The sequence below is a fragment of the Pungitius pungitius genome, chromosome 3, assembly GCF_949316345.1.
Source record: "Pungitius pungitius chromosome 3, fPunPun2.1, whole genome shotgun sequence".
NCBI classification, from domain to species: Eukaryota; Metazoa; Chordata; class Actinopteri; order Perciformes; family Gasterosteidae; genus Pungitius; species Pungitius pungitius.
This window is the reverse complement of record NC_084902.1, coordinates 18,388,321-18,443,465: the sequence shown is the minus strand read 5'-3', so window position 1 is coordinate 18,443,465 and position 55,145 is coordinate 18,388,321. Positions and strand designations below refer to the sequence as shown.

Genomic DNA, 55,145 nt, shown 5'->3' with positions numbered 1-55,145 from the left:
CCCTGCTCTAAAGCATGCAGATTGATGTTTTCTAATTTTTTCAATACTTACACCAACAGAGATACTAACTCACACAGGGGGAGCCCTCTACTGGATTAAATGGTTTGCCTGAAGTTTTCTCAGATCTAAGTAACTGGTCAATACCCGTATTGAGTTTAAGTGCAAGACTCAAAATCAAAAAGATTTTGCCTAGACTACTATATCTGTTCATGGCATTACCCGTCAAAATCTCAACCAGCCAATTCCAGGACCGGAACAGACAAATCCCCATTTATTTGGAATGAAAAGGGACCAAGGGTTAAATACAGCACGCTAACCAGGAGGGAAGCTACGGTGGCCGAGAAGGTTCAGACAAATACAAAACACAAACGCAAACGCCACAACACAACACGAACGCCAAAACACAAAATACAAAAGCCACATCACAACCGCAAATGCCGCAACGCAACACGAACGGCGCAACACAACACGAAAGCGAAAACGGAAGTAGCTGCCCACGGGAGCGAGCGTATTTTGGAGGAACGCCCACGGGAGCGAGCGTATTTTGGAGGAACGGAGCTGGAGGATGCCAGATCGTTTAAGAAGTAAGTGAAACATAATTCCTTACTTTAACTGTAGCCGCAAGGAATCATGTTTCACTTACTTCTTAAACGATCTGGCATCCTCCAGCTCCGTTGTTACGTGCCGACTGGTTTTTGAACCTACTGGTTTGGCTACGCGTGCGTGTTTGTTTTGCCCCGACAGCGGCAGATGTTGTCTGCCTCGGTCACCTGATTCGTCACACATTCGCAAACATATTGCTGAAAATGTTCAAAATGCATCCCATATCCAATGCAGCGATTATGATTGTATAAGTGAGCACTACATCACTGCCACGTATAAAGAAATAAATAAAAGAACATACGTTTATTAAAAGATCGCCACAACCTGGATTCGAACCCGCAGTCGAGCAAAATAGCAAAACTTTATTAGACGGCGGCGCTACGCCGTCGGCCAACCGAGCTGTCAAATGCCGCTACTGATTTCACTACTTATCATGAAATTGCAAAACGTCAGTGGCAAGAACATCTTTTGGTTCAGGGTGAGCCAAGACAACTGGTTTTTGGTGGCGTAGCGTGAAATACATAGTTCTGTCAGGTTTTCTAGCACATTGCCCAAGTAGGATTACTCTCTTAATAACATCTAAACGCGTAGCCAAACCAGTAGGTTCAAAAACCAGTCGGCACGTAACAACGGAGCTGGAGGATGCCAGATCGTTTAAGAAGTAAGTGAAACATGATTCCTTACTTTAACTGTAGCCGCAAGGAATCATGTTTCACTTACTTCTTAAACGATCTGGCATCCTCCAGCTCCGTTCCTCCAAAATACGCTCGCTCCCGTGGGCGTTCCTCCAAAATACGCTCGCTCCCGTGGGCAGCTACTTCCGTTTTCGCTTTCGTGTTGTGTTGCGCCGTTCGTGTTGCGTTGCGGCATTTGCGGTTGTGATGTGGCTTTTGTATTTTGTGTTTTGGCGTTCGTGTTGTGTTGTGGCGTTTGCGTTTGTGTTGTTGCTTTTGTATTTGTCTGAACCTTCTCGGCCACCGTAGGAAGCAGGATGTCTCTGCTTAACCTTAGAAGTTATTTCCCATCCCAAATAAAAAATCCAAATTAAAATGGTAGTTCTTGGGTGTGCCACAAGATCCCAGAACAGGCAATGATTGCAGATCATAAGTTAATGCTATTTCACAGAGATCACCTGAACACCATTGTTTTTTCACCCTGTATACCTGGTGTGATTTTATAAAGCATCTCAACCTATGGAACCAACTGAAGAAACTGAGATACTTAGGCTTACATGTGATATGATACTGTTTGGTTTGGTTAAAACTCCCACGATATGTTATGGTTCTTCTTCTTCGTCAGAAATCACGCTTGAGTAACTGCGAATGAGCTTCCTTATCATTCTCTCGTCACTATGAAATGGGAGTCTCTCACATAACCACTTATATAGGTAATGGTTTATGTCTTTGGTGTGTTTTTTCCGGCCTGGTCTCTGCCACAAGCATGACCCTTTTGGGGTTTTTTTGTTTCCTTTTTTAAAATGTTCTTCGTCTGTCCTTTGTTTTTTGTCCTATGAAGAATTGTTTTCCTTTAATAAAAACCCCCCTAATTAAAATACTTAAGTATAGAAACAATAACAAAGCGGAGAAACAGGAAAAGCAGGCTTCTCGTCTGCACTGCTCCTTTGTGTTTGAGATTCAACTTCTCTGACTGCAGCAAAGCTCAGGTGGAGGCCAGCTGTGCCGACATAGCTGGGAACAGCTGGGGCGTGATGAGACATGCAGGACCTGTACACACTGCAGGTTTATTTGGGTCACTTTAAGACTCCCCCGGGGCCTCAGCAGCACTAACACACAGAAGTTTTAAAAGTTGTATTAGCTATTAAACTCAACGCCATTCTTTTCTGCGTTTAGTTATTCCTGTCTCAACAGAATCTCATGGGAACTTGAATAAACAGCACACCACTTTAATGACAATGAGTCGTGATTCTCATTTTTAAGGTATTGATAGTCAGTTAATATGGAACAATAGTAGTATGTTTAAGTTTAAGTTGTTAAATGGAAAATATGAAATGATACAAATTATATAAAATGAATACAACCAGCAACAAGTGAAATATGAATTTGTTGTGATAGACCACAAAAATAACATTCGGTGGGGTAAGGCTGATTTTTTCCATCAGTATTTGGACCCGCCTGGAAAAACCCCCACAAATAGGAAGCACAAGTTTGGCTATGGGTGTCTGGACTCTCAGACAATCAGACATCTAATCAGCCTTGTTGGCTTTCAAGCTATTTGGTCATTGCACCAGTTTCCCTGATTGATATGTTGCCTCTTTCCTTTTACAGATTCCATTTAATTGAACGAGACCACATTCAGACGCAGCATATATTAGCTGTCCTCTGGGACAACAGGATGCAACCTCTCACCAACAGGAAGAGGATATGAGCTAACAGTAAATGGATTTCTTCCTTAAAGCAGCTTTTTGTAGGTCCACAACCAGTAACCGCATTTGGCCTCAGTGACCTCATCTCTCATCAACTACTTGCTTAACAAGACAAGAGACACACAGCTATACATTTAAGTAAGCAGATAGGAGGAATAGGAGGAAAATACAGAAAACAAGGGAGAGAAAGCCGAAATAGTTCTTCATCTGTACTTATCCGTGGAGCATTTTAGTACCAGCTGACTCAATTTCTCTTGTTTTTTTTTAGCATTCCTCAGTGTGTTTACAGATTCCTGATTGGCCAATATCATTTCCTAGCAAATGCTTTGATTGGGCGCACAAACAGGGCAAAAGGAAATGTGTATGTATGTGTGTGCGCACATGTGTGTGTGTCCCTCCATTCTCACTCTTCATCCCTCTATTTATAATCCAGCTCTTCTTACTTTGCTGATGTAAGCAGATCACAAGGAACACAACTCGGAGCTGTTTAATCATTGTTCACATTAAGTTGCAATCTGTCAACACAGCGGCATCATCATACTTTTTCACACTGCGGTTTCGGTCATGAATCAACCAAAACAAATATATGATTGCATTTTTTTCTTTTCTTCTTCTCATTGTGCATTGAAACCCTTTTAAAAACCGCTAAACCAGCTAGGTGTGACGTCAACCCTGAAATCAGCAGTCTGCTGTTATGGTGAGATCCTCTTGAATCAAACATCTAATCGATTGGTTTGTGCCCTCTGACCTTCCTGTGGAAGTAGAAGGAGACCGGTGGAGTTAATGTACTTGTATCTTGCAGAGTTTTTTATAAGCACTTTGAGGGACGGGTGAAAGGAGAAGTCAATTTACTTCACTTTTCCTGCAGAGGAAGCTGCTGGGCTGAATGGCGTGACTATGTCCAATCATCACCTCCTCTTGTGTCACTATAAAACACTCACACTGACATCTAAGCTGTACCATCATGTGTGTGCAGTCTTCAAATTTGATGCAGCCTCCAAGTGCATTGCTATTACACATGTTCATTGTGCTAATAATTAGACCACATGAAAATGAAACCAGGAAACTACCAGTTTACCACACAAAATGGGGCGGTTGGTTTACAATTTGTATTCTTACAATGAAGGAAACATGCATCCTGGTGCAGTAACTCCCCTTTAAAACTCCCCCCATATTATGCCTAATGGTCAGAAAGCTAAAGTTAAATGACACTCAAATCAAATTAAATGCAGTCCAAGTATAGAGTTATGTCACAGAAGAATGGAGTTTCCTTGCTGAAGGGACTAGTCATCTGAAAAAATAAAGAAGAAAGAGGAAACTCTAATCGGCAGAGGATCAGATTATCTCTGACTGATTACTGCCGTAAGTGCGTGTGTGTGCGTGTGTGTGCCGGTGCTTGGGTGCGCGTTTGGGAAGTCATAACAGGAAAAACACATGGCAGAGACATCAGCGGTCTGTAAATCAACGAGTTGGACATCTACATGAAAACAGAAGTCATATCACAGTGTGTCAGAGCAGCAGTAATAACATCCTCCTTCTTCACCTCAGTTTCAGTTACACAGTCCAAAATCCTCAGTGACACTGCAGTGAAAATACAGAACAAGAACGAAACAGAAGTAAGTGGAGTCTCTGAGGCTGCCAATAATAACAATAAGAGGCTGATAACAGCAATTCAAAGATTGCTTTGAGGATGTAAAACTGGAGATGTTTAAAAAATACCATTTTTATAAACAAACAAAAGAAAAATGTTCTGCATGCAGCAGAACCCGAGATATCATCTTTTTTATCTTTCAAAACTTGGTCCCTGTGTTCCATACTATGCTGCATGACGGCCGGCACTTGGCCTTGAACCTGAGAGAGTTGAAACACTATGCTTCAGTGTCTGGTAAACACACTTCTTTCTAATTTGAAGTCATCACTGCCAGCCAAGGCTCACTCAAGTGACATCACATCAGACTCACACATATCCTCTTGGGATATAAAAGGCAGAGGGGAGAAAACCTGGCAAGCAGGCGCCTTTTACTGCCCATTAGATGAAAAATGAGCGGGAGAGACACGCCTCAGCCCTGTTTGATTGGGCACCAATTCTGTTTAATTTTGTAGTTTTCTGGGTCCAGTTGTACCTCGGTTAACTTCACTTCCTGCCCTTTTGTGCTCTCCCCTGTGATTGTCTGCCATGTCCCTGATTGTTTCCTCCTTTACCCAATCACCTGCACTTTGTCTCTTGTCGGTTCATTGAGTGTCTTGTTGATGTCAGGGAGTTTCTTGGTTCGGGTTTGTTCCTGGCCACGTTTTTGCCTTTTCTAGAAAACTCATCTTCTTCCCAGACTTCTACATTAAGCTGATGCTTTTATCCAAAGCGACTTACAATAAGTTACAATACCTTACAATACGTGCATTTACTTACAGACAGAAGTTACTTATTCAATTCAATTCATTTTATTTTGTGTAGCCCAAAATCGCAAATTACAAATTTGCCTCAGAGGGCTTTACAGTCTGTACACATGCAACATCCTCTGTCCCAAAACCCTCACATCGGCAAAGGAAAAACTCCCCAAAATATGAAAAAACCCTTCATTGGGGAAAAAAAGGGAAGAAACTTGTAAAAGATGTACAATACATTCAATTTCTCTAACAGAAATGATACAAGTAATTGCAAGTAGCAGAACAGGTGTACGGCAGGACCACTGCAGGGACAACCACCATCAGGTCGAACCACCATCCACAGAGGCTTCTGTGGGGAGGGAGAGCAGAAAGATGTTGGTTTATGATGACAGTAATATGAATCATATTTAAAGTAATGATGATGGCAGTAGCAGGTGTCAGCAGAGCCATGAGCCAGGAGTCAGAACCGGGGTCCGCACGAAACTATGATCCACGGAGACCTGCTAGGCGAGAAAGCACAAAAAACTCCGGGAAAGAAGCTTAATTAGTGATGTACATTAATAAAACATGGATGATTGTGGAAGGAGAGAGTGAGAGAGGGGCTCGGTGTGTCCTTAGAAGTCCCCCGGCAGTCTAAGCCTAGAGGAGCTTAACTAAGGGCTGGTCCAGGCTAACCTGAGCCAGCCCTAACTATAAGCAATATCAAAGAGGAACGTTTTAAGCTTTATCTTAAATGAACTGACCGAGTCTGCGCCCCGGACTGAAAGTGGAAGCTGGTTCCATAAAAGAGGAGCTTGATAACTGAAGGCTCTGGCCCCCATCCTACCTTTTAAAACTCTAGGAACCACTAGTAGCCCAGCATCTACGGAGCGCAGATGCCTTGTAGGGCAATACGGTGTAACAAGCTCTTCAAGATAAGACAGTGCCTCACCAGCAAGTGCCTTGTAGGTGAGGCGAAGTACCTCAAATTCTATTCTTGATTTAACAGGAAGCCAGTGCAGAGATGTTAATACAGGAGTTATATGATCCCATTTCTTAGTTCTTGTTAATACACGTGCTGCAGCATTCTGAATCAGCTGGAGAGGTTTAAGCGATTTACAAGAGCAGCCTGATAACAAAGAATTACAGTATCCAGTCTAGAAGTAACAAATGCAACAAATGCAAATGCAACTAGTTTTTCTGCATCACTTTGAGACAGGAAGTTCCTGATTTTCGATATATTACGTAGATGAAAAAAGGCAGTCCTTGAAGTCTTCTTTATATGAGAGTTGGAGGACATATCCTGGTCGAAGAGAACTCCAAGATTTCTGACGGTGCTGTTGGATACCAGAGCAATTCCATCCATAGAGACTGTATCACGTGACAGCTGACTTCGAAGGCGCTCTGGGCCTATCATGATAACTTCTGTTTTTTCCGAGTTTAACATCAGGAAGTTGCAGGTCATCCAAGTTTTGATGTCTCCAAGACAATCCTGAAGTCTAACAAGTTGGTTGGTGCCTTCTGGCTTGATCGATAGATACAGTTGAGTATTGTCTGCATAACAATGGAAGTTTATGCGGTGTTTTCTGATAACGTCCAAAGGAAGCATGCACAGGGTAAATAGAATCGGTCCAAGCATAGAACCTTGTGGGATTCCGTGACCAACATTGGTGGTCCTCGATGATTCACCGTTCACAAACACAAACTGGGATCGCTCCGATAAATAAGATTTAAACCAGCTGAGTGCAGTTCCTTTGATGCCAATCAAGTGTTCCAGTCTCTGCAGCAGGATACGGTGATTGATGGCGTCAAATGCAGCACTGAGGTCCAGCAATACAAGAAAAGAGACAAGTCCTTGGTCCGATGCAAGTAGAAGATCATTTGTAAATTTCACCAGTGCCGTTTCTGTGCTGTGATGCATTCGAAATCCTGACTGGAAATCCTCGAACAAAGCATTGTTTTGTAGAAAGTCACATAATTGATTCGTGACAGATTTCTCAAGGATCTTAGCGAGGAAGGGAAGATTAGAGATGGGTCTGTAGTTAGCCAACACCTCTGGAGCTAGAGTAGGTTTCTTAAGAAGATGTTTATTTACAGCTACCTTGAAGGACTGTGGTACATGTCCTGTCAACAAAGACAGATTCATAATATCCAGTAGGGATGTGCTAATTAACGGAAAAATTTTCTTAAGCAGCTTAGTTGGAATTGGATCTAGGAGACAAGTTGGAGAGTTGGATTTCAAAATTGTAGAAGTCAGTTGATCAAGGTTGATGGAAGGGAAACCATTCAAGTAGGTATCAGGGCCAACGGCTGCGTCCGAGGTTCCTACATCCGAGGACTGGTCGGCTCCGGTTGGGGGTAGTAGACCATCAATTTTCTCTTTGATAGTCAGAATCTTATTATTGAAGAAATTCATAAAGTTGTTACTACTGAGGTCCACAGGAATACACGGCTCGACAGCGCTGTGACTCTCTGTCAGTCTGGCTACAGTGCTGAAGAGAAACCTGGAGTTGTTTTTATTTTTCTCGATTAATGATGAGTAATAAGACGCTCTTGCGTTACGGAGAGCCTTCTTATATGTTTAAACGCTGTCTTGCCAAGTTAGCCTAAATCCTTCTGATTTGGTGGAACGCCATAGCCGCTCAAGTTTCCGCACAGTTTACTTTAAGTTCCGGGTTTGTTGCCATTCTTCTTTTGAGGGGAGCAATACCGTCCAGTGCCATTCTCAAAGAGCCTGTGGCAGTATCGACAAGATGGTTGATTTGTGACGGACTGAAGTTTTCACAGGAGTCTTCTGATATCTTGAGACAGGACACTGAACTTAGAGCAGAGGGAATGGCTTCTTTAACTGAGGCTACAGCGGTGTCCGATAAACATCGACTGTAGAAACCCTTGACAGGAGGAGGAGATTCTGGCAGTAGAAATTCAAAGGTTATCATACAATGGTCCGACAGGAGAGGGTTCTGTGGAAAGATTGTTAAGTATTCTATCACAATACCATATACAAGATTATTACAAATTATGAATTTGAGTTTGAGTTTAACCTAATTACCAATCCCTGACTTTAAAGTCGAAACTACTTGTCAGAATCAAAAGAGGAGGCAATTCACAGTCTGCCCTTCAAACTAGGAGGCCGGGTTACTGAAATGTCTTTGGCCTCTTTATTACTGAGATTATTACACTCCAAAGTGCTCAGTTCTTTCATAATGATTTAACTCACAAACAGGATGTGAAGTCAAAGGTTTCTGACATTCAGCAAAATATGTAATAAATCAGAAGATAAAGTAAAAATGAGATAAACAGAGAAAACAAAAGAATGGATGGAGGAAGACATCCAAATATTGCCATGTTTGCTTTGGTGTCCTGCCACAGCTGGTAAAAAGGGATTTATGTGTGTGCGTGTGCATGTGTGTGTGTGCGCGTTATTATCGTGTCACATGTGCTGGCAGAAAAATCACATCACATAACCATTATACTCAGTACAATGGTTATCAGTACTACTGATCATAGGGCACCATGATGACAATATAAGTTGTTTCAATTCTACTTTTTATGGACCACGCAGATCATGAATTTTTGTTTTGTTTTAGACTTTGATTGTCACTTTTGAAATGATGCAAAAGAATCTGATGGACGGCATCTTGTCGTCTGACAAGGCATGTGGGAACAGACACTTGATTGTCATTGAAATTGTCATTACTGGTTAAGAAGGACAGGAACAATTTCAAGGGGGAAAAAAAGAGCTGTAACTAACCAGCAGGCATGGATACCAAAAGGAAAGTACTTAATATAACAAGATAACAAGTGACCGGCCCCATCTGTTGTAGCTAGAATTGGAACAGCTATTCTCAGCAAAAGCCTGTTTCCCAAACGGATGCGGCAGAATGACCTGAAGCCTGAAGCACTGCGCCTCAGCAACAACCCTGAGGTCATCCAGATAAAATCCAACTGTTATTCCACTGTTGCACGGTTGCATCAGACACAGACACACATATGCTGTAGCTGACGGTCCAGTGATTGTAATAGGCTAACCCCTGGACGAAGAAGCACAATAATGTGTGTGTGTTTACTGGCACCTCAACATAAAAGTATATGTCCTTTCAGGAGAAAAAAAATCTCCCAGCTGAACCAGTTTTGGTACTAGCCGAGCATCAGATTTGTGCAGTGCTCAGCAGGAAGGACAGGCCATTGGTTGCTGAACAACACCCTCCTCACGTCAGTGGTGAGGCACTTAAAGTAGGCATTGACAGGCACTGATGAGGTTCTTCAAACGCCTATTGCATCCATGAAGAAAGTTGGCAAATTGCTGATTACTGTGGTGAAAACCATATCAATGTGAGCTATTTTACTTATTCTTGGGTTGTCAGGTATGCAGGGAGGCACATCCTGATTAGGGTTGGGTATCGAGAATCGAGAATCGATTGGAATCGGGACTAGCTTTACGATTTACCCGGTATCGTTCAAAAGTTTAAAATTCGATTCTTAGTTTCGATTCTCAGTCCGCCGGCGCCGACCGGAAATAGAAACCGCTGAACACCAACGAAGAAGCGTCCACCGGAAGTACTAGCATAACAGCGCGATCGAACATGGATAGCGTGCATCGGCGGTCCAAAGTGTGGTTACACTTTTCGAAACAAACCGAAAACTCTGCAAAATGCAACATTTGCAGCAAAATTGTTTCATGCATAAGAGGGTGCACGTCAAATATGATTAAGCACCTCCGAGGTCATGGAGTGGAAGTAAATGTGTGCCTAGGGTTGCCAAACGCCCCATATTACCCGGGACATCCCGAATTACTAAGTCAATGACGCGCGAAAAACTCCCGGTTGTTGTGAATTTGTGACGCATCAGACCAGTGTGCGCACGGGTGCCGGGTGGCCAGAGCGGAGCTGTCCTATCTGTTAAAATGAGCAGTGAGGCTGGCGCTGCAAAGAAAAAAAGATTGTGGTAGCAACCCCCGCGTCGACCGCTAGAACCCTCCCCGACCGCTAGCACCCCCCCGTCAGCGAAAGTGTCCCTGATTTGAGGTTGGGAGAGTTGGCAACCCCCTATGTGTACCCCGTCTTTGATGCGCTGCGCCGACCGTCCTCCGCTGCCTCTTCCTCTGGCTCGGAAGAATCGGGATCGAGAATCGCTGGGAACCGGAATCGAAACAAGGAATCGGAATCGGAATCCTTCAAATTCAAACGATACCCAACCCTAATCCTGATTTGCTAGAAAATTGTCAGTGGTCAACGTATTTGTGATTGGATCGAGTAGAACTCATGTCTGTGTGAGGTAGAACTTGATATGACGTTATGCCTGATGTTAGAAAAAAACACAACAAACATAACAAAAACAGTAGGTTCTGAAAGTTGTAGCAGAGAGTCAACTTTAAGTTGACGCGTGTTTTTGGTCATATCCACATAGTTTACACCCTTCCTCCTTCAAACATATTTGTTTGTCTCGACACTAAGACCTATTCACTTTGAGTCATGTAAAATTAACTCCACTCTGCTACTGTCCCTACTAACTGCCGCAAATACCTGTTAATACGTAAGCAAATGACAACGTCATCTTTAACAGTCAAGTTAGGCACACACATATGATTAGTTGAAAATGCAAATTTAACAAATTTAATACAAATTGCAGCAATGCATAATTTTAAAGGTTTTAAGGTTTAAAGTTTTTTGGGGGGTAATTTATCGATGTGAGTACCCCCTCACTCAGGGTTCGAAATTAGGGGGATATAAGTCATTAGGACCCCCTATAAGAATTTATTTTTAGATTTTTAACATTAAAAATGATTGTGAAAATTATAGGTCTTTAGTGACGTTTTATATTTATATAAACAGCGGAAACAGTACAGTCGTATGGCGCAGACACGTAGGCTATTGTTGAATGCGGCAAAAACAAAACCTCACAAAGAGTGAAATCCCTAATGAAAATCCTGTAAGTGCTTCGATTATGTTTATGTCTCCATAATAATTGCTTATTATATTAAAATATTTGGAGTTGGTGTTCCTATATCAAAAGTTGCATTAACTAACTTAGATGATTAGAAGAGTGCGTTTGTCAACAGTTCTTGCTAGCTGTATGTGTATAAGCCAAACAATCTGCCAGCTAACAGCAGACATGTAGCAGTTAGCTAGACCAGTTATTCAAAGCTAGCATACCAACCTAATTGTCCAGTCAGTGATTACGAAAGATAGCAAGGACTTAATTCAAGTCTGTGAGTTTTGAATGGGAATTTGGATTTTAATATCCTACAGTACACCCTATACAACGTCAGGAGAATACTTCTTACTCAGAAGGCGGCGCAGATACTGATTCAGGCTCTTGAGCCTCGTGCCTAGACCAGTGTTTCTCAACTGGTGGGTCGTGGACCCGTTTGTAGTGGGTCACGGGCCTTTGCATGGGAAAAAAATAAATAATTTATTTTGAAGGGACAGCGTAGTATCGTTTTTTTTCCGGCTCGTCCGTCTATGTTTTCAGTCAGCGCGGCAATTCCAACGCGAAAGCTCCCCCCCCCCGCCATCAACACCGCTAACACCCCCCCCCCCCCCGTCGTCGTCGAAACCGCTAGCGCAACCTCCCCCGACTGTTTTCTAACCTTCCTAAATTTTCCCACATTACTCCACTTCTCCGCTCTCTTCACTGGCTACCAGTGGCTGCCTGCATCCAGTTCAAATCATTGGTGCTCACATACCATGCCATAAATGGATTGGGTCTAGTCTACGTTCAGGACATGGTCAAACCCTACATCCCAAACCGCACACTCCGCTCTGCATCACCCTAACAGCTTGTTCCTCCCTCACTGAGAGCAAAACACTCACTCAGGACCCAAGAAAGCCTTTTCCCGCCACAAACTAAAGACACACCTCTTTAGACTATACCTTGACTAAAAACAATAACAAATTGTAGCACTTAAATGTGCTTATAATGGCTGTTATCTATAGCAAGTTGTAAATCGGCTTATTTAATGAAATTGCACTGTGTTGTTTCTAGTTCAGGGCGGCACGGTGATGTGGTGGTTAGCACTGTCCTGGGTCTTTCTGTGTGGAGTCTGCATGTTCTCCCTGTGTCTGCGTGGGTTCTCTGGCTTCCTCCCACAGTCCAAAGACATGCGCTGGGGATTAGGTTGATTGGGAACCTCTGTGTTAGCCCTGCGATTGGCCAGGGTGTAACCCGTCTCTCGCCCGAGGTTGGCTAGGATAGACTCCAGCCCCCCCTGTGTGCACAATAAGCGGTTTGAAGATGGATGTATGGATGTTTCTAGTTCTTTTGAGTTTGTATCCTTTGGATAGAAGCGTCAGCTAAATGACATGTATTATAATGAGGAACCAAACGCACGTCAGGTCTGGGTCTTTTTTTAAGATGAAAAAGTGAATGAACAAATCAAACAAACGTGATCAAAAAGTGGAAGCCCTGTTGGGCACGTCTGGAAGAATTCAGCCAAACAACTTATCTTGTTCTGGTAGATTTATTTGTCAGATCACAGGTCAAGTAACAGCAAGGCAGGAGCAGTTCCGTCGGCATGCAGGTCGGAAGAACAACTGATTAATATCAGGAAGAACATTATGTTTTATAATTCTTAGTTAGATATAAAAGGAAAGATTTCTATTGGCCCTAAACTGGCGCTGAGAAGGAGCAGGTCCTCTTGCTGACGCAAGTTCCAATCACTTTCAATGTGTGGTCTCCTAACATTAATGTAAACATAACGAACAAAGCATGAGTGTTGTATGGTGCTTGGTGCGTCTCTAACTCATCCTTATCAGATCAGTGTCTGCCTGGTTGGCACTTTCTGCTTTGCCCTCTGACCTTGCACTCCTCAACCAAGACAGTGACTCCCTAACTGAGCACTATGAAAAACGTTTTTGATCATCATAGAGCTGCTGAAAGATGCTTATTGTGATCTGGTCATAAAGGGTTATTAGGAAATGCTGGCCAGACGTGCCTTCCACCGCAAAAGGAACAGGTGTGGAGGAAGCAACACTGAGACATGTTACAGCCGGTGTCATTGAAATTGTTACAAATGGGACAACCTCCATGGTGGAGTCTTTATTGTCTATTCCATGGGAAATGTTACGGATGGGGTGATTGGTATTGGCTTCGGGGGAGCTAGGCAAGAAAAAGTCATGTCTCATGTCCCTGAGGCATGACCCTGCTCCCCAAAGTACGCTAATAAGTTTCCAATGACGACACCCTGAATGACATAAGTATTTACAGTAATATGATGCACAGCACCCCTCTCCCCCATCATTGGTCACGCCATATCGGTTTGTTCAGTTTTACCACCACTACAGATATATAGTTTATTCCCCAAAATGCTGAGTAATCTGTGTAAGGTGCCTCTGAGCTTCTCTTTACATGAGTTTACGCTGTGCCATGTAAGATTTGCACAACAGCTAAATTTTAACGCTTGAAAAGCATGTATGCCAAAGTACTTTTGCTTTAAGTTATTGTGAAAACACTGATTGAGCAACACTGCAGCACAGGATGTGAAGTAGACATTCTACTTGGTGTACAACATGCTGGCCAAACTGCAGCACACACCCTGGCTTCCTTCCCATCAGCCCTTCCCAGAGTGTTGTTGTTTCTGTGGAAGGATGCAGACTCTAACATGCTTTTATTCTGAAGAAAAAAGGATTGTGTTCCAGTTATAAGTCCCTGATTTCAATCAGATGCAGGTTCTCTTTGAAGTTTAACCCCCAGAAGCTTGTAGAAATTGCTACAACGTGCTGCTCAACAACACATACTTTTAAATGAAGGTTTCATATATATGTATTTGTCTATATGGTGGGTTTCATTGTTTTTTATTTGTGCACCAACTATAATAACGTATTGTCTAATGATAATAACATTGAAACTGTATTAGATGTGGATCTTTCATATAATTGCCGACACTTGATGAGGGTGAATCAGATCAGGTACAGCCTTCAGGTACAATCTATGTTTTTAGTAATGAAATTCAAATTGGTGTAGGACAGGATTATGTGCCAAAATTAAGAATGGCAAAAAACTGTCATAGTAGAATGACAACGCAGTCAATCGTCATATAATAAGTAGTACTAGCATGACACAGAATAATGATGTAACGTGAAGCAGGATGTTTGTTGGGAATGTTCTGATACATCTGGAAACGTGCATTTCGCGTAAAATCCCGGAAAGCCACAGATCAGAGATCAGTGCAGAGGGAACCTTATTCCGCGATACACAATCCCACTTAATGACTGATAGACAACTATTTCCTGGTTAGATTTTCCTGTAATCTATGTTACCCACACAGGCACACACTCACAGTTTCCTTTTTCCAGTTTTCCACCACAATGTGGCACTTTCAGAGGACGTTGTACAAGGTGAAATTTAATCGAATTTAATCAAAGTGATTTCTGGTTTACGGTAGGTTGTGTGGGTTGTGACAGGGCTGGGGCAAAAGGGCCCTGGCATTTTTGCTCCGAACGGCCCACCACAATCGGTCGGACACAACCACCAACCAGTACACTATCCTTGCGGTGCTTGTAGATATGCATATGTACTGTTCCGTTCCCAAAAATGTGGAAGTAAATCTGTGTCGTCGGAGGTTGAAATAAAAAGGCGATTGAATTTCTAGCACTGAATATTTATGCATTGAAATGATATACCTGAATGTTTTTCAACATTAAAATACCGCAAAAAAATTCAACCTAAAAAAGAAAATTACTGTTAAAATATTCAGCCGAAAAAGAAATGATGGTTACAATATTCAACCCAAAAAATTCAGCCGTGAGACACCAACATGCGGAACACTAAGGTAGAGCAATCGATTCGAGATTCGAGATCAGGAGCGTGCGTCAAGCTAAAGGAGCGAGCACCCAATACACCTTTCGGATTGTAGCCATGTCCAATAATAACGGGGCTTTAACTCTTTATGCCATCAGTGTGGTTTGTGTCTGTAAGATTCCGTAATAGACAACATTAACAGACTGTATTGGACATGAACTAAGCAGAAGTTAAACGAGAGCGTACAGCCGCTCACAATACGCCTCTTCTAGTTTTGAATTAATTTAATGATGCTGAGATCCTTCGACAAGCTGTTAGGAGTGATTGGCGGAGTTTTGAATCCAGGAACGCGCTAGAAGAGGCACATAAGCCGCTGTATCGTAGTGGGGGGGCAGCGGCTTTAGCGGAGCGTGCAGACGCATAAACCCGACAGGACATGCAGGAATAACCGCAGTAGCCCCGAGTGCGGAAAGTGGTCGGTGGAAGGATCCTTTTTCTGAGTTGGGTATTAAGCGGCATTCAAAGTCCACGTAACGTTAAATGAGTCTTCATGACCATGGGTAAACTTTATTGAGGATCTGGCACAACACAGCGACCTGCAAGTAGCGCAGAGTCTTAAATAAAGGGATGCACGTCTTAATGCAAGGCTTTAGAAATTAACTCAAAGGGATCCTGTATTTGCTCATAAAGTCTGAAACGAGAACCCATTTTTCAGTGACGGTGACAGTGGCGGCGGCCGGGCGTGGGGTGCTCCGGGGGTCTGCCGGGTCGGCGGCCGGGCCTCAGGGTCTCGGGGGTGCGGCTCCGGCTGCGTGTCGTAGGGCGCCGGACTGTGCGGCTCCGGCTGCTTGGCGTCGGGCGGAGACTGGCGCCTGGGGGCCGGGTAGGGCGGAGACTGGCGTCTGGGGGCCGGGTAGGGCGGAGACTGGCGTCTGGGGGCCGGGTAGGGCGGAGACTGGCGTCTGGGGGCCGGGTAGGGCGGAGACTGGCGTCTGGGGGCCGGGTAGGGCGGAGACTGGCGTCTGGGGGCCAGGTAGGGCGGAGACAGGCGTCTGGGGGCCGGGGTCGGGGGCGTGAGCCTAGGAACTGGAGCTGGGGGCGTGGGTCTTGGAGCTGGGGCCGGGGGCGTGGGTCTTGGAGCTGGGGCCGGGGGCGTGGGTCTTGGAGCTGGGGCCGGGGGCGTGGGTCTTGGTGACCCTGTTGCCTTGCTGTAGGCAGCCTGTAGCTTAGCAGCCAAGGTTATCACCCGGTCGACATAAGGGCCGACCCCAGGGAAGGGCCTCCAGGCTAAGGGGGGTTCGGGTGCCAAAAACTTCCCGCTGGTGACCTCCCCTGAGGTCAGCGTGGGGCGGCGGGAGCGGCGGCCGGAACGCCTTCCGGTGTCTCCGGGAAGGCCGGTGGCAGCTGGGGATTCCAGGTAAATGCTGGGCCCTAAGTGGGCCGCCCGCTGTTCGTTGCGGGGCCCACCTCAAGCCAGACGGGTTCCCCAGAATGGGTTCTGGGGACCCCACTCTGCTGAGTCCTTTTTGGGTCGCGTCATTCTGTCAGGCAGGCTGGTGCGGGTCGAGGCAGGGAGGACTCAGACGCAGAGTGTTCCACAAAAAAAAGGTGTTCTTTAATAAATCTACTGGAAAAAAGCGAGGACGGACATGCACCAACGACGGTGACACTCAACAATGACGCGACAAAGGACAACAGGCACACATGGCTTAAATACACTAGGGAGGTGCAGGTGATTGGACACAGGTGGAAACAATCAGGCAATCACAGGACAAGGCAGGAAGTGAAGTTACCCAGGAACACAAGAGACCTGAAAATTACAAAATAAGACAAGAAGCAGACCCAAACCGTGACAGGTTCAGGGTGAACATTATACACTCACCGGCCACTTTATTAGGTACACCTGTCCAACTGCTCGTTAACACTTAATTTCTAAGCAGCCAATCACATGGCGGCAACTCAGTGCATTTAGGCATGTAGACATTGTCAAGACAATCTCCTGCAGTTCAAACCGAGCATCAGTATGGGGAAGAAAGGTGATTTGAGTGACTTTGAACGTGGCATGATTGTTGGTGCCAGAAGGGCTGGTCTGAGTATTTCAGAAACTGCTAATCTACTGGGATTTTCACGCACAACCATCTCTAGGGTTTACAGAGAATGGTCCGAAAAAGAAAAAACATCCAGTGAGCGGCAGCTCTGTGGGCGGAAATGCCTTGTTGATGCCAGAGGTCAGAGGAGAATGGCCAGACTGGTTCGAGCTGATAGAAGGGCAACAGTGACTCAAATAACCACCCGTTACAACCAAGGTGGGCATAAGAGCATCTCTGAACGCACAGTACGTCCAACTTTGAGGCAGATGGGCTACAGCAGCAGAAGACCACACCGGGTGCCACTCCTTTCAGCTAAGAACAGGAAACTGAGGCTACTATTTGCACAAGCTCATCCAAATTGGACAATAGAAGATTGGAAAAACGTTGCCTGGTCTGATGAGTCTCGATTTCTGCTGCGACATTCGGATGGTAGGGTCAGAATTTGGCGTCTACAACATGAAAGCATGGATCCATCCTGCCTTGTATCAAAGGTTCAGGCTGGTGGTGGTGGTGTCATGGTGTGGGGAATATTTTCTTGGCACTCTTTGGGCCCCTTGGTACCAATTGAGCATCGTTGCAACGCCACAGCCTACCTGAGTATTGTTGCTGACCATGTCCATCCCTTTATGACCACAATGTACCCAACTTCTGAAGGCTACTTTCAGCAGGATAAAGCGCCATGTCATAAAGCTGGAATCATCTCAGACTGGTTTCTTGAACATGACAATGAGTTCGCTGTACTCAAATGGCCTCCACAATCACCAGATCTCAATCCAATAGAGCATCTTTGGGATGTGGTGGAACGGGAGATTCGCATCATGGATGTGCAGCCGACAAATCTGCGGCAACTGTGTGATGCCATCATGTCAATATGGACCAAACTCCCTGAGGAATGCTTCCAGCACCTTGTTGAATCTATGCCACGAAGAATTGAGGCAGTTCTGAAGGCAAAAGGGGGTCCAACCCGTTACTAGCATGGGGTACCTAATAAAGTGGCCGGTGAGTGTATGTTCTTTTATGTATTTCTTCATACGTTGCCACACTGATGGCATAAAGAAGATTTAAAGCCCCGTTATTATTGGACATGGCTACAAGCCGAAGCCCAAGTTGTATTGGTTCCTCGCTCCTTTTGCTTGACGCACGCTCCTGATCTTGAATCTAGAATCGATTGCTTTACCTTAGTGTCCCGGATGTTGGTGTCCCGCGGCTGAATTTTTTGGGTTTAATATTTTAACCGTCATTTCTATTATCCTATCCTCTGAATATTTTAACAGTGATTTTTTTTAGGTTGAATTTTTTTGTGGTGTTTTAATGTTGAAAAACATTCAGGTACATCATTTCAATGCATAAATATTCAGTGTTAGAAATTCAATCACCTTTTTATTTCAACCCCCGATGACACAGATTTACTTCCATACAAAAACCCATACAAAGCTGAGAACTACTGTAAGTGCCATGGACCAGTGTAGTCACTCTCTCTTGACTGACTCCCAGTCCCTGGTGATCAAAGATGGCAGTGGAGCAGGGCCTACACAAAGTAAGTAGAGTAGAGAGAGAGACTGCCACAAACTAAGAGAGTCAGCCATTAGAAAATTTCTAGTTAGTTGAATCTACAGCTTTCAAAATGCAAAGCGGGTTTTTAACCCCCAAATAACATACGTTAGTTACCTTCTAACGTGTAACTCGTTGTGGGCGAGTAATAATTAAAATAATCAAATGGCATCATTTACGTTTTTTTTCAAGAGAAGAGTTTTAAATGGTTACATTAGAATATAGAAAGTTGCAATTGAATAAGTGAACTCTCAACTCTGCTAGCTACAAAAACAGTGCAAAATAGCTTACTCTGTGTTATTTGACTTTAGCTAACTGAGTGGCCATTGCAGTAACTTTTTAACCTGCTTGCTTTCGGTTTCAATGACTCTCTCCTGCTCACTCTGTCCCTCCTTGACTTCACTGTCAGACTCAGACTCCTGCTGCACCTTCTCCTCTGCTGCCTGCGAGCCGCAAGCACCGCTATCACTGTGGCTAGTCACCTCTCCTCCTGCACCAAGATGTTCACCTGGTGTTTCTGCAACATGTCATCAGGTACTGTAGTAGTTTTGGAAACTGAAGCTACAGCACTAAACATGTCGGTTATTTTTGAACATGTTGAGGCCTCAACCTCTAGATTTTTTTTTTTTGGCCCGCAGTTTCTCCGCACCCCTCTTGCTCTTACGTTTTTGTTTCTCCATCCTAATCCACAGATTTCTTTCGGGCTCTGAGCCACTGAATGCATCTGACTGACACACGAGAGGGAGGGATGGGGCCTGCTAACAGATGATTGGGCCAGCCCAGTGTCAGTATGGAAAATGAACCAATGGGCCGCTGTCCCTGCCAGATTACCAGTCCAGCCCTGGGTTCTGACAGCAGAATAAAGGCACAGCTCCCTTTCCCTTCACTCTGGCCGGATGTGAAAAGTCAAAAGAATCAACTGTCTTAAGTTTAGAATATGAAAAATAATTTAATGACTAACAGAATGTAGTACAATACAAATTAAAAATGCATGAAAAAATAACATTTTGTTCTGGGAAAAAATTAGGACAGGCAGCCACATATCGGCCACTAGAAGTGTGGGTTCATGAGGAATCCTGTCTTTCCTAACCCAGGGTCCTAATTGCTCTTAACCTCCAGCAGCGTCAGTGTCATTGTTACTCATAGAAGGAGAACCTCTGGGTCACAAAGGTGCATGGATGGAACTTATTACCAACCTGGGAACAATGATAGAAAGCAGTCACGTCATCCATATTCTGATATGGGCATGTCCTGATTCAGTGGGACATCTTGTGAGGCCGATCGGGAGGCCATGCATGGAGTAGAGAGGGTTCACCGGCGATCACAAGGTCTGAACCCCGGCTGCAACATGTGTCGAAGTGTCCCTGAGCAAGACCTTACCCCTAACTTCTGCCCAGGTGCCTTCAAATGGTGTAAATATGAATGGGACAGCACTTTACTGCCACATGTCATGTCCCCAGTAAACATATACATAAATAAATATATGATAATTAATATGTGAGAGTGTTGTTGAATAACATATTGAATATACAACATTGGAATATGTGTGGAATATTTTAAAATCCCTTACCCTGCTGTGTTTGGACATAAAGAGTCCCCAGGGTACTTAACCCTCCTGTTGTCTTCGGGTCAAAATGACCCGACACTGTGTTAAAAAAAACCCAAAATCCCCCTTAACGATATTTTTTTCACTTGAAATTTTATGACTTTGCCTAGATTGGCCCCAACAGTAGAAAAAGTGAAATGTTGCTTTTATTCACATTTCCATGTAAGCTGTACAAAAAAATGTACAAAGGTGGTCTTCGGGTCAAAATGACCCGTGAGGCAAATAGAGTTGAAATCAAGGTCACAGAGTTATTCAAACACCACAGAATGTTACAATGTTTTAGTTGTGTCTCAGATCAATCAGTTCCAGAAGTAAACAACACAATATATCCTATGGGATTTCTTCCCAAATATGGGATCAAGTCATGGGTGGCATGCGATGCCAAATCAAGCTATGCTTGGAAAATGCAAGTTTATACCGGGAAGCTGACCAGTGGATGCCCAGAGAAGAACCAGGGGATGCGAGTTGTGCTTGATGTGACAGAGGGACTGAGGGGTCACAATGTGACATGCGACAATTTCTTCACCTCTTATGAACTTGGACAGCAGCTCCTGAAGAGGAAGATCACCATGGTTGGTACAGTTCGAAAGAACAAGCCTGAGCTCCCACCTGCACTGCTTGCATCAAAGGAGAGAGAGGTCTTCTCATCGAAGTTTGCCTTCACTCCCACCACTGCTCTTGTTTCTCACCTCCCAAAGAAAAACAAGAATGTAGTTCTTCTGAGCACACTGCACACAGACGGTGACATTAGCGATCGTGAAGACAGGAAGCCAGTCATCATCCTAGACTATAACCGGAACAAAGGAGGTGTGGACAACCTAGATAAGGTGATTGGAACATACAGCTGCAGAAGGATGACTGCCCGCTGGCCCCTGGTCATCTTCCACAACATCATTGATGTTTCCTCCTACAATGCCTTTGTGATTTGGAGAGAGATCAACCCGACCTGGATGTCTCGTAAGCAGAACAAGAGGAGGGTGTTCCTGGAGCAGGTAGGAAAGGCACTTGTGACTCCACTGATTGAAAGAAGGAAGCACGTCCCCCGCACAGAAGCGTCAGCCGCAGTGGTAAAAGCTATTCAGAGTGCAGGAACTCCTGATCAACCTGAGGATCCAGCTACCACAGCCACTTCCCCAGCTAGGGCAAGTAAGAGGAAGAGATGTCAGTTCTGCCCTCAAAAGAAAGACTGTAAAACACATACGGTGTGCTGCAGGTGTAAGAAATATATCTGCAAAGGCTGTGCACTTGCATACTGCCCTACATGTGCCAATTAGTTGAATGGGTTATGTTATTTTTCATGTTTGTATTGTTCATTGTGGTACATTTTTTCAGACTTGTTCTTAGAGAAAAAATGAGAAACTGAGTCATTGGATGAATAAAAACTCCTTTTTCTACAGTTTTTTCTTTTCTTAACACATTCTGTGGTGAATGACAAGTTGTTTCTTCAAGCAAGTTGAAAGCTGGTGTTTAAAATTAAATTAAGCTGCTTATATGAGAGGTTTAGTGAAGACGGGTCATTTTGACCCGGAGGACACGGGGTGTATACAGAAAATGAGGACAACAGGAGGGTTAAGAACCACTTCATGATCTGGGAGGGTTGCACAGGGTGTCTGGCTTACCATTCTGGGAGCCAGGCCTGTAGGTAAGAGAAAACAGAAATCGATCAAAAAACAGAGCCCACGTGGCTTCGCGGGAGTTGAGACGCTTGGCCGATCTTACATACTCTGTTCACCCCACAAATGTTAGCTCCGCCCCCTCCAGGCAATGACACCTCTCCTTCAAGGCGATCTCGACAGCCACAAGTTCACAATTTCCCACGTCATAGGCCCTTTCTCAATACCTAAGATGGGGAGAACAGACTTGCGCTCCCGCGAGAATAGACTCGGATCAGCCAACGCCAACCTCCAATAAATACCGCAATTGGAGGGACGGGGCATTTTCTAATGCTGCAGACTTCCTCTGGAACCTTCTCCTCCGCACATCAGACATTCTCCATCACTCGCCAGTTTTAAAACTCATCATTTTAAATCTGCCTTTAACCTGTGATGCTCACAACTTTATTTAATTTGTTCTTTTTGTGACAGAATTTTCCTCCAACAGTCTTGCAACGTCAGCAAATGTACTTGAAGGTAAATCTGTGAGCGAAGTTGTGAAGACTCTCTCAGAGAGTCTCGGATCCATCCCCGCTAACTGTTAGCTACTGACAGTTAGAATGACATATCATTAGCGTGTCCACTTAGTCAATTGTATGTAGAGTATATAGGATAGTGGTATAGTGGTTTAATGGTAAAGTTTTTTGGTTAGGTTAATATTTATTATCATTATTATCATAGTCATCAATCTCTTATCCTAGCAATGGTCATTTTCGCTTTCAGTTGACAGATAAGCTGTGAGCACAAATGGCGGTGAGTAAACAGGAAGGAGGCTGTTTATATATCCAGGTTGGTAACAATCTGCTGCCTAAAATCTGCCTTTTCCCAGAAATTGAGTGAGAGAGAGAAAATGTGGCCATTTGTCCAGTAGTCTGTGTGCGTGATTACATGCATGTGTGTTGATTGGCTATGTCACTGATTTCACTTTTGCTGTATGCCTTTGTACAATAAAACCAAAACCAAAAGTAGAACTTTCCACTGCATACGCCTCCTCTTCAAGTTTGGAATTAATTTAATGATGCTGGGATCCTTCGACAAGCTATTAGGAGTGATTGCCAGAGTTTTGAAACCAGCAATGCGCTTGAAGAGTGGGGGGGCAGCGGCTTTAGCGGAGCGTGCAGACGCATAACCCCCGACAGGACATGCAGGAATAACCGCAGTAGCGAAGAATGCAGAAAGTGGTCGGTGGAAGGATCCTTTTTCAGAGCGGCACAAGCCGATCTCAGTTGGGTATTAAGCGGCATGCAAAGTCCATGTAACAATAAATGAGTATCTTCATGACCATGGGTAAACTTTATTGAGGATCTGGCACAACACTGGTTTGCCTACGCGTGCGTGTTTGTGTTCTAACAGCGGCAGATGTTGTCTTGTGTCGTCACACATTCGCAAACATATTCCTGAAAATGTTCAAAATGCATCCCATATCCAATGCAGCGATTACGATTGTATAAGTGAACTGCAGGTCAGTCACAAACACCAACGGAACACCGCTACTAGGGTTGGGTGGTGTACCGGTACTAGAAAGGTACCGCGGAACCCTTACGTTAAAACGGTACGGTTCTGACTATTTTTAGTACCGGTACTTTATTAAAAAAGCGCACTCAGTGTTCCGCTCCCTGTCCGGCTGCCTGCACGCGTTGGCTGGGTGGGCGGGGCTTCCAGCTCACATGCAACAGGCAGCTGTCACTCACAGAGTCATCTCAGGAGAGCTGTTGTTGACAGTCCTCGGATTGGTGAAAGAAAAGATGCCAGAAGTGAGATCTGGAAATACTTTAGATACGAAGTATTTATTATTTTACGCATATCTTTGGTCTCAAAAAGAGGAAATGTCCGGGTAACAGAGGATGTCTGCTTGGTCTTGTGTTGCATTTGCATGTTAGACTGTTAGGAAAGTTGTTGTCAAGCTAACACAGCTACAGGCTGCCATCTCTCTCAGTTTCCCCGGTGACTCACACGCTTTTGTGTCTCACGCGTAGCATTCACCCCCCCGGCGGCCGTAGCGTTCAAAGAAGCCGACGTGAAAGCACTTATTAGTAGCATCAATGTCCAAGCGTGTTATAACCAGCTGCTAACATCGCTAACGAGACGTCTGGCTAGCGGCTAAACTTAGTGAAACCTGTTGAAATCCGCTTACTTTGTTTATGACAAACCAGCTAGTCAACGTGCAGCGTCACAGATGTGCCATTTACCGTCGGCGAGGCTGGAGATGAAACAGCGCGGATTGTTTTTTTGTGTAATAAATTTCACGTGTGGCGTGAGTGCGTGTGAAAACATGCAAAAGCATGTGTCACACGGGGGACCCGTGAGAGATGGCAGCCCTGTAGCTGTGTTTGTTGGTTTGACAACAACTTTCAGTCAAACATCAAGCAAGTGCAACACAAGACAAAGCAAGACAGCAAATAAGTTATTGAATAGTGCAATGCAATGCAAAATGACCTACAATTTCACTCATGTGGGTCTATTTGATTATGAGGTCAGAATGCACACAACATTGTACAAAATAATACACACTAGATGCAATTTTCATTGTCGTTTCAATATAGGGGTGAAATTGACCTTTAATTATGTGTCCATCTTTAATGTACCCAACCAACATATCTTTAGTTTTTTTTCCACCTCAAACACACATCTGTAAAATTATGTAATTCATTCTTATGGAATAACGATGTAGTCATATAGATACGGACAATAGGTTACATAGCTGTGTATAATCAATGCTATGATTTTACCATGTTGTTTTCATTAATATCCTACTGTGGGCTAATACTAATATGAATGACATTTGTTAAGTGTGCAAAAAGCTGGGCAGGAAGAAGCTGCTAAAAAGGGAACCTTAAAGATGTTTTATTTATTACTATCATAGATAAATATTCCAGTATCTTGTTTGTGGCATTGTATTGAAAAGTATTGAGTATCGAAATATTTTGCCAGGTAGAGTATCGAAGTCAGAATTTTGGTATCGGAACAACCCTAGCCGCTACACCCTCGGTTTAACTATTTGCGGTGCGAGTATGAGAGAGTCCTGCTTATATTTTGAGCATCTCTCATTGAAACAATATGATTTATTTAAAACGTATCCAAACCACACGAACACATAAAATAACAAATTTCCATGACTTTCCCAAAACTTTTGGGATTTTATTTAATTCCATGACTTTTCCAAGCCTGGAAATAACCATTTCATCACTTTTACAAGTTTTATTATATTAATACACAGGCTTTACTGAACTATTCAACATTATTTATAGACAGTTTTCTCAAATGACCCTGAAAATATTGGCAGCAACAGATCACCCCGTCCTTCTCCATTCATTGTATGGACCAATTTTGAAACCTCAGCTAGATTCAAGTGAAGAGGAGAAGCTATAATCAGACAAGACAATAAGAACGTTGCAGAGGAAACTTGTTGGCTGAATAAAGCCTAGCACACCTTACAGGAATGTGATCTGACGCGATGGTTACCCTAGTCTCCACAAGGGAAGACTGCAGGACCCCTCCCACCCCCCACTGGGTGTCACAGAGGTGAAATTGGTTGGTTTGCGGTTCTCGGTGCTGCAAAAAAATAAAGCAGTGAACGCTACAGTTTAATACAACGTTAGTATGTTGGCCTCTTGAACAACAGCATTTAGGAAACGTGAGCTAAACAACTTCTGTTGTTACGCTGCCTACATGTTAAACAGGACCTCACAGTTACCAAGCTACTCAGCCGCATCTCTTCCGGTAGAAGCCATGAGCTGCTAGCAGATTCTAGACGCGCTACAGAAGCGAAGTGCAGGGATCGATTGCTTCTGTCTCGCTCCTGACCAATTCTGCTCAAAAATGATGTTCAGCCTGTGTATTTACGCAATTATTTATACACTTTATTTATTTATTATATATTAAGTCATTTTTTGTCCTCCATATATTTATAGACATTTTTCTTAAATGGTTATTTTAAAAGTACATATACCACCAACACAATGTTATGGGTGCGCAAACTGCAACTGTAGCAAGATTACCACCATGTGCGGACGTTTCAGGGCCGTTCTCCTCACGTGGAGGAGCTCATTGCGCCTCATGATGGCGTTTGAACGCGTTCTGAACATATGAGACACTGGTTTAGTGCTCCAGTGGTAAGTATGAACAGAAACCAGTCCGTCCATTATAGATTAAATGCTCTATTTTCGCTGTCCATTTTTCCTCATTTTTCTCTTGCGTCTCTTTCTCTGACTTTCTCCGTCTCACTCTTATTTTTCTTAAATTTTTCTTTATTTTCTTACCGTTTTTTTATTTGTAATTTGCCGCTACCTCTTTTGTCTGTCCGCAGTATTGAGACGATTTCGTCGTCCTGCCTGGAATGCAAAGACTTGATTGGTCAAGTAGTATCACGTCGGATGGTTTAACTGGGATGGTCAGTGCTTTAAGCCACTACCATAAAGACGACCAAAGCTGCGCAGTCGAAAAGGGCGCTGTCACGTTTAAATCACAACTGTATTTTTTTCATTTTTGGTCGTAGAAATAGATTTATTTAATTATGTAATATTTAGGTAACAACTTATATTTATACATTTATGTTTTTATTCTTTAATTTAAGCATTTATTTATTTATAAATAAATTCTAGCATTTATACATGTGTTTATTTATTTATATGTAATTTTTTGTCATAGTTTCACCATTAGACGTCCAACTAATTACAACTTCCTCAGTTATACAGTATACTACTATAAATTATTTTTGCGGGGGATTTGAATGGTTGTTCAGATACTGTACCTACATTTCATAGAAATTGTGATTGCCATGGGTCACTTGTTTCCCATATTTTATAGACCAAACTGTTAATGATTAATTAGAAGACTCATCATGTAATTCCAATCAACTAATTGTGTCATAAACAAAAAGCAAAGGTTCTTTGTGTCTGTGTATTAATTAAGTACTGTTGACTGATATTAAACACTTCATGAACCGATTAGGGTTAGATAATCAACAGGGCTGAAGTTCCCTGTCTGGTTTATCTTGTTTGAGGTCTTGGTCTGTCCAAGCCGACTTTCTGAATCTAGGACAGCGTTTGTTTTACTGTGTATCATTGGGTGTGTGTTCCAGTGTTTCCCTTAGTGTGCTGAAAGCTTTAATAGCTCATTTGTTAATCACACTTATCTGTCTGTTCAGGGTTTCAGATGCCGTCATGGAAGTTTTCAGCTGCTAACGAAAGTAAACACAGTTGTGGACTGTAACACTGTAGATTCATTAAGGGTAAGGAACCCTATGGGTGATTGTGCATTGTTTATATGGATTTATATAATTCTATGTACTGGCCAAATGGACTACAAATGTTCTATGTCTTCTGGTGCTGGTTAGATCTTCGGAGGCACAGTTTCTGATGAACACACACACACACTTTTGAAGCTTTGTTCTCTGTGTCAAGCGTTCCAGCAATGCGTAGTGTTGGCTCTCCAGCTTCTGACTGGTCTTTAACGGTTATTCCTCACATTGTTTTTGCCTTATCTTTGTCTGCTTAGCTTGCCTGACCACCCAAGAAAGTGTTTTCTTTCTTTCTCGGGGGTTAATAATATGTTAATAAATGTCTAACAGCTTGACCACTTTGCAGAACACTGTCTTTTTCATCCGATTCACAGCTTCCACAGTTAGCTCTGTGTTATTAAACTTGTTATGGTGGATGAATGAGGGCCTGTGTGATCGATAGGCTTTCACTCTAAAAAGCTCAGGAATCAACCTTCCAGCGTATGTTATTGAGTGGGGGAAGGGGATGGGGGATCAGACAGGTGCTACGGTTCTGTTATACTCATCATTCCCTTGGTAATGTCCTTCTAGTCGTCACGCCAACTCATCCTCCTAAAAAAGTTCCCACGATGGGTGAGGTCAAAGGTCGGCAACTAGGTGGATGTAAAGAGGGAAGAGGAGCATGATGGTGGGAAATACAGGGGGAGAGAAATGGACGAATAACATGACACTGATCCGTCTGGGATGTTGTTGATCTGAGGCGTTTTTATGGGTTTCTTTTGCCTATGTTTTTTTACAAGTGAACAGACAAATTTCATATCTAATAATATGATGTTCATCAAACTTTGTGTTCACTGGTTCTTTATTTGCAATTTATTCTTAGTGCAGCTTCTTATCTTATCTTCTTCAAAGGAAAACTACTACTCCTATTACTACTAATAGGTTCATATATTGTATTTATTACAGTATAAAGGTTGATATTCAAAAAATAAATAAAGCACCAAACAACTATTTTTCATATGTAGTGATTTAAACATATATATTTAAAGATGTCCAGCTGAGAGTCATGTTGCTGTCTGAGTGTGAAATGTCGAATTAAAAAATATAAATACTGCATCAAGATCCAAATTAGCTATATTGTTTATTGTAAGTTTCTTATTAAATGTGAAAATGTGAAACATTATGCCAGTTTGACTATTGACTTTTGCATATAGACTAAGGTATTTATTGTGGTTATATTGGCAGGATTAACCGTCCATAAACAAACAAAATAAAGGTCAATAGAGTGGATTAATTTATACAGTTACATCACAACCCTGGATTTCGCAAACACACACACATATACACACGCACTCTAAACACCAATAAACTATTCTCTTGCTGGCCCCTGCTTCCCGTGCAGTGACCTGCAGAGAGATGGGTGGCCTTTAAAGATTTATGCCTCTTAAAACAAGGTTCAGCTGAGACAAACCAGGTTCATATGGGGAGTAAGGGGGTGTGTGTGTGTGTGACCACAGTTGGCGTCTGCTCTCAGAAGCAGTTCCTGTTCCACGTTGAAGCTAAAATCACTTTCCATCCTGTGCACAACAAGTTGAGAGCTTTGTCAGACCTGCAGGTCAGACAAGTCTGACAACTGTCCAAGCAGCAGGAAGTGAGGAAGAGGAGGAGGAAGTGAAGAAGGGGGAAAATAGTAGAGAGACAGAATAAGCAGAGGAGAGAAAGAAAGAGCACAACATCTCGCTCATACAGCTTGGTACTTGGGAGGAAAGTTTTCCTGTCTTAACTATTTGAAATATGTCATTATATGTACAGTACATGATAATACAACTCTTGGAAAACAAATGGCTGTTCTTAATTTAGTAATGGGGTATTTTTATAAATGCAAAAGTAAGGGTTGATTATATCTAAACTAAATTAGAAGACACAAAACAGCTTCATGCACAAACACAAAGGAAACTAACCAAATAACTAAACTCCTTCAGTACATTATCTGCAACCAGTACAACAGTTATGTTTAAACAGCAAATTTTCTGTGATACCTTTGCTTTACCCTCCATTTCTCTCATCTTTCTGAGTTCCGCTTAAAATTCCAGGTCTAATTTAAGACAGCAAACTTGTTTATCATTCAAAGTTAAAAAAGCAAAGAGTTAACAGTTCGATTACACACTACAAAATAAATACAGAAGTTGTGGAAGTCAAGTTTACGGTGTTGTCATTAAAACGTTTATAGGCCACTCTCAGCTACAACTATCAGACGCATCAGTATGGTGCACAATTGTGGAGAAGCTCATATTCCTCCTCCCGGGTGACCTCTAACACTCCGCTCCCAGCCTGCCCGTCTGTCTATTTCTGCTCCTCTCTCACTTCCTCCCTGGATGACCTCTGACCTTCCAGTGTCACACTAGCTGATCTAGAGTTTTCTGTTTGTGTTGTGGGTTACTCTATCAAAACCGGGACCTTATTTTGGAAATTTTACAGTTCCACATCCTGGTTGAAACTTAAGGTTCATGTGCTTTTAAGTGTTCCTATTACTACCTGCGTTTGTGTGTCTGAAATAATCATTGAGACAAAAAGAGCTGCTGAACATGTTAAGAAAAACGTTTTCTTATGTTATGTTATGTTCTCTTTCCTTCTGAAAATGTCTCTCTCACACACACACACACACACACACACACACACACACACATTACCAAACACACACCTACACTGACTATATGTCAGGCAGGATTGAGGGCAGAGAAATTGTGTGTATCCAAAACAAGCTGGGAAAGAGGAGGAGAAGAGGTCAAAGGTTGAGGACGGTGATGGAGTGATGACAGGTGTATGTTCTTCACTCTCTCTCGCTTTTCTTTCATCTGTCTCTCTCTTTCTCTCTCTCTGAGAGTACAGAGCGCGGTTCTGAGAGCGATACTAGCAATGGTTTTTCTTCACTAGGTGGTGTTGTGTATGAGAGTGTGTTGTGGTGTGTAGGGTTCAAGAGGTTTTGTGTGCACGTTTATCTTTGTAGCTTTATAGAGAGAGTTTTTGTTTGTGTTTGGTGCAGTTGGGAAGCGTGTGCTGTTCGGCGCGCTAAGGGCAAGCATGGATCTGCACAAGCTGACCAGGAAACACGTGTTTCACATGCTCAGGACTGGAGGACTGCAGCCCTTGTCCTCCCAACGGAAATGTGTCACACAAGATATAATTCAACAAAACCACTTTCATGATTTTATTGCCTCAGATGACTACAACTTTAACAAAACGAAATAATTTAACAGCAACTTTATTAGTTGCAGGTCCCTGTGAGGCGGGATAATCAGGAGGGTGGCACACTGCAGATACTGCTCTGGGGACAGACCGTCACCTTCACCCCCTGAGGAGACAGCGAACACGGGGTTATATAGCAGCGCGATAAAAAACCCTGCCGGCCTTCTTAGGAGTCCCTGTCTTCAAGCACAAGTTCAATCCTTGAACATCTGTTGTGTTCCCTGATACAGGGACATGCAATGCCACACTTCACGTTGGCTCTTGCACAGGAGCATCCTCGGGAACACATGCTTTTCTTGCAGCGGCAGTAATTGCTGTATTTGAGTTCAGAAGGTTTTGCGTCTTTCTGCATCACGGTTGCTGCCAATTTTGCCTCCCAAAATCAGTGGCTGCTGGGTAGGTTGGCGGAATCATGCACTGATGCAGGGCTCGGCAAAGGTGTAATAGGAAGGCGTCTTCAGTTGGTGGAATGAAACACATGTCTCCATTGATGCTCACAAAGAGATGGGCTCGCAGTGCATCTAGAGTACCACCAAAGTCACTAATGTCATAGAGTGACACCATGTATCGTCGTGCTTATAACCTTTCCTGAACATCCAGGCTTTCCTCAGGGTCACCGTACCTGCACAGAGGCAGAAGGTCTGTCAGGTGTTTAATAGCAGTTGTGTATGGCCGTGTTTTTTTTTTGGTGTGTCACATCCGGTAAGTATGTAGGTGCTGAGGAGAAGAAATCTAAGATCTGAAGTTGCCACATCATACCTCCCTGCCAGAGCTTCGGAGATGGCATGAACAGGTAGGAAGATATCCTTCGTCTTCAACCACAGCTCCTGCAGCCCATCCATGTGTTATGTAGTACATGCACATCACGATCACATCTGTGTCAGTCCCAACCACTACAGTGCCTTTGTGGTGCAGTATTTGTACTGAGTATGCAATGTGAGCAAACATCCTGGTATGTGCCTCCTCATGTTTCTCCTCATGTTTCTCACAGGAAAGTTCTGGAAGCTCAACCTGACAAGTCGCTGACGGATTCCACTAAGAATAAGTGTACATCCTGCAGGAAGTGACTTGTTCTGAGCCGCCCATGCTTCCCCCGATGTGGTTCAACAGACTTTATTCAGTGGATTGTGAATGAAGTCTTTCCATTCAGGTATAGGGAGAGTATCATGTTGCTTGTACTACTTAATTTTGCTGGGGCAGGTCTTCATCCTCTCATTCCTCACCTTTCAGGCTTTCAGGATCATTCCAGCTGCCTCAGATTTCTTTTTTGCTGCAGCCTGTGCCCCCAGTCGTTTTTTCACGAGCCGAGATCAAGTCAGCAGATGTGGCTTTGTGGCCTGTTAAAATGTTGATCAGCTCCTGTTCTTCACATGTAAAAGGATTGATCATCTGGTTGCTTATGACATCTGTTATTTGCCTTACACCTTCATATTGTAAAAAAGTGAGAAAATGCCTATTTTCTTTGCATTAAATTGATGCAAAACCATGTAGAAATGTGCTTTAAGAGTTATTTCTTTAGTGGATGTTTTCAGCACATGAGTTCTGTGTATCTGGAATGCAATTAAAGACCGCCTACCCAAGCCACTGAGGATTTAGGGGAGAAAAAAACATGTTTCACATTTTCATGATAAAAAAATGGCCACAATGTTTTTTTTGCGACATTTCCAGCAGAGCAGACCCTCCAATTATTAGTTCTTAGCATCAAAGTTAACAAAAAAACAAACAAATAAAAAGTATTGCAGACCATCCCAGGTTCAACCCATTTTTGAGACTTTCCCCAACTATAGGAGGCGGGGTACCCCGTCAGGCGCAAACGTTAACTGGTCTACGGCAATGTAAGTCGCTTTGGATAAAAGCGTCAGCTAAATGACATGTAATGTAATGTAACTGGAGGCAGGGTCTGCCCAGCCTACCACAGGGGTTGACCTGGATAAAAGGGTTTTATACAAATCTCCCATAAAAAAGAGAAATGGAGATCTACAGTGGAGGATTTTACACGGTGCTATTACTGTTAATGCTTTTATTTCTGTTATTAATGCCACAGTTTCTAAACGTTGTGTGTTCTGTGAGGAGGTATAGCGACTGTGTTCCATTGTTTCTAATATTGTGAGATATAACCCTAACCCCAAACCAAAGGACCCTTCCTTTAGATACCACCTCTACGGGCTATTCTAATATCAAATCAGAATGTAAGTAACCATTAAAAATGCTTACATTAAAACAAATTCAATGTTGAAGTTCTAATTTAACACAAACTTTTGGAACTGTTAGAAATTAGAAGAACTAAAATAAATAAAATAGTATCGTGCATAAAATTGATGCAATGATGAACAAATGGTCCCACTAGGAGAGGTTTGTGGATCTACAACAGTTAAGACAGCAATCCTAGACGCAAGGCTACCTGCACCTAAAGACTCCCACTACTGTCGATGTCCTTTTACTACATTTAGGAATTAAAAAAATAGAACGGTGGGGGAAAATTGGTGGGACAGGTACTAGACACAAGAAACAAATACATTTTCTTCTATTTATGATTGGATATTTTATAATAGTTAAGATATGGTAGTTATATCATATTCTGAATATTGTTTTATATATATATACTCATTGGCTGGCCGCACAAAAAAAAAAAATCACCAGTCACCACTGCCATGATTATGCCTTTATCTTTTACTCAGCTTGGTTTCTATTTGCAGCAGGTGAAAGCCAGAGGAGTCCACAGTTCAACCTGAGGACAGGTGTGTTGTGTGAATGTGTGTTTCTTTGAGTGCATGTGTGTGTGTTTCAAAGAGAAAGTCAAAAAGGTGAACAGCAGGTTAGTCAGAGACTCAAGTTCTCTTTCGTGTTTGCTTAACTGTTGGACATGTGACAGCCGCTACTCATTAACTAGGAAACTGTATCACTTAAGAAAACTCTGGAACTCAGAGTTGAAAGTAAAAAGTAAAATAAAACAAATGCTTGTTGTGGTTGTTCTTGTGATTTCACATCTTGTACTTGTTCCGAGCAGTTCCAACATAATTTCTCCAAGAATAATGTTACAAAAACGAAAGCATCTCAGTCATTACTTTCTTATCAGGTCACATATATGATGAGCATTGGCGCTAAGAGAGACACTGAACACAGGAAATAATGTTTTACAAAGTATTTATGAAAAAATATATTTCATTCTGACTGAGACAACAGGCACATTAACATAGACATATATACATTTCTCTTTCATAAATACAACATTATTTACAAAAGAAAAATTAAATAGGAAACTATCTTCTGGGGGATATGTACACATTGCATTGTTTTTTTTAAATTAATGAAGATAGTACAAAGACACGACTACACATATTTTTGGTATCATAAGAAATAAAAAAGAAGTAATAAAACAACTCTCTTTGGAGCCTTTCAAAGTTTTCTTTTTTACTAAATATACAACCCTAATCATTGAGTGGCACGTAGAGCCTTGGAAATGCTGCCCATGTCTCTGCTGTGATCCTGTTGGTTGTGACAGCATTGGCTGAAGGCAGCGTGAGAGACAAAAGGCAGCACGTTTCATTTTTTGTTGCTTTTCGAATTCATAGAAAAATAAACTTCACTACAATCGAGAAAAACCTTGATTGTTGTACAAAAAGTATTTATCGCAGGATAAAAAAATATATTTTTGAAAGCTATGCTAGACTTTTCACCAGACTGATACCTGTTTAAGCGGAAACATTTTGACTGCGATTAGAATCAGGGATATAAATAGTACATATGAGGGGTTTAAGAATACATCACCAGTCGAAAGACCTTGAGTGGATACAAAAGAGGTTTTTTGGGATCATAAAGAAACAATTTGGACACAATATAAAAATATAAAACCTCTGTATTCAGGGGTCCTGCTGTAGTTTTTCATAAAAAAGAGGCACTTCAGAGATTTTTCTTTATATAAAACGTTTTCCAGTTCAGCTCTCAGGCAGAAAATGTTAAACTTATTTGACGCAAAATAAACTATCCATCTCCTGTTCCATTCAGCAAGAACTCTGACTATTGGATTGACACATCAAACACACGTCATTAGAAAGGATAGTTAAGGCACCGCTGTCTCCGATTGGTGGACGCATCCAATTATTTTTGTCCTCCCAATATCGATTGATCCAAAGAGGAGTCAGATGAACGGACAGAATTATTATATTAAGATTTGAGTACAAAAAAAGATAAATTGTGCAAACGACGCAGGTTATTCACTCTTCCTCTTCTCTCTCATCTGTTGCTCTTTCTTTCTTAACAGATTGTCATCTGAACATTGTCAGTAATGAAGCAGAAACAACGTATTTTCTTTCTGTTGAGCAGCAGAAATAAATATTAAATAGAATAAATTGTGTTGAATAGATCCTCTGGGGGAACACTTTTGAAGCCTTCAGTGTAATAGATCCCCTGCGGTATGAAAACTGGAGATTATACCTGAGAATGAGATTTCCAGCAGTTAGTCAGCAGCACACCTTTTTCTGGGTCCAAAAAATATACCATCAAATAAAATATATATTTTTATTTGCAGAAATGCTGAGAAATTATTCTAGCGCGATGTATAAATATCTGGAAGTAAATTCACAACATGTAACTGTTTCACTATATATTGTGATATAAAAGTGTGGTAAATACTTTCAGAATGTTGGCTTTATTATTAACATCACCGGCTACCCAATTAACAACAAACTGGTGTATTAAATAAATCAAGTGATTTAATTCTGTACATTTCTAAAGATTTGTATTCTTATGGTGAATATTTATTGTGTTTTTTTATGTGTTTTTTTTAATCTGAAGGCTAAGGAAGAAGTGTTAGTGTCATAGTAATCCCTTTTGTCTGTTCAAAGTGTGACAAAAGCACCAAATGATGAATACAATAATTCATTCTGCATATTTGTGTAGGTAAATGTGTCCTCACCTCAGTAGCAAACACACAGTGCTCCATTTCCTCCGGAAGGAGGAAAACTGGGAGATACAGGCCGTCCTTTGAAAAACTGAGAGGAGGAACGATGACGGATGAGTCACACTTCTTACTGTAAGACAAAGAAGCTTGGTAAAGCCACAACAACAAATATCTAAACAGAAATACTTTGTGAAGGAGTAGGAACACTGGGATGATCAAATAAACAGACAAACATACTGCACCATGGCTTCAAAGAAGAAAACATTAAAAACCAAGAGACAAACAGACACACTGAGAGCTTTTTTAAACAATCAATGGGTTCTTACAGGTCAAACTTGTTCCTGGCCAGGCGCTGCTCGTCTCTTGCCAGGTTACAGTCAGCCATTTGGTTCTTGAAGATGGCATTGTTGTCACCACCGTTCTCCACCAACGCTGCATCCTTATTGGACACTTTAAGTTGTCCCCCCGGAATGAGGAAGGCCTCCTTCTCTCTCAGGCTACACAGCGGCGCCCCTGGTAAGCTCCCATTATAGGATCCGCCCCCACTGACCACTGCGTTGCGGTTGTTTACCGTCTCCAGGTTGTTCTTCACCGACGTGGTCATGCCCGTTAGCTCCCTGCCCCATCGGAGCTGACGCAGGATGTGGATGGCACCGAAAACCAGCAGGGTGAGCGTCACCAGGCCGAGGACTACGGCGGCAATCAGAGCAGAAGGGGGTTCGGCATTCCTTGGCGGTTTTGTCGTCGACATGGGGACGGGGTACTCGCAGCGCGCGCCCATGAAGCCCGGCGGGCACTTGCATACGGGGCCAGTGAAGTGAGTGTAACACACGCCACCGTTGTCGCAGGGGAAGTGGTCGCAGAAGCTGATGCGCATGGAGCAGTCCTTACTGGTGAAGCCGAGTGTGCACGTGCAGGTGAAGTCGTTGATGCCATCGACGCAAGTGCCGGCGTTGCCGCAGGGGTTGCTTGCGCAGTCATCAATGTTGGTCTCGCAGCGAGAGCCGGTGAAGCCGGCCCGGCAACGGCACGCGAGATGCTTACCGATGACCAAACACTGAGCGCCTGAGAAGAGCAGACAAGAGAAGGTTTTAGAGAAAAGACACCTGGAAGCGATGATTAGGAGGTACAGATCCGATCACATCACAAGATGTACCGATTATATAGTTTTAAACTATGATAGCTCAGCTACTGGAGAATCAAATCAAGAAAAAACTATTGAAGTGCCCTTTTTGTGAAAAATGGGGATTCAAGTTAAAACACAAAAACACAATAGATGGAAACAAGACCAAATCCACCTGATACAAGCAAATCAGCAGTCAAATGTATCCGTAACATTTAGAATAAAATAAATGTGGTCAAAGCAATGGGTATATAACAGAATACATGTATTGAATTCCCTGTCCTAAAAAGAATAGCAAGAAAAAAACAAAGTTACTGTAATGCAGTCATGTTAGAGAGTAGAACATACTGCAAAAACCTCCCCAATTAAAACCTCTTCAGCTCTGAGGAATGTTCAAAGTTAACAGTGTCTTATCATAAACCCATCCCGAAAGAATATAAAAATTAAACAGCAGAACCAAAAGTTCTATGCACACTATAGTTTCTGTGGATCGTGGTTATGTCTGATGATGGTGCTCCATGCAGTGGTCCTGCCGTTTATCTGGCTTACTCATTTACGTCATAGAATTTAATATATTGTACATCTTTTAAGTTGTTCATTACACATGAGATTCATTGTAGTCTCTCCATGTTCCTTGCCTTTTTTCCCCATCAAAGGGTTTTTTATTTTTTGTGAGTTTTTCCTGTGCCGATGTGAGGGTTTTGGGACGGAGGATGTCGCATGTGTACAGACTGTAGAGCCCTCTGCAGCAAAATGTGTAATTCACTATTTAGGTCTATAAAAATGAATTGAATTGAAATGAATATTTACATGCTCCAATACAACTCAAAAACATCCAACAAATGAATGATCAAATATCATAACATTAACTCACATGAAAAAAATTCACAAAAAATGGAACACGTAACATTTGTAGCTCAGTGTTGCTTTGGGCCGAACACACACAATATATATTGTGTAAATGGGTTTTTAAATTTGGAATATATATATATTTGTAAACTTAGATATCTGCGCAAAATAAATGCTTTTTATGCATGACCTCTTCGCCTGTCTGCATGTGCATGGGGCCAAAACGATCTGGCCCAAAAGAGGCAGGTCTACTAAGTAGTATGGGTACACTATGTAATTCTTCAAGATAAAGATAGAAAATGAGTCACATCATTTAGATGTGACGCTTTTTTGCGCTCTCGTCAGGGCTAGTTTCGCGAGGCGCCCTTTTTACAACATGATAATGGCGAGCAGTGTCCTTCCACCCAAATGCAAAGCTTCTGTAGAGACTGGTAACGTGCCCCTGGAAGGTTAGGCTAGCTGGAGCTAAAACCATATTTCTCTTTCCTTACTTTTTAAATCAAAGGGGGACAGGTCCAGCATGGGAGTATAGGACATGAAAAAAAAGACAAGAACACCAGGACACCCGTGGATAACTGGCCGTTTTAGGGAAAGTTGACATCACTACCCAGCTGGACGACAGACACAGGCTAGCGGTAAGGAAACACAACGAGGAGGTGGATGAAAACAGGCACATTTAATCCAAAATAATTGATTGTGTGAAGGTTTGTGGGGCTTTTAAGTTGGTCTTACCTCAATGTGCAGCATCTGATTCTGAACACACTAGGTTCATAGGGGCATCTTATTACATATATGCATATTTGATTAGAATGTATATACATTTATATTCTAATATATTCATCTTTTATAATATACTGTATATTATTATATAATATAATATTTATATGATATGGTATTTATATCACGTTTTAGTGAATGTTATATATATTAATTATTATACTTGATTGTATGAATAGGAGTATTATTATGTTAAAGTGAATAAATAAATAAAAGTAATAAAAAATAAAGTAATAATGCATGTTTGATACCTTTTTGCATTAAATCATATTGGGATGTTTGCTGAAATTGATTCGATTTCCCTACCAAAAATAAATAATAATTCAGTTCAAACCGAGCATCAGTATGGGGAAGAAAGGTGATTTGAGTGACTTTGAACGTGGCATGATTGTTGGTGCCAGAAGGGCTGGTCTGAGTATTTCAGAAACTGCTAATCTACTGGGATTTTCACGCACAACCATCTCTAGGGTTTACAGAGAATGGTCCGAAAAAGAAAAAACATCCAGTGAGCGGCAGTTCTGTGGACGGAAATGCCTTGTTGATGCCAGAGGTCAGAGGAGAATGGCCAGACTGGTTCGAGCTGATAGAAGGGCAACAGTGACTCAAATAACCACCCGTTACAACCAAGGTGGGCATAAGAGCATCTCTGAACGCACAGTACGTCGAACTTTGAGGCAGATGGGCTACAGCAGCAGAAGACCACACCGGGTGCCACTCCTTTCAGCTAAGAACAGGAAACTGAGGCTACAATTTGCACAAGCTCATCGAAATTGGACAATAGAAGATTGGAAAAACGTTGCCTGGTCTGATGAGTCTCGATTTCTGCTGTGACATTCGGATGGTAGGGTCAGAATTTGGCGTCTACAACATGAAAGCATGGATCCATCCTGCCTTGTATCAACGGTTCAGGCTGGTGGTGGTGGTGTCATGGTGTGGGGAATATTTTCTTGGCACTCTTTAGGCCCCTTGGTACCAATTGAGCATCGTTGCAACGCCACAGCCTACCTGAGTATTGTTGCTGACCATGTCCATCCCTTTATGACCACAATGTACCCAACTTCTGATGGCTACTTTCAGCAGGATAATGCGCCATGTCATAAAGCTGGAATCCTCTCAGACTGGTTTCTTGAACATGACAATGAGTTCGCTGTACTCAAATGGCCTCCACAATCACCAGATCTCAATCCAATAGAGCATCTTTGGGATGTGGTGGAACGGGAGATTCGCATCATGGATGTGCAGCCGACAAATCTGCGGCAACTGTGTGATGCCATCATGTCAATATGGACCAAACTCCCTGAGGAATGCTTCCAGCACCTTGTTGAATCTATGCCACGAAGAATTGAGGCAGTTCTGAAGGCAAAAGGGGGTCCAACCCGTTACTAGCATGGGGTACCTAATAAAGTGGCCGGTGAGTGTATGTATGGCACATCAAATTTAAATGGCACTGAGGTTCACTGAGGTTTTATGTGTCCAAATAGTCATTTGAAGCCAGGAAATATCGCCTGAACCGCCTGTACCAAAAGTATGTCCTTCACTTTATACATAGTATCCTTTGCAGAGAGAATGTACATATTGTGCTATGATCTGATAGAGGTTTGGAGCTATAATAGTATTATTCTAAAGGGATAATCATCCTGAAAGTGGTTTTATTTCAGGCCAACCTGAAACTTTTTCATTTGTGTACTGCGGCATCTACATTTGGTCTAAAACGGCAACTTATATATACTGATACTAACCTATCTGGACAAAACATCATCAGTGTTACCTTAATATTATATCTAACTTTTTTTATGGGTATGCAATTTTTAAACAGGGGCCAAAAAACGGTGTTAATTAAGAGGAATTTTCCGTGTGACATTGCACTATACCATATGGCTGCACCTAAGAAATGAAAAACATCAGCACAGCAATTGAGTTCTAAACATAATATCTGTCGTAGACCAATCTGATCATCATGTGAACATAATCAGATGAAAAAATAATATAAACCTACTGTTAATTGTTGAGAAATATGTGTAATATTAGCACTTATTGTTTGAAGATATTGATTTCATTTTATTGCTATTTTATTTTCAGTAAAAAAAAGAAAAATAGTAAACTGAAGTGGAAAAGTGAGGTAATATGTACTTATGTTAGAAAAAGAAAAACAACATTTTATAGCGGTTATACAATATACAGTATATTGCAATTACTAATAACAACAAAGCTACGACCCATTTGGGGAGAGAGGCAGACCGGAAAAAAATGTCAACATTTCCTCCCAACAGATGCGCTCATTAGGAGTCAAATGTGTGAGTCATTCGAAAGCTCCTGAGGACATCGTTTCTGCCATTCGGAAAACACTGTAGGAGATTTGTAAATTAGGACTATGATCTACAGACTCTTTCATCCGACACCATCTTTTTAGCACATACTGAAGGATTACAGGAAAGGAAAAGCTGCTCCTCCTGCAGCAACTGAGCTTCTGGAGATGTATTATTGGGACAGCTACAGTCAATGTAAGGACACACAGCGAAGCTCAGATTGAACTACTCAGATAAACTCCATAGCTCCATATTTGGTCATTGTGTTGCAACACTGCAAAACAAACAGTCACTTGGCAATTGTGAAGGTCTTTTTTTTCTCTCGCTGTCAAGCTTACTGAGTCTGGAATGATTGCAGATTAACGATAAGCAGCCAGTGGTTCCCACCAGCTAATAATGACCTGAGGGACAACGGACTGCAGACCTGGGACCTTCAGCGATTATAACTGTATGTTAGTTGTAATATTCAGTAATTATGTCATATTTTGTGATGCCAGTTCTGTTTTTGGAGCCGTCTGATCGTGATTATCTGTCTGTTCAAAGCAAATGGATGATGAGAACCAGTGGCAGTGGGTTTTTTTAAAATCCTGTAATTAACAATGATCGAATGAATGAAAAATAACTTAATAACTTAGCCCTTCCAGTTAGAGACACATTTGCCAACAGAGCCGCAGCAAAACCATGAAAAAGCATCCACATTCTTTAAGTTTAACACCAGCATCATATCTGTTTACTACAATGACTGTACAGTTGACCGTTGGGCATATTCCAAACCATCTTGTATTTCAGATTGCTGTGAAAATCAACCTGCAGAGACTCGCAGCTTGTTGCTCATTACAATAATTGTTATGCTGGATCTTATCTTTTTTGTGAAAAAGAAAATCCATCATATTTATCTGAATTTCAATCTGCACGGTGCTTTTCATGAACTTGTAAGTCTGATGTCCTAGAAAACTATGAGAAACAATAACAACAACAAAAGATCATTTTAGAAGGAAAATTTGGTTTCTTGCACTTCTCACACAGCAGACTAAGAGCTCACCTATTCTAAATCGAGAACAGATATCTGCAGTGCTGACTGTGATGGATCACCAATGGATCAGGTTTCAAACCTCTGCACGCTGATTAAACAAACAAAGTAAAAGTAATGGCTGCCAGTCAGAGAGGAAGTAATTGTTTAAATAGAAGGAATGCTTTTGGAGAATGCCGATTCCAGTAAATTAGTAACTGGGAACACATACAGTTTGCATGCCACAGTGACAAGATGTTGTGTGATCTTATGAAACTCTCTTTTTGCACTCAGAAGCATCAGGCATTTCAGGATTTTAAGTTGGCCTGGTACTGACTGCTGTGTCGGGTTGGAAACTTGCCAGAGATGCCTGGAAACCAGGTAGAGAGAGAGAGTTCTCCAGGGCAACAGACAGAACAAGATAAGACACAAGAGACTCCTACGTGACAATCCAAGAGTTGATCTGCCCCCTCACACTGTTCATTCGGGTGTGGCGGGTAAAGCAGTCACTCTCTATAGCCACTTTGGCGGGTGGAATTCTATATATCAATACTACTGGGTCATGAGTGCATCATCCACGAACCATGAACACTCACTGGTGGCAGCAGTGATTAATGGACACCGACTACGGATGAGCGGGCACTTCTTTAATTTAGCTTAGCTGTCTCAGTTTAGCTCGCAGGCTGAATCCGTGGCACTTCAGAGAGTTAAGCGCCGCCGGTTCAAGATGTGCTTGGAGACGAAGACCCGTTTAACAGCTCGGGGCTGTTCGTTTTCTAAAATAACAAACTTATCGCAGGGTTCTCAAGCCTCACGCATTGACCGTGACACACCAGTTCACACGCCACACCTTCAGAAGGAAAAGCAAACCAAGTTGTGCTTCTAACATTGTATCATGCACGTAGCGTTTTCCCCTTTTGGCCAGCGTGCACTTGTTACTAAGCAACATAGACGCGCAAACACACGTGACAGGCTTTTGAGACAACGTGAGGAGACCCACTCAGTGCAAGGCGAGGATGTGGCACCACATAGCAGGTGATGGAAAACCCGGAGGGCAGACACAAAAGAGAAAAACTGAGGAGAGAAAGAAAACTGTTCAACAAAAAGTGGATGTGCAGTCTCGAATGGCTGGTTTATGATCCAGTCAAGAAAATAATGTATTGCACTGGTTGTAGGACGTACAGGACTGAAAAGGTCAAGGGGGTCTTATTTGTAGTTGGGACAAGACATTTTATAACAATAAATGACCATGACATTTCCATTGGCCATGTCAAAACCATTGAATTTATAGTTCTAATCGGACCACAGGTCGGGCCAGCACTGAAGAGAAGAGTGCGCTAATATAACTTTTAGAGGTCCCTGATTGCTTATCTTTACCACCAGCACTAATTGGCAGACATTGATGATCCATATCAGCAGATACAGATCATGTTGTTTGATGATCGCAGCTGGTCGACAAGGATCCACGCTTCTGTCACTGTTCTACCAATAACTACAACCACAATGTTCTTTTTGGTGAAAACATAGAATTCGAAAGATCAATTAAAACAAATCTTCTAATCAGGTAAATCCTGTATTTAGTAGCATCTATTCAAATCTGCTTCATGCTCAAATAAACAGCTCATGTTATCTCTTATATCTTTTTAAGTTGTGGAAACTGTATTCATTCAAGTTTTCTCACCAACACAATATTGCAGGAGTTTACGTGTGAACACATCAAAATAATATTATCCTTTACCTTCGCCTATTACTCATCTTCACTGAACAAAAACTGAACGCATCATGATGTTACCAAACACAAGCTTTCTTTGTTGGCCATTATTGATGCTGTTATCGTCAGCTAACCTTCCTCCTGATTCAAACACAGATTGCCTGTTCACAGTTAGACATTATCTGATAGTGAATCAGGGAGCAGAAACGCTGATGTGACGATCAATGAACGTCTAATGATTGTTAGCAAAACCTGAGAGGCTTGGGCCTTTACAAAGATTGTTTAGGAATATTAATTGACTTTTGAAATTATTGTGTTTTCAGTTTTTGTACACAAACCTTCCTGTGGGAACAGCATAGAGCCGCCTCCTTATCCAGAAACCTGTAAATGTTTTTTTTCTAACTTTATTTACAAATTAGCCCAACACAGCGACTTGAAGGTTTCCCCGCGTTGTAAATAAAGTGATGTATCTTTTTTCATTTCTGCAATTTTTCCTTCTTTCTTTAGTGCAAGCCTTTCAAAAGGGATTCTGTAGTTGTTCATATAGCCTGAAACTGGTCATTTGACCGATTTTTTGCTAACCTACCAGTCTGACTAATAAAAACAATAGCAAGTAATTCACCGCCCGCCCACTCTCTGCCCCCCCCCCACCCGGAAATGCCATACACAACTAATATACTATTAAAAGATTCTATAAAAAATATGGAGATTCATTATTTATAATTTGCCAGGACTGTCAAGTCCAAATGTGAAACAAAAAAGGGGAAATTCAGGCTTTTCTTTTGGTTTTATTAATTGTAGCATTTAATATGAACAATTTTCATTTAAAAAATGATTTTATTTATTTTCTCTTATTTTGAAATGTAGCCCAACTTTTATTTAGTAATTGAACATTAATTGCAAAATTACGGGAATATTTAAAGTTGGAAACTTTCAACGGGAATTAACAGTGTGCATGTGCCCATTGGGACGTACTCGCCCATGCTTTGTGTAGTAGGATAATACATTTTGGTATTAAAATGTTGTTATTAAAAAGGTTCCCAACTAGCTGCATCCAGCATTCAGCTGAGCTAGGCTTGCTTGTTCTAAACTACCTTTAATTCCGTGTTATATGCTTTTGCAAAACAATTTACAAAGAAAAAGGTAAAAATTCCCCTCCTGAGCTTAACTTTCAGTTGAAAGTTTCTGGAAAGTTTCCAGTTTTAGTCTTCAGAATAGGGTAAGGGACACGGAGCGGGGGCCGAAGCATCAGGCTTGGCGCGATGCGGTAGGGTTCGCGAAAATGTGTTTACCGGAAAGGCAACACCAGCCGGGGAGGTCGGCCCAGGGGTTTCAACTGTCCCCCGCTGCCAATCGGCTGGCGCAGGAGGAACACCGGCGGTCCGGTGACCTTGCCCTGCGCATGACCCTCCCGGCCAAAGAGGCGAACCCGACGTCCGGAGGACGGACAGTTGAAGTTCCCAAGTTGAAAAACCGGGTGGGAGGGTTGTGTTTAGGTGAGATTTTAGGTTGGTTGTGTTGCCTCTTTTCAGTGCCACTGTTTTTAAACAAAGTCAACATACCGGCTGTCTCATTTGGCTTAAAGTTCAAATGTTCCCAGTTGAAGATTGGGTGTCTGCTCTGTGTATGTGTGTGTGGAGACCCTGCATGAGCCCCGCCGCCGCTTTTGACAAAGACAGCAGAACGGGACAATAGAGGCAACGTGATCGACTAAAATGTTGATGACATTCATTTTCGTGCAAAAATGAATATAATATATCGCAGCACCAAAAATTTATCGCGCACATTTGCATATATTGTGCGGTAAGTCGATATATAGATTATCGCGACAGGCCTACCTGTTAGCCAGCTTAAATAAACCCGATGGTTGAAGTCAGGCTTGGTCTTGGTTTCTCAAAGGTGGATCCGCGTTTAAATAATCTCGTTAATTTGAACAGACTTCAGTCTTCGTCAGGATAATGGCGCATGCGCATGCTATTTCAAGAACAGCAGAATCAATGTAGATCTTGGCGGTCTCGAACTCTTTCCCTACAAAATACTAATCCAACTAATATCACCCCGTCATCAATGGAATCTCTGAGGAGGAGAGCTACCACTTCCAGGGGGAATAGGAGACTTATCCAGCTAACTTAAGTTAGCCTGCTCTGGAGCAAGTTAAATTTAAAGTACGTGTTGCTATGGGGATTTTACCGAACTTGCTTCATGGAACCAAAAAGCCTCACTTATGTAATCTTACCCTTATCATTATCCGGCTAATTTAGGCAAGTGCAGGGTCCTGAGCTTATGAGTTCAAGATTAAACTGTACAGTAAAGGTTCATACCGTTGGCGCAGGGGTTGCTGCTGCATCTATCGATCTTCTTCTCGCAGTTGGAGCCTGTATACCCAGACGGGCAGCGACAACTGTACCCACCGACCACGCTCTCCATGCAGGTGCCTCCGTTAAAACATGGCTCGTCCGCGCATGTCATGGCGCTGATCTCGCAGTTCTTCCCATAGAAGCCTTGAGGGCACTCACAAGAATAATTGCTTTCCAAGTCCTGGTGGGAAAGACAGGAGGAGAAAAGAGGGGAGGAGGTGAAGATCTCTCAGCTCTCGTAAAATTGAATATTTGAGCAGGTGTCTGAATGAGCGCACGGGTCGGGGCTGAAAAAACCATACAGGGCCCTTGGGGCGAGCGCGGCGCCCCCTTCTTCAATAGTTAACTCAATTGTGCTTTAATTTTTGTTCACAAATGTTTGTCTTTGTTAGGTAGTCGTTAAAAGCTTAATGACTGAAATGTTAAAAGAAAACAATATTTAGCTTTATAGGCTGATGGACCCAAACCCTTTAGAGCTTGGTAAAGATGGGTGTAGAACTACAGCTTCAGATTTAAAGACTTACTTTGCAGCTGCCGCCGTTCTTGCAGGGGTTGCTGTCGCACTCGTTGGTCTCAATCTCGCAGTTCTTGCTGGTGAACCCGGGCCTGCAGGTGCAGGTGTAGCTGCCCTGGCCGGTGTTGGTGCACGAGGCATCATTCTGGCACGGCTTGTGGTTGGTGCAGTAATTCAGGTCTGTGGTTTAGATACAGGACAGTGAAACAGAAATGTTTGGTTGATAAAACAACTTAAGCAGAGCAAGGTACAAGAGAAACATGAGCCACAAATGCCTTTATATGGTATTAACTAAGAAACGTATACATTCCTCTGGGGAAGAACCTATCAGGAGTCCTTTTCAATTATTTAAAAAATGTAGCAATAGAAGAATGAAAAATATACCTGCTCCTTTGTAGGAGAACAGTGATACCACATTCTGTGAGGTTCTGTTCTTCTTGTCTAGCTGACATGGACATATTTTTAAAAAAATTTTAAATGCATCTTTTCAAATTCCAGTGTCAGCACCAGGAGATACCCCTACTACCTTAAACATCATCAGAACATCAGACCTCTTGACAGAAGATACTAAATGAACTTTGTAACCATTCAAGATAAATTAGCCCCCATTTTAAACTCCCGACACGTGTACATATGGCAAAATGGTTTAGAAATATTTTGACAAATCAATTAAGAATTAAGGCTAGGAATTTGTTGGCATTTTATTTTAGCTTTTGAGGGTGAAAAATGTTTTAGAATAACGTCCTTACACCAGTGATGGTGTTTTTTCGGGTGAGGATTAAATGAGAAAAAGTAAAAAACTTTTTTTCTTTATCGATTAAATGCAGTCTAAAAGAAAAAAGTAAAACCTGCAGAAACTATATGGTGTAGAATCTATAAATGTGTAAAACATTTTATGTTAATAATAAACAGAATTATTTAGGGATGAGTGGTATACCGGTACCAAATTTCCGTACGTATACATTTTTCACACACCATCATGGTCATAATGACTATTGTCGCTCTTCAGCAGGCAGATAAATGTATTGTCCGCCGCTCACTGCTTGGGCGCAGCGCTCAGAGCTACGTCTCTCACGTGTATTGAGATGGATTCATGGTTATAACATTGTTATAATTTACAACAATGAATACGCTGCTCTTTAACAGGGTAAAACACCCCAATGCAACAGTAAATAACTTCTAACACTAATAATTGTACATTTATGAAATGACCCTGCCCAACTGCATGCTGGGTACAGCTCTCTCGCTATCACAGCAAGGAGAATTTCTATTGCTCCTCGAAAACACAGAAAAGAGCGATGCAGGAGGGACAACGAGAGACCAGAGATGCACCAACACAACTTGTGCCCAAGAAAGGAACTGTGTGCTGTTTGGAGGGTTTCAGGTTTAGAAAAATCGAACGCAAGTCATATCAGAAAACGATTTATTGCAATGTTTGTTGAGCCGCTGGTATTGCCTCTGGTGGCAACACTAGCAGCAACAACAGGCTAACGAGCTAACGAGCTAACGAGCCGGCCAGTAGCGAGCAAGTTAGCCAGGAAGAGGTGAACAGCTGTAAGGATGGCCAGCGGTCCATTTTGGCGCCAATGAATATATGAGCTTACTTGAGAGAGAGAAAAATACCGTGGTATACTGGGATACTGCCAGAATCAGACAGAATATCTTTTACTTCTCAGTCCACATGCTTATCGCCATTAGCAGGCAACAGCTAGCTAACTGACAACCAACATCTGCAAGAACAGAAATAAATGTAATCGACGCATGAGCTAAAAACTTACGATCCTTTATTGTCATTAACATTTGAATGAAAAAAATTTAATTTATATCATCTGCAACAGTTTGTCAGTCGATGCCCAATTGTGACAAATGCCGGACCACATCGGGACTCCAATATATATATATTGGCGCCAAATATATATATATATTGGAGTCCCGATGTGGTCCGGCATTTGTATATTGTATATATATATATATTGACAGCTTGAAGGCTGAGTTAACAGCTGACCTGATATGTGTATGCTTCAGTGGCAACATTCATCTTTGTGTTTTTGACTTGGATCGCAAGACTGAGAGGTGTGCGTTGATGTCGGCAAGCCGCTGGATGAACCAGCTACCCACCTTGGTCACAGTACAGTCCTCCCCATCCCTCCTGGCAGTTGCACTGCCACGGCTGCAGGCAGGTCCCGTGGACGCAACCGGGGTGTCGGGCGCACTCGTCGCAGTGCTCGCCCTGCCAGCCCTGGCGGCACACACAATCCCCGGGAGACTCGCAAAAGCCGTGATCCTCACTGCAACCTGGAGCACAGATGGCTAATGGGAGCAAGAGAAGGAACACACCGAAGGAGGGACGTCAAAGAAAGAGAGGGAAAGGGAGAGAGGGGGAGGAAAAAGAAAAGAGACAACATTACTATGAGGGCATGTGTGGCTCATGTTCTTCGATCAAATGACAGACCACCCCCCTCCCTTCTCAAGGTCTAACACACACAGACACACACACACACACACACACACACACACATACACACACACCCTTCAAGTGCTTGTTAAGTACTGACGAAGCAGCTGGCCCACACAACAAAAGCAACACATGCCATCTCTTTTCACGCACGGCAGCGCACATTAAGCTCCAGCGCGTGTCCCTGTTAAAACGTGCAAACCAGGGGCCCAACGGGGCCTCGACTGTTGAGCTAAAAACAAAAGGAGCAGACCCCTGAGCCAACACACACACACACACACATTGGAAACAACAGAATCTCTGAGATCCACAGCCACCAGAAGAAGCAATGGCGTTGACAACTGCTTGACTAAACAATTTTAAGGCCACTGGACAAAAAAATTAAGCGCCAAGGTCCCGTTCTTTAACCCCCCTTCCACCCACAATCACCCCCACCACAGCCTCCCTCCCAATCTGAAGAAACGTTAGAATAAACGAGGAGGGGGAGGAGAGTCGGAAGAGGGGTCACAATGCCCTTAAAAAAACGTTACCCTTCTCAGGCAATGTTTGTGATCTGTAGAAGCCACGCTGATCTCAACCTGTCACTCATTAGGCTGGTTGTTGAAACTTTATTTCATTTATTTAAAAGAACCTTCACTGTTGGAGCCCTTTCAAAAACTGTCCATACAAACATGGCAACTTCCAACTAACATTTTAATTAGAAATAAAAGAAATCCAGAAATTTGAAATACTATAGTCGATTAAAAAAATCATCATCAATACAAAAACTCAGAGTTGACTAAGACACATATTTTATCCTTGAACTAATTTTACAACAACATGGTGATGCCATTAAGGACCGCCTGGGTTTATTTGTGGCAGGTTTTTTTCCCACTCTCTTGGAGTTTAACCCTTTTATCCATTAAGCACATTAGGCTCTACATCAGGTGGAACTAAACTAAAGTGTAAAGTTATAGAAAATTTCTAGAAGCAAAGGTCCGCAAGATTATAATGTGACTATTTAGTGTGATTAAATAGAGGAATAGAGTTGTATCAACATCTGCATGTAATCAATACATGACTTGATGGTTCAAATTAATTCAGTATGATTAAAAACCTCTTTGACAATATTTATTGTCTTGTAACAAAGAACTGAACATTTATGTGTGACTGCAAATATAAATAATATTTATATGCTTCAATTCCAAAAATGAAATAAAGGAAAAGAAAAGCTTAAATATTCCATTTTCGGTTTCACGTTTGGACTCGCACAGACTTGATTGGTCGAGTGGTAACATGTGGGATTGTGGAACTGCAGAACAACTGGTCTTGGCTTTAAGCCAGTACCGTAAAGAGTACCAAAGTTGCGCCGGTTGAAAAGTGACCAGTCAGGTTTTAAATCACAACCGTCTGTATTAGCTTTAGGTCCGGGTCCGACCTGGGACGGCATCTGGTTCTGGATTTCGACCTCTGCCTGCCAGTAAGTAACCTCAGTTCTAGATGTTGAAAAGAACCGAATTTTCAAACAAGTTGCTTTGATCTGACAGCCCATAATATCTTTACATTGAGTCATTGTGAACACTTACGGTCAGCGCAGTACTCGCCCGTCCAGCCCCCCAAGCAGTGGCGGTCTCCGTTGTCGTCGCAGGTGTAGTGGCCGAAGGTGTCGTTGCGGGGCCGGCAGTAGGAGGAGCAGGCCTCGCCGTGGTAGTGCTCGTTGCACACTATGTGGTAGGAGTAGTGGAGCTCGCTCTGGTTGCCTATCCTCTGCATATCCTGGGACCAGTCCTTCCCAACTCTCAGTATGTGGCTGGTCGCCAGTCGACTGATGAGGTTATTCTGGTTTTCTGGATGAGAGAGGGAAGACATGGAGAGATTTTGATGGCTTGTGACAGATAACTAAGGAATTATTCTAAAAGATATAAGTTGAGACAGTTCAAATGGTACATAACCACTCTCATATTTTATTATATTCCCTGGGGGGATAAATGTTGGTCTGTAATGACATTACAGTGACCTGATACTTCTCTCTGCTTTGTGTTAGACTTTACCAACGGAGATCTAATAGTGACTTTAAAACTTCTAGTGGGTTAAAAATGGGTTATGGAAAGTTTATAATAGTTACAGATGTCTAACATCTATTGTTATAGAAGATGAAACATATGCAGAAATATAAGAATTAACTCTTCAAACATGGTTCCCTGCATTACCGTCTAATCAAACATCAACACTCTTCTCTCCATTGGCTGCAATGTGCGTGTTTCAGAAGGAAACCACGCCCCCCTGTGGTGAAGAACCAGCAATTACCTGTAGACTCCAGACCTGAAGACTCCGCGTTCCATGCTTCAATGATCAGAGCGAAAGTCCCCTGGATGAGTTGTGAAGGATTAGTCAATGGTGTAAGCTAATATATGATCGATTATTGCACACGTTAAATTATGTTCAACTTCGTACATTTTATCGTTTTTAAAGGAAAGGAAATACACAAGAAGCTGTAAACGTTGCTTATTCCGGCTGTTAACAAGCCAGTATTTATTGTTAGAAGCACATTACCGCATGACTTAAAGTTCACAAAGTTATGACTTGGATTTATGTCACCTACCGGCCACTTGAAGTAGATGTCCACCTTGATGGGCGCGCTCCCGGATATGGATTTGGAGTCCGCGCCGAAGATCTCCGTGAACGCGATTCCGTAAGTGCAGGGCGGCTCCTGGTTGTCAAGCGAGTGCTTGAGGCACACGCGGAAAAAGATCTGGCAGTCCTCGATCTGGAGCTGACAAACGCTGCGCGCGCTGGTGAAGGAGTTGATCTTCAGCTCGAAGACCCCCAAGGAAAAGATCTGGTAAGGGGGGGAAAGAGAGGAAAATAAAGCAAAATAAACTTCATGCCAAGAAAATAAGAAATAAAAGATATATATAGCGTATGGAAAGAATGAGCATAGGCACAGGTACACTTTAAGTCGTGTTATCTTTTTTCCCCCGCAGTTAACGATTATATGTATGACGTCAGACTGTCCGGAATGTATAATTGACCAGAAACATAGATGCAAATAGCTGATGTTATAATGTAAGCAAAAAGATCCAAGTCAAATTAAGTAATCACATACAAGCGGTTCGGCGCGCTGCGCGTATTAACGCACATCGTGCGACCTGCCCGCATTCCCGCAGTGCCTCCAGTGTGTGCTGTCAGTGCTACTCACCGTCTGCGCCGATACAAACAGCAGAAGACACGGCAGTAAGGAGCGCGCCATGGCTCGTAGGCACGGAGCGCCGGGGGCACAGCTCCGGAGGTCCGAGGAAGAGGTCAGAAAACGCGTAAAATCCACACCGGGTCCGAGGGAGACGGAGCGGAAGAAATACAAAATTCAGATGCTGTGGGGGCAAATCCAGAAATACACAGGCTAAAAGTCAGCCCGTGCGCGTCTCTGCGCCTGAATGTAGAGAACAAAAGGTGTAAGACGTTGAGAAACGATCCGCTATGCTGCTGAACTCTGGACTGTGCCAGCTGCGGCTGCTCCTCCTGCTTTATAGCCAGGAGCAACAGGAAGAGGGCAGGGGCGGGGGGGCAGGAGGGGGCCGCGCTGCAAAAGAAATCCACCTGAAGAACAAGTCCTCGTTTACCGTTGAGGGGAATGAACTCAGCTCCCTCAAATCGAAACTTTTCTTCTTTTCCACTCTGTCAATTACTGCGGCGGAACTTCCTGTCCGACGGGCTCGTGTCGCCGCTCCTCAGGTGCTCCTCAGGTGCGGCTGTTCCGCAGCAGGACCCCGCGCACCAAGGGGGTCCACTTCATCCCCCCAAACTTCAACCTGCAGAGCCGCGAACCGAGAGGCCCCTGCGACGCTGTTCAAACGTCTCTGCAGGTTGATAATCAGACTTTGATATTATAAATCCACATCCAGTTTTAACCAACTGTGATGGGGGGGGGGGGGTGTCCCGGGAGACTAAAGTCGAGAGTGAGGGGTGTTTCATTCAGTGTGGAGTAGTGAGAAGTCTTACGTGTGTGTGTGTGTGTGTGTGTGTGTGTGTGTGTGTGTGTGTGTGTGTGTGTGTGTGTGTGTGTGTGTGTGTGTGTGTGTGAGAGGATTGGAGGGGGTGGAGGCGGGGCGGGGGGGGTCCCGCTTTGATTCGCTGTCAGCGCCAAGGAGACAATTACAGCGGCAATAGGACAAACTGTCGGGCGGCAGCTGCAGCAGCCTGAGCGGCCAAACGCACCTTTTACTGCGTCCCCCGGCCAAACGGAGAGCGTTCACACGCACACGCACACACACACAACCAGTAGTCTATTGCATTCACCAAATCCATATCAGAAACATTTGGAAATATTACAGCCAATAAGTAAATCGTTAACAACATGCAATGTCAGAAAACAATAACTATATTTTCGTGTAACGCCTCTATACTTGTTTTTGTGTGAACACATTATTGAAGTAATTATGAAGGAACTTTTAGTAACCTTCCACTTTATTTCCATGTTTTGTTGGTTTACACTACATTTGAGAGAAAAAAGGGTACTTTTGACATATGACATGATGACATGTAAATGATTTTGGACGTGTCGGACCGCTTCAAACACAGGGTAAATCCTGTGAGATCAAAGAAACCCGCTTCATTTATGAAAGAGAAAGGGTCGTGGACCTACGTGAAGTGAGTAAGCTGAGTTGTCAAAGTAAAGAGTCCCCATTTCTGTAGAGGAGTTAGCAGCGGCCGTCTGGGTGAAAGACCTGTGTTTGTTTGACCTCCTCTCCACGTAATGACTCCCCAATGACTTGGCTTGGCTTGGTCTGAGTGTCGAACATTACGCTTTAAAAATTCTGCTCAAAACTAACTTAATTAAAATTCAGTTGACCTCTCACTAATTCATACTCCATTTGGCGACAGCAGCCTGTTAAAGGATCAGATGCATTCATGTAAACCTGATGCTAGATGTTGGACACGGCTCAGCATTTGGTTGAGTTTAAAAAGTTATATCAATAGGTCTGGTCAAAACGTAAACTAACCGTCATTATAGATGATTTTATCTCATGAGGGAGCACAAGTTGTCTGCGCTCCCTCTGGTGGAAAAATTGTTTTCTGGTTGTTTGACTGCACTGATGCATGTTTGGCTGCAGTGAAACTGGTTTATCAACATAATAGGCCTTTATCCTACATACATATTTGTATGAGAATGTAACAAAACCCCTTCACCTGACCCCAGGGTTTGGAAAGTTTAGTGAAAACTTTGACATAGATGAGAGAAACTGAATGTTCAGTGCTACGAAAAAACATAACCTCCATATCTGTAACTGTGGTAATGGGCTCTGAACCCCGACCTGATCACTTGATACTTTTCTTCATGGGTTTATTCAGTCCCTATCAAAGTCATTCATTAGAGAAGGTTTAGATATTATTTTGATGTCAACTATCACTGATAATTCCCATACCATGGCAGACTTCATGTTGACATTTTCAGGTGAGGGGGGATGGATGTTCAGCTGAAGAATTAATTGTGGCTCTGCGTAGTCTGGATGTGTTTTAACAGCATTTAGCTGTATATGTTGAAGCAGCTGAAATAAAGCCACTGGCCACGATATACAATTAAAAACCCACAGCATTTAAATGTTTGAAATACCAAACAAGTAATTAATAAGTATTATGGTGTCTGAAAGCAACACTATAAATATAGCCAGATGTTTTCCCACAGTACGATAAGGGTGGCCGGTACAGTTTGTGTGTGTGTGTGTGCGTGTGTGTGTGTGTGTGTGTGTGTGTGCGTGTGTGTGTGTGTGTGTGTGTGTGTGTGTGTGTGCAAACTGCTTTTTTCTTAGCACACTAAACCCGCCTTGTTCGTTATTGTTATTTTAATAAGGACCGCGCGTGCTCCTATTGTTACCCTTACCCCTCTTCATTCAAACCCCACCCATGGCACGAGGCACGCTTCACACACGCACACACACACACGCACACACGCGCACACACCAAGCCGTCTATTGTCACCTTGTTTGTATCCAGACGCGTGTTGTGTGTGTGTGTCTCTGGAGGCTTAAAACGAAAGCAGCAACATTGATGAATAATAGGATCTAGGCCGGCACGCGGACCGTAAACAACGAATTACACAATCAATGGACGTTGCACGCCTGTGCCAAATAAAAACCTGAGCAGTCCGAGGTCGTCGCAGTAAAAGAAGAGGTGTGACTGCAGATCCATTACGCTCCAATGAAATATAGTGTGAAGATCACATGGTCTGTAATATAATGAGTGCTATTGGACACGGCAGCTACTCCATACAATAAAGGTAGTGGGGAGGAATACACGAGATAACCCGCTGTGTGTATTAGTACTTCATACAATCCTGGTGTTACAGTCATATTACTCGACTTGATTTGTTGCAAGCAATAAATGGACTTTTGCAACTTTGATCATTCATCAAGACTTTGTTTTTATTAGATGGACATTGAAATAAAGCATTCGCTTCTCCCTTGAAATATTCCACAACATTACATAGATAACAACATTTGCATTTGATCCCATCTTAATGAGTCCGCGTTAGCCCAGATCTTTATATTTATAGTATAGGAATTGCACTCGCCGTTGTCACTACTAGGTTACTCCACTGATCAGCTGATATGATCACTTCACTTTGCACTAAAAGTTGTATGTCTCCTCATAAAGACACGTTGTATCTGACCCAGTCGGTGTTAAATCGTGGCACTCGTGTTTCACTCATAATAT

General features: G+C 42.7%; 2 protein-coding genes across 2 annotated transcripts; one reads left to right on the top strand and one right to left on the bottom strand.

Annotated features, from left to right (window-relative positions):
* Nucleotides 1-20,349: 20,349 nt before the first annotated feature.
* LOC134126943 (piggyBac transposable element-derived protein 4-like) lies at nt 20,350-21,664 on the top strand. The gene has a single exon (XM_062560881.1). It carries the CDS (start codon nt 20,476-20,478, stop codon nt 21,610-21,612), a length of 1,137 nt encoding a protein of 378 aa, XP_062416865.1. The 5' UTR covers nt 20,350-20,475; the 3' UTR covers nt 21,613-21,664.
* Nucleotides 21,665-33,584: 11,920 nt separating this feature from the next.
* dlc (deltaC) lies at nt 33,585-51,919 on the bottom strand. The gene is made up of 10 exons (XM_037462735.2): nt 51,634-51,919; nt 51,037-51,273; nt 50,742-50,802; nt 50,021-50,281; nt 48,119-48,310; nt 46,011-46,180; nt 45,451-45,667; nt 35,681-36,419; nt 35,370-35,484; nt 33,585-34,888 (listed from the first exon to the last, which is right to left on the bottom strand). The coding sequence occupies exons 1-10, from the start codon at nt 51,682-51,684 to the stop codon at nt 34,883-34,885; spliced, it is 2,049 nt and encodes a 682-aa protein (XP_037318632.2). The 5' UTR covers nt 51,685-51,919; the 3' UTR covers nt 33,585-34,882.
* Nucleotides 51,920-55,145: the final 3,226 nt, after the last annotated feature.

Excerpts from the sequence above, each read along its gene's own strand:
- LOC134126943 (XM_062560881.1), top strand. The coding sequence starts at position 20,476 with ATGTTGCTTTTATTCACATTTCCATGTAAGCTGTACAAAAAAATGTAC.
- dlc (XM_037462735.2), bottom strand. The coding sequence starts at position 51,684 with ATGGCGCGCTCCTTACTGCCGTGTCTTCTGCTGTTTGTATCGGCGCAG. Across the intron at positions 50,803-51,036 it reads ACATCTACTTCAAGTGGCCG|GGGACTTTCGCTCTGATCAT; the intron begins GTAGGTGACATA and ends CAACTCATCCAG. Across the intron at positions 46,181-48,118 it reads AGGACTGTACTGTGACCAAG|ACCTGAATTACTGCACCAAC; the intron begins GTGGGTAGCTGG and ends TCTAAACCACAG.